We start from the raw sequence: 72089 nt of genomic DNA, 5'->3' as shown, positions 1-72089 counted from the left end.
AATTGGTCCAAACTGGGGTTTTTAGAGGCTCCCTCCACCATGAATTGGTCCAAACTGGGGTTTTTAGAGGCTCCCTCCACCATGAATTTGCCCAAACTGGGCTGTTTAGAGGCTCCCTCCATCATGAATTGGTCCAAACTGGGGTTTTTAGAGGCTCCCTCCACCATGAATTGGTCCAAACTGGGGTTTTTAGAGGCTCCCTCCACCATGAATTGGTCCAAACTGGGGTTTTTAGAGGCTCCCTCCACCATGAATTTGCCCAAACTCTGCTGGTTAGAGGCTCAATCCACCCTGATTTTCAAAACAAATGTTGGTGCCAACCTCAACTTACTACAAGGGCCAAATTCACTGCTGGTGACAAGCTCTCCTCACTGCAAGTGCCAAATACACATGTTTCAAGGTGTTTTCCTACTGTCAGAGAGGTGGTATTGAGTGTGTAAAGTGTGTAGTTGTTAGGCTGTGATGTTGGGGTAATAGAGGGTCTTTGGTGTGTTAGATGCCCCCAGACATGCTTCCCCTGCTGTCCCAGTGTCATTCCAGAGGTGTTGGCATCATTTCCTGGGGTGTCATAGTGGACTTGGTGACCCTCCAGACACGGATTTGGGTTTCCCCCTTAACGAGTATCTGTTCCCCATAGACTATAATGGGGTTCGAAACCCGTTCGAACACACGAACATTGAGCGGCTGTTCGAATCGAATTTCGAACCTCGAACATTTTAGTGTTCGCTCATCTCTAATCATTACATTAGGAGAATAACACACAAGGAAATTCCTGACCCCCCCCCCCTCCAAACAGCCACCTGTAAAGCCCCCCAGCTATTAATGTCCATTACTGTACCTGCAGGTGTCATGGTCGGCCTCCCGTCCGCAAAGCTTTGGGAAATTGTCACAAAAACGAATAGCACATTTATCACATCCATCACTCTCTCCATCTGTAAAACCCTCAGCTTCCTCCAGGACATTCCCCAAGTTATATAGATTGTACAGTACACTGTGATGTCACCGGCTTCATGATGTCATCAGGATTTTGAGGAATTCCGGACTGTGATAATGTCATCTGGGCAAGTGCTGAATGGCCGGCAGTGTATACAGTGATCACATGACTCTATACAATAGGCAGAGGATATATACATCTATATTCTAATAAAACCGCACTGTTTACTGAGAAGTTACTCCGGATTTCCATAGAAGCCTACTTCATAGAAACTATTGTAATAAAGCCGAAGTCAAGTGAAGGTTGTCCAGCTCTGTAGGGCTCTGTACACATAGTCGCATTATATATATATATATATATATATATATATATATATATATATATATATATATATATATATATATATATATATATACAGTCCTATGAAAAAGTTTGGGCACCCCTATTAATCTTAATCATTTTTAGTTCTAAATATTTTGGTGTTTATAACAGCCATTTCAGTTTGATATATCTAATAACTGATGGACACAGTAATATTTCAGGATTGAAATGAGGTTTATTGTACTAACAGAAAATGTGCAATATGCATTAAACCAAAATTTGACCGGTGCAAAAGTATGGGCACCTCAACAGAAAAGTGACATTAATATTTAGTAGATCCTCCTTTTGCAAAGATAACAGCCTCTAGTCGCTTCCTGTAGCTTTTAATCAGTTCCTGGATCCTGGATAAAGGTATTTTGGACAAACAATTCAAGTTCAGTTAAGTTAGATGGTCGCCGAGCATGGACAGCCCGCTTCAAATCATCCCACAGATGTTCAATGATATTCAGGTCTGGGGACTGGGATGGCCATTCCAGAACATTGTAATTGTTCCTCTGCATGAATGCCTGAGGATTTGGAGCAGTGTTTTGGATCATTGTCTTGCTGAAATATCCATCCCCGGCGTAACTTCAACTTCGTCACTGATTCTTGAACATTATTCTCAAGAATCTGCTGATACTGAGTGGAATCCATGCGACTCTCAACTTTAACAAGATTCCCGATGCCGGCATTGGCCACACAGCCCCAAATCATGATGGAACCTCCACCAAATTTTACAGTGGGTAGCATGTGTTTTTCTTGGAATGCTGTTTCTTTTTGGACGCCATGCATAACGCCTTTTTTTTATAACCAAACAACTCAATTTTTGTTTCCAAAATGAAGCTGCCTTGTCCAAATGTGCTTTTTCATACCTCAGGCAACTCTATTTGTGGCGTACGTGCAGAAACGGCTTCTTTCTCATCACTCTCCCATACAGCTTCTATTTGTGCAAAGTGCGCTGTATAGTTGACCGATGCACAGTGACACCATCTGCAGCAAGATGATGCTGCAGCTCTTTGGAGGTGGTCTGTGGATTGTCCTTGATTGTTCTCACCATTCTTCTTCTCTGCCTTTCTGATATTTTTCTTGGCCTGCCACTTCTGGGCTTAACAAGAACTGTCCCTGTGGTCTTCCATTTCCTTACTATGTTCCTCACAGTGGAAACTGACAGGTTAAATCTCTGAGACAACTTGTCTCAGAGGTGTCATTCCAGGGTGTTGGCATCATTTCCTGGGGTGTCATAGTGGACTTGGTGACCCTCCAGACACGGATTTGGGTTTCCCCCTTAACGAGTATCTGTTCCCCATAGACTATAATGGGGTTCGAAACCCGTTCGAACACACGAACATTGAGCGGCTGTTCGAATCGAATTTCGAACCTCGAACATTTTAGTGTTTGCTCATCTCTAGATATAACCTGTTCAGACATTGGAAATCAAAGGAAATTGAGATAGACATCTGCTTTGGATTCTTCTTTATCTTATGCCCCCGGCTCATGGTGCAGAACATCAGCATGCTTGCAGCTTTCCGCTACAGATTAGGCCCAAAAATTTGAGTCTGACCCAGTGGTCACATGGGGTTCAATGATTTCATTATATTAGCGCACCCCATGTAACTGATGGGACCCAATTTCAGGCCCTAGCAGTGTGGCCTGGGGAGCAGGGCGTCAGTCACCGGCCTGAAGAACTCAGGACTGGATGCTGAGCACAAGTCAGGTGAGTATTTTTTATTTTTTTTATTTTTAATCACCTACCCTGGGCTGGCAGGGCCAGGCCCCTCTCCATTAGCAGTATGTATAACTGACAGAGAACCAGGCATTCCTCGACCACTATTATGGTGGTCCAGGGTCCTGGTCACTTCCAGCTGGCCATGGTCCCCTTAATCTGCACCTGAGTCCAGGTGGAAGGAACATATCTGTGAATTGAAGATGGAAGGCAGAGTCAAATGAGTTTAAAGGAAGCTGGATGACATTGTCTATTATATTCTAGTCTACACAATTTAATAGTTGCAGTTTTAGATAAAAGATAATATATAAAAGGTAGCTTATTTGACAAAGCATTTAAAGAGAACCTGTCAGGACAATTTGGGGCACTAAACCCCCCACAGGTCCTTATTCTTATGTACTTTGGGTTTAGTCCTGTGGTAATGTCATCTATGCCTACATTAAAAATAAAAAAAAACACTTTTCATTTACACCCAACCAATGTGCTCACTTTGCTGATACAGATCTTCAATGAATACTGAGGTTTACACCTCACCTTTAGTGCACATCAGTGAAGTCAGGGTCAGTGGTATCAGGATCATGGGGGGTGCAACTGCAATTGGGCCTGAGGGGTACAGGGCCCACAACCAACTGGATATGACCAGGAACCTGGGCCACCATTATAGCAGTTGGAGAAAGCCTGGTTAAAATAATAAAAAAAAAATACTTATAGTCACCACTCCTGGGCTCAGCATCCTCTCTGTGGCTCTTCTGGCCTGTGACTGAGGTCACACACCCAAGATGTCACGAAAGGAGTCTGTGATTGAGCCCCAGAGGTTACATGGAGCATATCACCGTAATGATGTCATCGTGCTCCACGTGACCAATGAGGTCTAAACACAGGCCTCAGCAGTGATGTCTGGGCACATGACCTTAGTTGCCAGGCATAAGAGGACCAAGGTAGATGTTGAAGACAGCAGGACGGAGCAAGGATGCCCAGGTGAAGTGAGGTAAGGTGAGCATGTGTTTATTTTTAATCACTTCCCCTGGGTCTCTGATTATTATACTCTGGGGTCTAAGGCAGCCCCAAAGTATAATAGCAGTGGCTCTTAAGGGGCTATAATACTGTGTGTCTACTGTAAAGCATATAATACTAGGTGGGGGCATATAATATTGTGTGGTGCATATTATACTGTGTGGGGACCACTGTGGAGCATATAATACTGTGTGGCTACTGTAAAGCATATAATACTAGGTGGGGGGCCACTGTGGAGCATATAATACTGTGTGGCGCATATTATACTGTGTGGGGCCCACTGTGGAGCATCTTATACTGTCCCAATATTCTTTATATGTCGGCTTACTCACTATTCTTGCTAACTGCAGTTGTGGGTAGTATAGCTGTATCCCTTTCAAGAATATGAGGTATCGCTGCAGCATCCATAATGTCAAAGGACGTGGAAGGGCACTCCAGATAAAAGTTTGCACCGGGGCTCACAAGACTTTAGTTGCGCCACTGGCCAGGATGTATAACCCTTACTTCACAGAAGACCCGCACCACTGCCAGGAGGACATCACTGGTGGTGTTACAGGTCTAGTTGGGACACAAAACTCAATCTATTAGAATCCAGCCATGCTGCATGGATTTTGTATGTTCTTCCCATGTTTGTGTGGGTTTTAAAGACATACTGATGGGGAATGTAGATTATGAGCCCTACATGGGACAGTCAGAAATGACAATATCTGTAATGTGCTGCAGATCATATTGAGGCTATGTAAGTAAAATAAAAAAAAATCAAAAGGAATTCAACCGCTACATTTTTTCATGAATTAGAAGAGCTTTGCTTCTTATGTGTGACCAAGACTGCAAGCCATTTATAAAGAGACTGGAGTCAGGCTGAGAAAAATAGAGGAGTCTGAGTTGGTGCTTTGGCCTTCCAATTCCACCGCTAAGGATTGTCGTCTTGCCTATGCCCTCACCTGCATTCCCCGTAAAATTGTGCTGCGACTTGTACTCCCTCCAGTATTGTGGAATGTGCCCTGTGACTTGTGTCCTCTGTCTCCACCCCCCCACCCCCACCCCCCTTTCTTCTGGACTCAATGATGTGCAGGAAGAACCTCATACTAATCTGGATTCTGTGCGGTTGGGATGTGACAGGTGGGGTTTCAGAATAGTGTGGCATCTGGTGGTCTGATATCTGGTGAGAGGGTCCATTATAGTGACAGTGATTCCTCTTTGGCAATGTCCTGAAGCACTGAGGTTGCATAGAAGATTTATTTATTTTGCTTACTTGTATAGCGTTGCCATATTCTGCAGCGCTTTACAGATGTTGGCAGTCACTGTCCCATATAAAGATCACAGACTAAGTTCCCTTTTAGTAAGTCTTTGGAGTGATGGAGGAAACCAGAGTACCCGCAAGAAATCCATGCAAACACAGGGAGAATATACAAACTCCTTGCAGAAGGAGAGGAAGGAGCACATTTCCTGTAGGATGTAATGGATGAACCCTGCTATTTCTTTCCATGAATACACTGATGCCACCAGTTTTGTAAGGCAGACCGGTACAAGGGAGCTGGAATAAAACTGCCTTCCACTGCCACTCCAAATATCACCTTGATTCTAGATGCTTCTTTGTGACTGCATGGTGGAGCAGCACCTACTGTATGTGTCACAACCTTCCTATTAGGCCCAGATTCCTCCTGCACTGTCCATCTGTAATGCTCTCCTAGTGGCTGGCAGCCACAATACTGTGTGTTTCTGACACACACACATACACACACATACACACACCTAACAGTCTCTCAGCCATGTGGTCCAATTTAACTCAGCTCTAATAAGAGTAAGGAATTCAGATTCTCATGAAATCAATTTAATACAATATTGCAGCATGCTATCAAAGCCTTGACATATATCACTAGATGGTAGCACATACAGACAACATATTTAGCAGATCACCCTATAGAAACATGTCTCATGATGACACACACACATCTGGACACTAGGGTTGAGCCGATCTTGAAATTTCAGGATCGTTTTTAAAATCCGATTTCTGTTCATTTTCCATTTGATCCCGATCAGTCACGTCTCCCCTCCCAGTACCCGCCCACACTCTCCTAAGCACCGCCTTCTCTATAATACTAGTCTAGGGAGGTGGGGGCGGGGTGCAGGGCGCTCTGAAGCCACATGAAGGACAGAGGACCGGACCAGCAGAGGGCAGCGGCAAGCACTTCTGAGCAGGTAAGTTGAGCGAAGTTCACGTGTAGATAGATATTACTGTACATTGTTGTCTAGTAGATAGACAAGTCAATGTACAGTAGTATCTATCTACTCGTGAACTTGCCTCGTCATCCTCACAGCAGCACAGCACGCAGTGATTTACCGCAGCCTGCCACTCTTCTGCTTCATCCCTGTTTTACTGTATAGTCATCTGAGTATATGGTAAAACAGGGACAAAGCAGAAGAGTGGCAGGCTGTGGTAAATCCATAGGAATGAATGGATGCAACCGGCACGCAGTGGGTTAAGTGGCCGGCCGCTTCCATTCATTCCTATGGGTGCTAAGCTTTTCCCACAATGATTGGCCAGTAGCTAAGCATTGTGGGAAATGGGCCCCAATCTTAATCCCACCTGAAAAGATCGGGATCAGAATTCCGATTGCGATTGTGAAATTTTCTCAATCGCCGATCGGAATCCGATATTTTCTGATCACTCAACCCTACTGGACACTCTAAGCCAGGAGGAAAGGTAAAGAAAGACACATTAGTATACAGTACGTATCACCGTGCATACAAAATATGACCTTAACACTGGTGAAATTTCTAAATGATTAGGCATTAGTAACAAAAAAAAAAAAAAAAAGATATCATTTTTAGTAAAGAAAAAACATTCTTTATATAGCACCACTTTAAAATTTTATGTAAGGTTGACAATTCAACATAAAAAATTAATAATAATAATCTCACAGTATTACAGGTCCGCTTGGGGACCTGAAAGGCAGAAATTTAATTCACTTAAAAAGCGGTTACCCATGGACCCCATAAACTATAAAGGGGTCCACTGGGTTTCCGGCCAAAAAACGTGGAGAGAAAAGATTTGTGTACCCAAACACCGAACGGAGTTTGAATACTGGTGTAAATCCAGCCTTCGTAAAATCATTAGATAGTAAACTCAAGAAGTTCACTTCTAGAAATATTCAGGTTTAGGCAGAGAGAGGGCGCAAATTATACAAACAGAAGACGAGCAGGTTTTGTAGTAGTGTAAGGGTGATATAATGGGCAAAGTATATAATGGGGTGTCATCAGAAGGATGATATTGAATGCCAAATCAGTTTGTCCAAAATGTAAATATGTAGTGAGAAAAGACGCGAAGGCTTAAGACTAAAGAAACCCAACAAGGAGGAATGAAACTTCAGAACCCCAAAGTCTTTTAATTTTGAAAATTGTTTTTATTTTATTTAATCAAATACTATTTATTTCCACTGTCATTACTGTGAATACTTAACTATTAGAGATGAGCGTGTAGGCATTCGATCGAATACTACGGTATTCGAAATACTCGTACTCGATCGAGTACCACTCGCTATTTGAATGGAAAAGTTCGATGCAGAACCAGCATTGATCGGCCGAATGCTATACAGTCAGCCAATCAACGCTGGTTCTTCTCCTACCTTTTAGAAGTCTTCTCCATGCAGCTTCCCCGCGGCGTCTTCCGGCTCTGAATTCACTCTGCCAGGCATCAGACCTGGGCAGAGCCGACTGCGCATGTCCGCTTGTAGTGCAGGCATGCGCAGTCTGCTCTGCCCAGGCCCGATGCCTGGCAGAGTGAATTCAGAGCCGGAAGACGCCGCGGGGACGCTGCACGGAGAAGACTTCTCGGAGGATCCAGCCCGACCCTCACTCGTGGACTTGGTAAGTGTAATTTGATCGAATGTTGCCTACCCCTGAAACGAGCATTTTCCCCCCATAGACTATAATAGGGTTCGATATTCGATTCCAATAGTCGAATATTGAGGGGCTACTCGAAACAAAAATGGAATCTCGAACATTTTACTGTTCGCTCATCTCTATTAACTATAAGTATAGGCAAATGAAAAAAATATGTAGCGAATGTATGTGAAATTAATTCTTAGGGCTAGTTCACACGGGGACATGGACGCTGATTTTGACAGCGGATTTCGCGGCCAAATCAGCGTCCATACAATGTATCCCTATGTGAACTACTCGCTTTTTTTTTTCTGCTAGCTCGCTAGCAGAAAAAGAAGCGACATGACCTATCTTTCGGGCGGAAGCCGCTCGCGATGAGCCGCGGCTTCCGCCCAGCCGCAGCGCCCTCCATGTCGGCTCATTCATTTGAGCCGACAGCGGAGGTGAAAGCCGCGACCGCGATGGTCGCGGCGGGAGCAGTTCACATAGTGTGGACATTGTATGGACGCTGATTTGGCCGCAAAATCTGCTGTCAAAATCAGCGTCCATGTCCCCGTGTGAACTAGCCCTTACTCTACAGATCTGGGTTATGCAATATTTGTAAATAATAGATGTTGCAAATGTTAACATTACATTCATAGCACCCCGCACCATGTTATCTTGACACTGAAGACAACAAAAGCCATTAAAATGGATTGAAACCATTGAGTTAAAATTCTGTCCCCTCTGTAGTGTATAGATTTTTTGTATTTGCCTTAATGAGAAATTTTCAGCAACTTCTGGAAAGCTTTCTTCATGTCTTTGTTCCTTAACGTATAGATCATTGGGTTTAACGTTGGGGTTATAATGGTGAACATAATGGCAGCCGCTCTCTCCTGATCTAAAGAACCCTTTGTATTAGGGCGCAGGTAAGTGAATAAACCTGTTCCATATAGGAGAGTAATCACAGTAAAATGGCCGCTGCAGGTGGACAATGCGCGTTTTCGTCCTTCTGAGGTCTTTATTTTTAAAAGAAATTTTCCAATTAAACTGTAGGAGATTATGTTTAAAGTTAAGGTTATTATAGTTATTGTTCCGGTGATTCCAAAAAGAAGGTTCATGTTGAGTTACATCTGTACTCGCCAAATCTAGCACTGGTTTAACATCACAGAAGAAATGTTTCACCACATTTGGCCCATGAAATGGAAGCCTTGAAATCATTATACTGTGGACCGAGGCATGGCAAAATCCAATAACCCAAGTACATAAGGTTAAACTATAACAGACCTTGTAAGTCATGATGGTTGAGTATCTTAAAGGTTGTGCAATGGCCACATATCTGTCATAAGACATGACGGAAAACATTATGGCTTCTGTACTACCAAAGAAATGGAAACAATGTACTTGTAGCATACAGCCATAGAATGAGATCATCTTCTCCTGTGATCTAAGATCTGTGAGCATCTTGGGGATAACCACCGATGAGAAACCCATATCAAGGAAAGCTAAGTTATACAAGAAGAAATACATGGGTGTATGGAGAGCGGAATGAAAAATAGGGATAATTATAATAGACAGATTTGCCGACAAGTCTACTATGTATAACAACAAAAAAATTACAAAGGAAATTACCCGAAGATCATCTTGAACTCCTAGACCATCAAAGATAAAATATGTTACTGAGGTATAGTTGTCTTCATTCATTGTGAGCCTTGTATCTGGAAACCAACATTGTTAAACAGAATCAAATCATTAATGGACAATAGAAGGGGTATTCCACTAATATCCCAAATGATACAAAACTCCTAGATTGGTGGGGTGTTGTGCCGGTGTATTCATCTCTACCGGACTACCTAAGAGAAGCCTGAGCCTCACTCCTGGGTCTCTCCATAGAATGGAATTTATCAATGTTTGACTACTGCTGCAGTTAATCTTGTGTGCTGGGATTCCTTGTTCTCATTAATGTTGGGGCCCCAATAGTTAGACCCTATTGATCTAGCAGTTATCTCCTTCCAATGAATGAAGTACAACAGTCACCTTATATACACCTTAGGATTCAATGCTCTTATTTAGAGATGAGCGAACACTGTTCGGATCAGCCGTTCCGAACAGCACGCTCCTATAGAAATGAATGGAAGCACCTGGCACGGCGACCGGCTGCCGGCAAAGGTGCTTGCTGTTCAGAATGGCTGATCCGAACAGTGTTCGCTCATCTCTACTCTTATTATTTGGAGGACCATTCCCCAATGATAAATGAATGGCATAAATATCGGACTTGCTGTGAGTACTGGGACCTACCACCCAGGGAATGCGGTTATAACCGCACATCTTTATTTATTTTTTCCTCTCTTTCAACTAATCTCTTCGGATGAGCTAAGATGATTAGCAAAATGCGTTGAGAAAGACCCAATATCTATATCTACGGCAATCTATGGGCCGGAATAGGGCTTGACCACAGCACACTACTGCACTGCAGGAGAGAGGGGGTAGCATATTAGGGATTAGCAATCAGAATAATCTGACCTGGAGCTGCTTTACTGAGAGCTGACTGCTACACAGCAATCTATTAGTGTGGCAGAACATTACCCCATTACACCCACCCCACCCCCACCTCCCTATATAGCGGTCACCAACGAAGAGGAAGATGAGACTCCACGGACTGTTATACCCCTAACCACCCACCCCCATACCCACCCGAATCCAGCTACAGAATAGTCTGACCTGGAGCTGCTTTACTGAGAGCTGACTGCTACACAGCAATCTATTAGTGTAGCAGAACATAACATCCCAGCCCCCATACTCCTCCAATATTATACCATATATTGAAGCTGTGCATTTGAATAGGTCAAGAACTAGAGCCCTAAGGAAAAAGCGAGAGTATTGTGTGACTTTTTGGCAGAAGTTATTAACCCCTTCAAACCTGTGCATATACAAACCTGTACATATACAAACCTGTACATATACATGCCTGAATAGGGGAGTGAATAGGTTTGAATCACAAACAAGGGGGATTATTTAACATACATCTGCATAGAATACCAGAGGAAAAAGATTAAGTATTCAATTGCTGAGAATCTTTGTCCTAAGAAAACAATCACCCTTTTTACTCACGATAGGGACACGTCCCGTTTTTTATTTCTGAATAATCAAATAAAAGCTACATTTTTATTAGTTTCTTGTTGAAGATTACCCAAGTAGTCCAAATACAAATTGATGGTAATACCATACCCTATGTACAACACTTGAATGCCATAAATATAATCATATTCCTTACATACTGGAGTCCTGCTATATCAGCCCCAGGTTTCTAACTTACTTGTGGTCTAGGGTGGGCCTGGAATAGGCCTTAGCCCCAGCTGTGGCTAATAGACTCATTGCTGGGCCATAAAAGGCTGCAGAGCCTGCAGTTCAGAACAGATCCAGGAAGCAAGAGAATGTGCTTGGGTCTGTCTTGAAATTGAAAACCTGCTGAGATGAGTGTTTTTGGTTGATTCATGTGGCTGGTAGTAAGCTGTATTCTGTTTAATTAGTAGCTCAGACAAGCAGGATTTTGTTTCTGTTTTGCCTGAAGTTAAGGTTGTATTTTTATTTTGCACATTTTTTGTACTGGATGTAAAGGTTTGTTTATTTTGCAGGTTTTTTTTTTTTTTTTTTTTTTGGGACACTAAACCACCCACAGGTCCTTATTCTTATGTACTTGGGGTTTAGCCCTGTGGTAATGTCATTTATGCCTACATTAAAAATAAAAACCTTTTCATTTACACCCAACCAATGCGCTCACTTTGCTGATGCAGTTCTTCAATGAAGACTGAGGTTTACACCTCACCTTTAGTGCACATCAGTGAAGTTAGGGTCAGTGGTATCAGGATCATGGGGGGTGCAACTGCAACTGGGCCTGAGGAGTACAGGGCCCACAGCCAACTGGAAATGGCCAGGGACCCGGGCCACCATTATAGCAGTTGGAGAAAGCCTGGTTAAAATAATAATAAAAAATACTTATATTCGCCGCTCCTGGGCTCAGCATCCTCTCTGTGGCTCTTCTGGCCTGTGACTGAGGTCACACACCCAAGATGTCACGAAAGGGGTCTGTGATTAAGCCCCAGAGGTTACATGGAGCACGTCACAGTAATGATGTCATCGAGCTCCACGTGAGCAACAAGGTCTAAACACAGGCCCCAGCAGTGATGTCTGGGCACATGACCTTAGTTGCCAGTTGCATAAGAGGACCAAGGTAGATGTTGAACGGAGCAAGGATGCCCAGGTGAAGTGAGGTAAGGGGAGTATAAGTGTTTATTTTTAATCACTTCCCCTGGGTCTCTGATTATTATACGCTGGGGTCTAAGGCAACCCCAAAGTATAATAGCAGTGGCTCTTAAGGGGCTATAATACTGTGTGGCTACTGTAAAGCATATAATACTATGTGGGGGCATATAATATTGTGTGGTGCATATTATACTGTGTGGGGACCACTGTGGAGCATATAATACTGTGTGGCTACTGTAAAGCATATAATACTAGGTGGGGGGCCACTGTGGAGCATATTATACTGAGTGGCGCATATTATACTGTGTGGGGGCCACTGTGGAGCATCTTATACTGTCCCAATATTCTTTATATGCCGGCTTACTCACTATTCTTGCTAACTGCAGTTGTGGGTAGTATAGCTGTATCCCTTTCAAGAATATGAGGTATCGCTGCAGCATCCATAATGTCACTATTACAGGAGGTGGAAGGGGACTCCAGATAAGTTTGCACCGGGGCTCACAAGACTTTAGTTACGCCACTGGCCAGGATGTATAACCATTACTTCACAGAAGACCCGCACCCCTGCCAGGAGGACATCACTGGTGGTGTTACAGGTCTAGTTGGGACACAAATCTCAATCTATTAGAATCCAGCCATGCTGCATGGATTTTGTATGTTCTTCCCATGTTTGTGTGGGTTTTAAAGACATACTAATGGGGAATGTAGATTATGAGCCCTACATAGGACAGTCAGAAATGACAATATCTGTAAAGTGCTGCAGATCATATTGAGGCCATGTAAGTAAAATAAAAAAAAAATCTGAAGGAATTCAACCACTACATTTTTTCCATGAATTAGAAGAGCTTTGCTTCTTATGTGTGACCAAGACTGCAAGCCATTTATAAAGAGACTGGAGTCAGGCTGAGAAAAATAGAGGAGTCGGAGTTGGTGCTTTGGCCTTCCAATTCCACCGCTAAGGATTGTCGTCTTGCCTATGCCCTCACCCACCTGCATTCCCCGTAAAATTGTGCTGCGACTTGTACTCCCTCCAGTATTGTGGATTGTGCCCTGTGACTTGTGTCCTCTGCCCCCCCCCCCTTTCTTCTGGACTCTAATAATGATGTGCAGGAAGAACCTCATACTAATCTGGATTCTGTGCAGTTGGGGTTTCAGAATAGTGTGGCATCTGGTGGTCTGATATCTGGTGGGAGAGTCCATTATAGTGACAGTGATGCCTCTTTGGCAATGTCCTGAAGCACTGAGGTTGCATAGAAGATGATTTATTTATTTTGCTTACTTGTATAGCACTTCCATATTCTGCAGCGCTTTACAGATGTTGGCAGTCACTGTCCCATATAAAGATCACAGACTAAGTTCCCTTTTAGTAAGTCTTTGGAGTGATGGAGGAAACCAGAGTACCCGCAAGAAATCCATGCAAACACAGGGAGAATATACAAACTCCTTGCAGAAGGAGAGGAAGGAGCACATTTCCTGTAGGATGTAATGGATGAACCCTGCTATTTCTTTCCATGAATACACTGATGCCACCAGTTTTGTAAGGCAGACCGGTACAAGGGATCTGGAATAAATCTGCCTTCCACTGCCACTCCAAATATCACCTTGATTCTAGAAGCTTCTTTGTGACTGCATGGTGGAGCAGCACCTACTGTATGTGTCACAACCTTCCTATTAGGCCCAGATACTTCCTGCACTGTCCATCTGTAATGCTCTCCTAGTGGCTGGCAGCCACAATACTGTGTGTTTCTGCCACACACACATATACATACACACATACACACACACACACACACACACACACACACACACACACACACACACACACATATACGCACCCACACCAAACAGTCTCTCAGCCATGTGGTCCAATTTAATTCAGCTCTAATAAGAGTAAGGAATTCAGATTCTCATGAAATCAATTTAATACAATATTGCAGCATGCTATCAAAGCCTTGACATATATCACTAGATGGTAGCACATACAGACAACATATTTAGCATATCACCCTATAGAAACATGTCTCATGATGACACACACATATCTGGACACTAGGGTTGAGCCGAACTTGAAATTTCAGGATTGTTTTTAAAATTTCCGATCATTTTCCATTCGAACCCGATCCCAATACAAGTCAATGGGATTTTTTAAATAATCAGAGATCGTATTTTAGGAACGATCCTATTCACTACACGCTGTGTAGTGATTAACACCCCCCCGCCCCCCCCCGTGTCCACTTACTTGCACAGCTGCAGCTCCCACTTCTTCTTCGTCCGGTCCACTGTCCTCTGTAACAATCTATCTTGTTCTGGTAAGGGAGAGGAAAAATTGCATAAATGATTGCCACAAGCAACTGGTGCAGAATATGGTGGGAACGTTTCCGTAAACCCTGGCTGGCGGCAGAGAGGAGAATTCCTCCAAGAGGCTAACAACTGCCATCTGGTCCACAACCACCAGGGGAACACTCTCCAAGGTCTGGGACACGTTAATGCCCCCCCCCCCTCGGCCAAACTACCGCCACTGAGGGGCCTAGTGTCATCAGGAAGGAAAAGTATAGGCGCATGTTGCTTGAGTACCTGACCAACCACAGCCCTGTCCTCTCTGTTCCCTCTGTGCCTTACACGTATTGGGTGTAGAAGTTGGACCTGTGGCCCTTGGGGTGAGTGGAGGCTTCCCCCTGCTGAGGTTTGGGTGAGTTTGGCAAGGGGGTGCAAGTACGCCCCGCAGTTAGCCTTTTTGGTGGCATAGAGTGTACACAATGAACCCCGACTGTCACTTGCTGAGCCTCTCCTCTACTTGTACCTGCATGATAGAACCTGCGTGTCTATGGAGTTAGAGACAGATTGGGGCCCCTGCATTTTAAGTTTATGCCCCATTCTTTTGCTTCAGCCCATAAACAGAGATGTTATTTTGTGCCCATTAGTGCCAATTCAGCCGTGCCACCCCCAGGATGAATTCTTTTACCCCTCTTTTGTAGTTGTCACTTGCCCCAGCAGCGTATACAGTGTCAGGCCCACCATTCAGCTTCAGCCCATAAACAGAGATGTTATTTTATATTTAGCTGTATATCACTTTTATTTGGGAGTGGAATACAACCAGGAAAGCTGGATTCAGTGTATATATACTGTACACAGATTGTCTGTATACCACTTAGGTGTTTGAGGGTATACACCGAGGAAAGCTGGATTATGCATATATAGCCTGACTGAATTGACACACACCTACAGCACAATGTAATGTACACACATATACTACACAACATAGGGTACACACACCTACTACACAATGTAATGTACACACACCTACAGCACAACGTAGGGTATACACATCTACTACACAATGTAATGTACACACATATACTACACCATGTAGGGTACACACATCTACTACAGAATGTAAGGTACACACACCTACAGCACAATGTAATGTACACACATATACTCCACAATGTAGGGTATACACATATACTACACAATGTAATGTACACACACCTACAGCACAATGAAGAACCGAAAGAGGGACAAAATGTGCGGCGCGCGGCGCTGCAAATTTAGCCCCGCCCACTTTTGTGTTGACTCCGCCAATTCTCATTAATTTTTCATGTGCCCGCACACAGTATAATCTTCCTACAGTCACCCGTAAATTATATGTTCCCCCTCTATCTCTCCCCCAGTTTCATATACACCCTTCATCTGCCCCCAGTTTTATGTCCCCTCCATCTCTGCCCCCAGATTCATGTACCCTCCATTTCTGTGCTGATGGCGCTGCTTAGTGAATGTGTGTGTGTGTGTGTATATATATATATATATATATATATATATATATATATATATATATATATATACAGTCCTATGAAAAAGTTTGGGCACCCCTATTAATCTTAATCATTTTTTGTTCTAAATATTTTGGTGTTTGCAACAGCCATTTCAGTTTGATCTATCTAATAACTGATGGACACAGTAATATTTCAGGATTGAAATGAGGTTTATTGTACTAACAGAAAATGTGCAATATGCATTAAACCAAAATTTGACCGGTGCAAAAGTATGGGCACCCTTATCATTTTATTGATTTGAATTCCCCTAACTACTTTTTACTGACCTACTGAAGCACAAAATTGGTTTTGTAACCTCAGTGAGCTTTGAACTTCATAGCCAGATGTATCCAATCATAAGAAAAGGTATTTAAGGTGGCCAATTGCAAGTTGATCTCCTATTTGAATCTCCTCTGAAGAGTGGCATCATGGGCTACTCAAAACAACTCTCAAATGATCTGAAAACAAAGACTGTTCAACATAGTTGTTAAGGGGAAGGATACAAAAAGTTGTCTCAGAGATTTAACCTGTCAGTTTCCACTGTGAGGAACATAGTAAGGAAATGGAAGACCACAGGGACAGTTCTTGTTAAGCCCAGAAGTGGCAGGCCAAGAAAAATATCAGAAAGGCAGAGAAGAAGAATGGTGAGAACAGTCAAGGACAATCCACAGACCACCTCCAAAGAGCTGCAGCATCATCTTGCTGCAGATGGTGTCACTGTGCATCGGTCAACTATACAGCGCACTTTGCACAAATAGAAGCTGTATGGGAGAGTGATGAGAAAGAAGCCGTTTCTGCACGTACGCCACAAATAGAGTTGCCTGAGGTATGAAAAAGCACATTTGGACAAGGCAGCTTCATTTTGGAAACAAAAATTGAGTTGTTTGGTTATAAAAAAAGGCGTTATGCATGGCGTCCAAAAAGAAACAGCATTCCAAGAAAAACACATGCTACCCACTGTAAAATTTGGTGGAGGTTCCATCATGCTTTGGGGCTGTGTGGCCAATGCCGGCATCGGGAATCTTGTTAAAGTTGAGGGTCGCATGGATTCCACTCAGTATCAGCAGATTCTTGAGAATAATGTTCAAGAATCAGTGACGAAGTTGAAGTTACGCCGGGGATGGATATTTCAGCAAGACAATGATCCAAAACACCGCTCCAAATCCTCAGGCATTCATGCAGAGGAACAATTACAATGTTCTGGAATGGCCATCCCAGTCCCCAGACCTGAATATCATTGAACATCTGTGGGATGATTTGAAGCGGGCTGTCCATGCTCGGCGACCATCTAACTTAACTGAACTTGAATTGTTTGTCCAAAATACCTTTATCCAGGATCCAGGAATTGATTAAAAGCTACAGGAAGCGACTAGAGGCTGTTATCTTTGCAAAAGGAGGATCTACTAAATATTAATGTCACTTTTCTGTTGAGGTGCCCATACTTTTGCACCGGTCAAATTTTGGTTTAATGCATATTGCACATTTTCTGTTAGTACAATAAACCTCATTTCAATCCTGAAATATTACTGTGTCCATCAGTTATTAGATATATCAAACTGAAATGGCTGTTATAAACACCAAAATATTTAGAACTAAAAATGATTAAGATTAATAGGGGTGCCCAAACTTTTTCATAGGACTGTGTGTGTATATATATATATATATATATATATATATATATATATATATAATGCGACTATGTGTACAGAGCCCTACAGAGCTGGACAACCTTCACTTGACTTCGGCTTTATTACAATAGTTTCTATGAAGTAGGCTTCTATGGAAATCCGGAGTAACTTCTCAGTAAACAGTGTGGTTTTATTAGAATATAGATGTATATATCCTCTGCCTATTGTATAGAGTCATGTGATCACTGTATACACTGCCGGCCATTCAGCACTTGCCCAGATGACATTATCACAGTCCGGAATTCCTCAGAATCCTGATGACATCATGAAGCCGGTGACATCACAGTGTACTGTACAATCTATATAACTTGGGGAATGTCCTGGAGGAAGCTGAGGGTTTTACAGATGGAGAGAGTGATGGATGCCATAAATGTGCTATTCGTTTTTGTGACAATTTCCCAAAGCTTTGCGGACGGGAGGCCGACCATGACACCTGCAGGTACAGTAATGGACATTCATAGCTGGGGGGCTTTACAGGTGGCTGTTTGGAGGGGGGGGGGGGGGTCAGGAATTTCCTTGTGTGTTATTCTCCTAATGTAATGATTAGAGATGAGCGAACACTAAAATGTTCGAGGTTCGAAATTCGATTCGAACAGCCGCTCAATGTTCGTGTGTTCAAATGGGTTTCGAACCCCATTATAGTCTATGGGGAACAGATACTCGTTAAGGGGGAAACCCAAATCCGTGTCTGGAGGGTCACCAAGTCCACTATGACACCCCAGGAAATGATGCCAACACCTCTGGAATGACACTGGGACAGCAGGGGAAGCATGTCTGGGGGCATCTAACACACCAAAGACCCTCTATTACCCCAACATCACAGCCTAACAACTACACACTTTACACACTCAATACCACCTCTCTGACAGTAGGAAAACACCTTGAAACATGTGTATTTGGCACTTGCAGTGAGGAGAGCTTGTCACCAGCAGTGAATTTGGCCCTTGTAGTAAGTTGAGGTTGGCACCAACATTTGTTTTGAAAATCAGGGTGGATTGAGCCTCTAACCAGCAGAGTTTGGGCAAATTCATGGTGGAGGGAGCCTCTAAAAACCCCAGTTTGGACCAATTCATGGTGGAGGGAGCCTCTAAAAACCCCAGTTTGGACCAATTCATGGTGGAGGGAGCCTCTAAAAACCCCAGTTTGGACCAATTCATGGTGGAGGGAGCCTCTAAAAACCCCAGTTTGGACCAATTAATGGTGGAGGGAGCCTCTAAAAACCCCAGTTTGGACCAATTCATGGTGGAGGGAGCCTCTAAAAACCCCAGTTTGGACCAATTCATGGTGGAGGGAGCCTCTAAACAGCCCAGTTTGGGCAAATTCATGGTGGAGGGAGCCTCTAACCAGCCCAGTTTGGACCAATTCATGATGAAGGGAGCCTCTACAAACCCCAGTTTGGACCAATTCATGGTGGAGGGAGCCTCTAAACAGCCCAGTTTGGGCAAATTCATGGTGGAGGGAGCCTCTAACCAGCCCAGTTTGGGCAAATTCATGGTGGAGGGAGCCTCTAACCAGCCCAGTTTGGACCAATTCATGGTGGAGGGAGCCTCTAACCAGCCCAGTTTGGACTAATTCATGGTGGAGGGAGCCTCTAACCAGCCCAGTTTGGGCAAATTCATGGTGGAGGGAGCCTCTAAAAACCCCAGTTTGGACCAATTCATGGTGGAGGGAGCCTCTGCAAACCCCAGTTTGGACCAATTCATGGTGGAGGGAGCCTCTAAACAGCCCAGTTTGGGCAAATTCATGGTGGAGGGAGCCTCTAACCAGCCCAGTTTGGACAAATTCATGGTGGAGGGAGCCTCTAACCAGCCCAGTTTGGGCAAATTCATGGTGGAGGGAGCCTCTAACCAGCCCAGTTTGGACCAATTCATGGTGGAGGGAGCCTCTAACCAGCAGAGTTGGTGGAAAGCAGGGTGGAGGGAGCCTCTAACCAGCAGAGTTGGTGGAAATCAGGGTGGAGGGAGCCTCTAACCAGCAGAGTTGTGGGAAAGCAGGGTGGAGGGAGCCTCTAACCAGCAGAGTTGGTGGAAATCAGGGTGGAGGGAGCCTCTAACCAGCAGAGTTGTGGGAAAGCAGGGTGGAGGGAGCCTCTAACCAGCAGAGTTGTGGGAAAGCAGGGTGGAGGGAGCCTCTAACCAGCAGAGTTGTGGGAAAGCAGGGTGGAGGGAGCCTTTAACCAGCAGAGTTGGTGGAAATCAGGGTGGAGGGAGCCTCTAACCAGCAGAGTTGGGGGAAATCAGGGTGGAGGGAGCCTAGTATTAGCAGAATTGTGCAACGCTTATGGTGGATGAGTATGAGGATGCGGAGGAATTGGAGAGGTTGAGTACAGACATGGAGTTTCATGTTGGGGTGCTTTACACAGGTGGGCACAAAAATGAAGGCTCTATCCAGTGGTGGTTCATTTTTATCAAAGTGAGCCGGTCGGCACTCTCAGCTGACAGACGGGTGCGCTTGTCAGTGATGATGCCACCGGCTGCACTGAACACCCTCTCAGATAGGACGCTGGCGGCAGGACAGGACAGCACCTCCAAGGCATATAGGGCAAGTTCAAGCCACAGGTCCAACTTCGACACCCAATACGTGTAGGGCGCAGAGGGGTCGGAGAGGACAGGGCTGTGGTCGGAAAGGTATTCCCGCAACATGCGCCTATACTTCTCACGCCTGGTGACACTAGGACCCTCCGTGGCGGCACTTTGGCGAGGGGGTGCCATCAAGGTGTCCCAGACCTTAGACAGTGTGCCCCTCGTTTGTGTGGACCGGTGAGAACTTGGTTGCCTACTGGAGGAACTGCCCTCCCTGCCGCCAACGTCACATGCTGGAAACATCTCCATCATATTCTGCACCAATTGCCTGTGGCAAGCATTGATGCGATTGGCCCTCCCCTCTACCGGAATAAAAGACGAGATGTTGTTTTTATACCGGGGGTCAAGGATAGCAAAGATCCAGTACTGGTTGTCCTCCATGATTTTGACAATACGCTTGTCGGTTGTAAAGCACCCCAACATGAACTCAGCCATGTCTGCCACAGTGTTAGTTGGCATGACTCCTCTGGCCCCACCGGAAAGTTCAATCTCCATTTCCTCCTCATCGTCCATGTCTACCCATCCGCGCTGCAACATTGGGACGATTCGAAGTTGCCCGGAAGCCTCCTGTATCACCATCACATCATCGGACAACTCTTCTTCCTCCTCCCCCTCCTCCTCCTCCTCCATTAAACGCGATGAAGCGGACAGATGTGTGGACCTACTCTCCAGCTGTGACGGATCGGATGCTATCCCTGACTCCTCTGTGTGATCTGAGTTATCCCTGATGTCAATCAGGGATTCTCTCAGAACACACAAGAGCGGGATTGTAAGACTCACCATCGCATCCTCAGAGCTCACCCTTCTTGTGGACTCCTCAAAGACCCGTAGGATGTCACAAAGGTCTCTCATCCATGGCCACTCATGGATGTGAAACTGAGGCAGCTGACTTTGTGGCACCCTAGGGTTTTGTAGCTGGTATTCCATCAAAGGTCTCTGCTGCTCAACCACTCTATTCAACATCTGAAACGTTGAGTTCCAGCGTGTGGGGACGTCGCACAAAAGCCAGTGTTGTGGCACATGCAGGCGTTGCTGGAGAGATTTTAAGCTAGCAGCGGCTACTGTCGACTTGCGAAAGTGGGCGCACATGCGCCGCACTTTCACCAGTAGCTCTGGAACATTGGGGTAACTCTTTAGGAAACGTTGCACCACTAGGTTGAAGACGTGGGCCAGGCATGGAACATGTTGGAGTCCGGCAAGCTCCAGAGCTGCTACCAGGTTCCAGCCGTTATCACAAACGACCATGCCTGGGCCCAGGTGCAGCGGCTCAAACCATATTGCCGTCTCATCGAGGAGGGCATCCCTCACCTCGGAGGCAGTGTGCTGTCTGTCCCCCAAGCTGATCAGCTTCAGCACAGCCTGCTGACGTCTACCAACGCCAGTGCTGCAACGTTTCCAACTCGTAGCTGGGGTCAATCTAACAGCGGAGGAGGAGGCGGTGGAGGAGGAGGAGGCGGTGGAGGAGGAGGAGGAGGGGGGTGTTCTTCTCGTGTCCCTGCCAGGAATGTTAGGCGGGGAGACGAGGTACACCGGGCCAGTTTGGGAAGCAGTCCCAGCCTCAACTACATTCACCCAGTGTGCCGTCAGTGAAATGTAGCGTCCCTGTCCGCATGCACTTGTCCACGCGTCGGTGGTCAAGTGGACCTTTGTGCAAAGCGCGGAACTAAGGGCCCGCCTGATGTTGAGTGACACGTGCTGGTGCAAGGTGGGGACGGCACACCGGGAGAAGTAGTGACGGCTAGGGACGGCATAGCGAGGTGCCGCAGTTGCCATCAGGTCCAGGAAGGCGGGAGTTTCAACAAGCCGGAACGCCAATATCTCCTGGGCCAGCAGTTTAGCGATGTTGGCGTTCAAGGCTTGCGCGTGTGGGTGGTTAGCAGTGTATTTCTGCCGCCGCTCCAATGTCTGAGAGATGGTGGGTTGTTGTAAAGAAGCGCCTGATGGTGCCTTTGATGGTGCAGGAGAAGGAGATAAGACAGGAACAAAGGAAGGATGAGGAAGAAGTCAACAAAGTGGCGGAGGCAGATGAAGTGGTGTCCTGGCTCGTCCTCTGGAGTGCATCGCCAGCAAAGTCAGCAGTGGCAGAGGCAGTGGCAGTGGCGTGAACGGCAGGCGACCTTTGTCCTGCCGTTGCTGCCTGCCACTGATTCCAGTGCTTGGATTCCAAATGACGGCGCATTGAAGTGGTGGACAGGTTGGTCTTCTCAGAGCCCCTAATCAATTTCGAGAGGCAAATTGTGCAGACAACACTATATCTGTCCTCGGCGCATTCCTTGAAAAAACTCCACACCTTCGAGAAACGTGCCCTCGAGGTGGGAGTTTTTCGGGGCTGGGTACGAACTGGAACATCTTGGGAGATTCCGGGTGTGGCCTGGCTTAGCCTAAGCTGCTGACCTCTGCCTCTAGCTACCTTTTTTGGTGCTGCACCTGCCTCAACATCCACACTACTTTCCCCGCTTGACATCCCCCCTGTCCAGGTCGGGTCAGTGTCCTCATCATCCACCACTTCCTCTTCCAACTCCTGTCTCATCTCCTCCTCCCGCACAATGCGCCGGTCAACTGGATGCCCTGACGGCAACTGCGTCACATCATCGTTGATGAGGGTGGGTTGCTGGTCATCCACCACCAAATCGAACAGAGATGGAGGAGACTCTAGTGTTTGAGCATCTGGACACAGATGCTCCTCTGTTAGGTTCGTGGAATCGTGACGTGGAGGGGCAGGTTGAGGGACAATGAAAGGAGCGGAGAACAGCTCTGGGGAGCAGGGACAGTTGGGGTTATTGTTCTGTGAAGCTTGGGAATTTTGTGAGGAAGGAGGACAAGACTGTTGGGTAATAGGAGGAGAGGAGGCAGAGTCTGACTGGCTGCTGGACAATGTGCTGTAAGCGTTATCCGACAGCCATTGCAAGACCTGTTCCTGGTTCTCGGGCCTACTAAGGTTTGTACCCTGCAGTTTAGTTAATGTGGCAAGCAACCCTGGCACTGTGGAGTGGCGCAATGCTTGCTGCCCCACAGGAATAGGCATGGGACGCCCTGTGGCTTCACTGCTACCTTGCTCCCCAGAACCATTCCCCCGACCTCGCCCACGGCCTCGTCCACGTCCCTTTCCGGGAGCCTTGCGCATTTTGAATTCCCAGTTAGAAACTGGCACTATATACCAGTATCAAAAATTGTGGGTGCACGTAACCCCAATATATTCTTTGAATTACCAGTCAGAAACTGGCACTATATGGCAGTAGCAAGAAATGAGGGTATTTATAACCCCAATATATTCTTTGAATTACCAGTCAGAAACTGGCACTATGTACCAGTAGCAAGAAATGAGGGTATTTATAACCCCAATATATTCTTTGAATTCCCAGTCAGACAATGGCACTATATACCAGTAGCAAAAATTGTGGGTGCACGTAACCTCAATATATTCTTTGAATTACCAGTCAGACAATGGCACTATATGGCAGTAGCAAGAAATGAGGGTATTTGTAACCCCAATATATTCTTTGAATTCCCAGTCAGACAATGGCACTATATACCAGTAGCAAGAAATAAGGGTATTTATAACCCCAATATATTCTTTGAATTCCCAGTCAGACAATGGCACTATATACCAGTAGCAAGAAATGAGGGTATTTGTAACCCCAATATATTCTTTGAATTCCCAGTCAGACAATGGCACTATATACCAGTAGCAAGAAATGAGGGTATTTGTAACCCCAATATATTCTTTGAATTCCCAGTCAGACAATGGCACTATATACCAGTAGCAAGAAATGAGGGTATTTATAACCCCAATATATTCTTTGAATTACCAGTCAGAAACTGGCACTATATACCAGTAGCAAGAAATGAGGGTATTTGTAACCCCAATATATTCTTTGAATTCCCAGTCAGACAATGGCACTATATACCAGTAGCAAGAAATGAGGGTATTTATAACCCCAATATATTCTTTGAATTACCAGTCAGAAACTGGCACTATATACCAGTAGCAAGAAATGAGGGTATTTATAACCCCAATATATTCTTTGAATTCCCAGTCAGACAATAGCACTATATACCAGTAGCAAAAATTGTGGGTGCACGTAACCCCAATATATTCTTTGAATTCCCAGTCAGACAATGGCACTATATACCAGTAGCAAGAAATGAGGGTATTTGTAACCCCAATATATTCTTTGAATTCCCAGTCAGACAATGGCACTATATACCAGTAGCAAAAATTGTGGGTGCACGTAACCCCAATATATTGTTTGAATTACCAGTCAGAAACTGGCACTATATGGCAGTAGCAAGAAATGAGGGTATTTATAACCCCAATATATTCTTTGAATTCCCAGTCAGACAATAGCACTATATACCAGTAGCAAAAATTGTGGGTGCACGTAACCCCAATATATTCTTTGAATTACCAGTCAGAAACTGGCACTATATACCAGTAGCAAGAAATGAGGGTATTTGTACCCCCAATATATTCTTTGAATTCCCAGTCAGACAATGGCACTATATACCAGTAGCAAGAAATGAGGGTATTTATAACCCCAATATATTCTTTGAATTACCAGTCAGACACTGGCACTATATACCAGTAGCAAGAAATGAGGGTATTTGTAACCCCAATATATTCTTTGAATTCCCAGTCAGACAATGGCACTATATACCAGTAGCAAGAAATGAGGGTATTTATAACCCCAATATATTCTTTGAATTCCCAGTCAGACAATGGCACTATATACCAGTAGCAAGAAATGAGGGTATTTGTAACCCCAATATATTCTTTGAATTCCCAGTCAGACAATGGCACTATATACCAGTAGCAAAAATTGTGGGTGCACGTAACCCCAATATATTCTTTGAATTACCAGTCAGAAACTGGCACTATATGGCAGTAGCAAGAAATGAGGGTATTTGTAACCCCAATATATTCTTTGAATTCCCAGTCAGACAATGGCACTATATACCAGTAGCAAGAAATGAGGGTATTTGTAACCCCAATATATTCTTTGAATTCCCAGTCAGACAATGGCACTATATACCAGTAGCAAGAAATGAGGGTATTTATAACCCTAATATATTCTTTGAATTACCAGTCAGAAACTGGCACTATATACCAGTAGCAAGAAAAGAGGGTATTTGTAACCCCAATATATTCTTTGAATTCCCAGTCAGACAATGGCACTATATACCAGTAGCAAGAAATGAGGGTATTTATAACCCTAATATATTCTTTGAATTACCAGTCAGAAACTGGCACTATATACCAGTAGCAAGAAATGAGGGTATTTGTAACCCCAATATATTCTTTGAATTCCCAGTCAGACAATGGCACTATATACCAGTAGCAAGAAATGAGGGTATTTATAACCCCAATATATTCTTTGAATTACCAGTCAGAAACTGGCACTATATACCAGTAGCAAGAAATGAGGGTATTTGTAACCCCAATATATTCTTTGAATTCCCAGTCAGAAACTGGCACTATATACCAGTAGCAAGAAATGAGGGTATTTATAACCCCAATATATTCTTTGAATTACCAGTCAGAAACTGGCACTATATACCAGTAGCAAGAAATGAGGGTATTTGTAACCCCAATATATTCTTTGAATTCCCAGTCAGACAATGGCACTATATACCAGTAGCAAGAAATGAGGGTATTTATAACCCCAATATATTCTTTGAATTCCCAGTCAGACAATGGCACTATATACCAGTAGCAAGAAATGAGGGTATTTGTAACCCCAATATATTCTTTGAATTACCAGTCAGACAATGGCACTATATGGCAGTAGCAAGAAATGAGGGTATTTGTAACCCCAATATATTCTTTGAATTCCCAGTGAGACAATGGCACTATATATTAGTAGCAAGAAATGAGGGTATTTGTAACCCCAATATATTCTTTGAATTCCCAGTCAGACAATGGCACTATATACCAGTAGCAAGAAATGAGGGTATTTATAACCCCAATATATTCTTTGAATTACCAGTCAGAAACTGGCACTATATACCAGTAGCAAAAATTGTGGGTGCACGTAACCCCAATATATTCTTTGAATTACCAGTCAGAAACTGGCACTATATACCAGTAGCAAGAAATGAGGGTATTTGTAACCCCAATATATTCTTTGAATTCCCAGTCAGACAATGGCACTATATACCAGTAGCAAGAAATGAGGGTATTTATAACCCCAATATATTCTTTGAATTCCCAGTCAGACAATGGCACTATATACCAGTAGCAAGAAATGAGGGTATTTGTAACCCCAATATATTCTTTGAATTACCAGTCAGACAATGGCACTATATACCAGTAGCAAGAAATGAGGGTATTTGTAACCCCAATATATTCTTTGAATTCCCAGTCAGACAATGGCACTATATACCAGTAGCAAGAAATGAGGGTATTTATAACCCCAATATATTCTTTGAATTACCAGTCAGAAACTGGCGCTATATACCAGTAGCAAGAAATGAGGGTATTTGTAACCCCAATATATTCTTTGAATTCCCAGTCAGACAATGGCACTATATACCAGTAGCAAAAATTGTGGGTGCACATAACCCCAATATATTCTTTGAATTACCAGTCAGACAATGGCACTATATACCAGTAGCAAGAAATGAGGGTATTTGTAACCCCAATATATTCTTTGAATTCCCAGTCAGACAATGGCACTATATGGCAGTAGCAAAAATTGTGGGTGTATATAGCCCCAATTCTATTGCTAGGGGACTTGCAGGGTATTTCTGGGGTGAAGGTGGGGGGGCACACCGTTGGAACGGGGATTTGGGGTGTATATATCGGGTATACGGGAATACACTGACAGTGTATTCCATTCAGGATCCTGGGAAAGCTGGGTTGCGGCGATTGAGCCCGTCAGTGCCACGTTACACTGACAAGCTTCTCCCTGGAATTTAGCTCTTATAAGAGCTGTTGGTTGTCTTCTCCTTCCTATCCTAGCCTGTCCCTGCCTACCCAGAATCTAACCCCTAGCTAAATGGACGGAAACCTCCGTCCCCGGTGAATTGCAAGCTCAGAATGACGCGAACCTGGGCGGCGCTGTTCTTTTAAATTAGAGGTCACATGTTTTCGGCAGCCAATGGGTTTTGCCTACTTTTTTCAACTTCACCGGTGTCGTAGTTCCTGTCCCACCTACCCTGCGCTGTTATTGGAGCAAAAAAGGCGCCAGGGAAGGTGGGAGGGGAATCGAGTAATGGCGCACTTTACCACGCGGTGTTCAATTCGATTCGAACACGCCGAACAGCCTAATATCCGATCGAACATGAGTTCGATAGAACACCGTTCGCTCATCTCTAGTAATGATCTATTACTAAGAGGTTCTGCAGCAGACAATGTGTGCATTGTAGGTATTGTAGCAAACCCTCAGCGGTGAAAAGTATTAGTTACAAATATAGAAGTGTTGGCATTGGGTATAACATAAGGTCTCACCTTTGTGTATTATTCCTTCCTGACAGTGACCACTGACACTGCCACCCTGCGCCCGGCCACCCCCAGTAAGACAAGTGAGTAGACATCATCCTATGTATATGTATAGCCTATATATCTTTCCAGCTGCTTGGGAATTACAACTCCCAACATGCCTTGTCAATGACAGACCATAATAGAATGTTTTATCAGCATGACAACCATAGGGATCTATGTGAGGAGTTCTCAGATTCCATGATGTCTTATCAACCATCTTGTTTCTTTCTTTCCAGATCTTGCGTACATGATTATTCCTATCTTAATCATTTGCGCCAAAATCTTCTTTTGGTAAGTTTCTGGCATCTTTTCCCGAAATATCCACAGTAGAACAGTTATGTAGTATGGTGATAATGTAGTGCAAGGTGGAGGGTTATATCATGTCAGACCTACAGGGGGCGATGTGACTCCTGGGTAATAATCTGCTTGTGCTATGGCATCTGATCCATATCATATCTGTGATATCTAGCGCCCCCTGTATTGTGCCCTCTATAGTAACACATGAGGTGAGGAAGGGCTTCTAGGGTCTCCCCATAACCAGGAGGGGGCGCTCCATATATTGCTGTATCTCATGAGTTTTTCTTGTTATTCCAGGTGCTACAAATGTAGAAAAGGAAAAAAAGAAGAGAAAGAGAAGATCGACTTAAAAGAAGTCATCGTTGAGACGCTGGGTAAGAATATAACCCTGACAGCGGGTGTATATGGCACCCCAACTATGACATGTCACTTATAGCACTGCTGCCAATGGGCCCCGGTCAGGGGCGAACCCGCCGGGAGGAGGGGGCGGGGTGGAGAGGGCGTGGCAGAGCGGAGGGGGCATGGTGAAGTGCAGGGGGCAGGGCTTAGCACAGAGAGCAGGCATGGAGACGACCTGCTCTCTGCCTGAGCGTGAGAGGAGGCTGCTGGAGCAGTGCTGATCCAGCGGCCTCCCCAATCCACCGCTCGGTGCTAAGCCAGTCTAGGACAGCTTGTCCTGGACTGGCTTAGGTAACCAAAAATGCCGCCCTCCCTGAGGCCCTGGCATAGCGCCGCCTGAAGCGGTCGCTTCAGGTCGCCTCATGGGAGGTACGGCGTATGGCCTGTAGTTATACGCCTGGTGCACATAGGACATGTAGTATAGCCCCAGAAATTGGAAGGTTCCCTCTAAGTATAGAAGCGGTGTAGTTTAGGAGAACAGAGATCCCCCCTGTACTCCAGGTGTAGCAGGGCTTGTTAGTAATATCACTAGGACTACTAAGAATCCAGAAGATTTACCTGCAGTCCTATGTAAGATCAGTAATAAGACTTTATAGCGCCACCATGAGGAGATGTTCCGCATTACCCAGTCAGCTCTGCTACATCTATAAGCCCATCCATTGGCCACTACTAATAATAGACACTTATTGATACCAAAGAGCAGAGTATACAGAAGACAAATAAACATAAAGACAAGCCCGGGCTCCTGTATAATGGACACACATGTCTCTCCTCTTCTCATGGCTTCTGTTTTATGTTGTAGTTACTACAGCGATGAAAAAATGTCAGGCAGATGTAAAGAAGAGCGCGGATCCGGAACCTGGTAAGAATGACTAAGAACCCTGAGAAGGTTGTGTGTGACCCCAATCTATAGCAGACTGTCCCTGTCATATATGACCTGTAAGGCTCCTCCTGACTATAGTCAATAGGAATAGTCACATGTCCAAAATTATCCAAAACCATCAAGTGATCTGCTGTGAAGGACACTGACTATCTGACACCATTCTCATTATGGATTCTCTATTTGTAGACAACGAGGAGGACGACAAGGAGGAATGGCTATATCTCATTAGGCCAGGACTACCGCCAAGATGGATGAAGAGAAAAGAGATAGAAGAGCTACCACAACCAATCCGAATTCTACCGGAACCAACACCTGCAAAGAAACAAAAGAAGACAAAGCGTTCTCATAGGAGAAGAGCTCAGAAGAGCTGCAGTCTAAGCTGTGGTTGTGGAAGGAGAAAATCTACGAAGAAGAGAAAGAAGAAACAACCTAAATAAATGGGATTGTTTCTTGCCAGTTGATGGGATGTTTGTAGTGACTTCTCTCCGGCTTATTTCCTGATGGATGTCTCCATACTTCCTTCCTTATTGGTAAAACCTTCAGCGGTTAAGAACCAGGTCTAAAAGTGCCTTTAGGACCAGACCTCATTTCTCCAAACTGACATGTGTCACTTTATATGACAGTAACTTTGAGACGCTATACGTTACACAAGTGGTTTTGAGATTGTTTTTATATGACACATTGTACTTCATGTTAGAGGTAAACATTACAGATGAGCGAACAGTAAAATATTCAATATTCATTTCAAATAGCCGCTCAATATTCAAGTATTCAAACGAATATCGAACCCCATTATAGTCTATGGGGAAAAATGCTTCGCTACAGGGGATCCCACCATTCTACTCAGGAGAGTCACCAAGTCCACTATGACACCCCAGGAAATGATGCCAACACCCTGGAGTGCAACTGGGACAGCAGGGGAAGCATGTCTGGGGGCATCTAACAAGGCCAAGTCACTGTATTACGTCAGGATCCCTGTCAGATTGCGATATGCACGAGCTGACTTTTTTCCATATGAATACATTGAACAGCATTGATTGGTCGAATGCCATATAGAGTATGGCATATAGCCAATCAACGTTGGTTTCACCGGAGGCTCTTCTTTGAGGAGGCGGAGTCTAAAATTGGACCATAATGGAGACTGCTGTGGACCACTCAGACTCCACCTCCATCGGCAGAACCAGCGCTGACTGGCTGAATGCTATAGCATTCGGCCAGTCAACACTGGTCAACGCATTCCTATGCCGAGATGTAGCAGTACACCAGAGATGAAGCAGGACTGAGTGCGCGCTGAACCCTGCTGCACACTCAGCTATGTTGCATCGGAAAGCACTGCTACATCAGACACTGCTACATCACACACTGCTACATCAGACACTGCTACATCAGACACTGCTACATCGGCCAGCACTGCTACATCAGACACTGCTACATCACACACTGCTACATCAGACACTGCTACATCACACACTGCTACATCAGACACTGCTACATCGGAAAGCACTGCTACATCACACACTGCTGCACTGCTACATCGGCCAGCACTGCTACATCGGCCAGCACTGCTACATCGGCCAGCACTGCTACATCGGCCAGCACTGCTACATCGGCCAGCACTGCTACATCGGCCAGCACTGCTACATCGGCCAGCACTGCTACATCGGCCAGCACTGCTACATCGGCCAGCACTGCTACATCGGCCAGCACTGCTACATCGGCCAGCACTGCTACATCGGCCAGCACTGCTACATCGGCCAGCACTGCTACATCGGCCAGCACTGCTACATCGGCCAGCACTGCTACATCGGGCCATGCGTTCAGCTCGTCTACTCCGGAGTAGAATGCCAAGAGTGTGCAAAGCAGGAATCAAAGCAAAAGGTGGCTACTTTGAAGAACCGAGAATATAAGACATATCTTCAGTTGTCTCACACTTTTTTGTTCAGTATATAATTCCACATGTGATAATTCATAGTTTTGATGCCTTCAGTGTGAATCTACAATTGTCATAGTCATGAAAATACAGAAAACTCTCTGAATGAGAAGGTGAGTCCAAACTTTAGGTCTGTACTGTATATATTTATTTATATATAACAACATGTTCTGCAGCAGGTTACAAATGAGAAGGTTCATGTACAAATAAAATGAGACATTACAGTATAACACATCCAGATATGAAACAATTGGAGTGAGAGTCCTGCTCATAAGAGCTTACAATCTATTGGGTGCCTTAAGCGGTAATGTCATGATAAATCCATCTATTATAAAACATGGTAAGACAAGGACAGCGTCATGTGCCGCTCACCAGCTGCTATCTGTGTATGTACGTTTATGGGAATAGAGTGTAGATGTCACTGTTGGATAATGGGATCAGGTTTAAGGTGCTGTAAAAGTGATAGGAATTACAGTAAAGAGGACCTTTCACCCCCTCATAGATGTGCGGTATTATATAGCGCTAGAAACCCGGCAGCACACTGAATTCCGTACACTGTTGGCTTTCCCGGTATGCGCCCCGGAGGTGGAGATATTTTCCCACTGTTAAGGACAGCCTTACAGCCTAGCATCATTGATGGACTGTGAGAAATGCGTCTGCCCCAACATTATAAGTCTATGGAAGAATACTGCCAGGAGGGGAATACCTCAGCACCAGGCAATGATGCTACACTGTAAGGCCCGCCCTTATGACAGTGAAGAGATATCGGTGCTGAAATTAAAGGGATTCTACCTTTAAAAGCTATTTTTCTCGTTGACACGTCGGAATAGCCTTAAGACAGGCTATTCTTCTCCTACCTTTAGATGTCTTCTTCACCCCGCCGCTCGATTAAAATTCCATTTTTTGTCTGTATGCAAATGAGTTCTCCCGCAGCACTGGGGGCGTCCCCAATGCTGCGAGAGAACTATCTCCAGCGTCGCCTCCATCTTCTTCTAGAACGTCCTCTTCATGTATCTACTTCTGCCGCTGGGGTCACACTTGTACGCCTGCGCAGTCGGCTCTGCCATCGGGCCGCAGGCAGAGCTGAATGCACATGCTGGCAGCCATGTTTTTGTGGCCGCTTACACGAGCATGCGCATAATGCTCTCTACTCCATTGAACTACAGGATCGTACTGCACATGCTCACTTAAGCGGCATGTGCATTCGGCTCTGCCTGCGGCCCAGTAACAACTCTTGGGAAAACCACTTAGGGGATTAAGCACAATGACAAAAAAAATAGCAAAATATCAACCCAATGGGATCCTTTCTGGAATAAAATGTTCAAGAGAAATAATTTGGAAAATAAATTGTCCTTATTTTTTTTTCTTAATTATCATTTATGTGAAATATAGTAGATATGTGTTTTTAAAAATATTTATAAGCCAATTACATGGCATTAAAGGGGTATTCCATCTTGGCCAAACATGGGCTAGTCCATGGCACAAACACTTAAAAGTTTTATGACACAGACTTGTAGCCCACACCCGGACACATATAAACCACGGTGGATGGGTCCATTGAAATGAATAGGTCAGTGTGCTATACAGAAAAAAACAGGATAGTACACTGAAATAGCACACAGTCCTATGCATGAGGCCTTGCTGCTTGTAACCTCCGACACATGACCTCAAGGAGGCCTCTAGTATATAATAACATAATTTGTCACATATATATTGACGTAGTGTGAATAATAGCTGGGCAAGCCAATAAAGCTTGAATCATTAGTATGGTATTATTATTCTTTTGAGATCCCAGAGTATAATAAGTGGAGGCCCAGAAGTGGTGGGAAATGATAATAAGCAGTCATACTCACCTTCAGTCACTTCTCCTGGACTCTCTTGCAGTGTCCATTAACTTCTCCAGGGATACTTTTTTAGGCCTCTTCTGGCCTTCTGGGTGATGGCAGTGGCCCTAGGGAAATACAGATGCCTAAGATTGGGCCTCAGATCCATGTGGGGTGCATCAACATCATGACCCTTGCTTCAAAGCATCATGACGTTGATTCACCCCATTCTGCCCTGTGGATAAGAATCTGATGCTAAAGTGTTATTATCTCATTTACATGCTTGTGTTAATGGCTTATTCCAATTAGAGAGGTTATAGCAAAATTTAGTGTCTTTTCGTTATATTACTTGTTGAATTCGCATTATGAAGAAATTGCATTATTGTAACCACATTTCACCCTGGGTAAAGCAAGGTGTTCTGGGATTACCCCTTCCCGACATCCGTCGTAATAGTATGGTGCATGCCAAGTCTTTAAAGATGGCTGCCATAGCTACCGGGTCTCCGCTGTAATGTACAGCGGAGACCCGGAGCTAATGCCAGCAATCAGAGTTCTCAATACCGAAACTCCTATTCCAGAATCCCCGGAATCATATAGAACCACAAACTACAGATGACATGTCATTTTGTCTGCCGAGTGTACGCCTTGAAAACAAAGCCCATAAGAAAGTCGCACAAATGCACTTTTTCTTCAAATCCATCCCATTCTGAATTTTTTTCCAGCTTCCCTATACATTCTACAGAATAATTAATGGTACCATTATTAATAAAAATTAGTCCCAGAAACATTAAGCCCTCATATGGCTCTGAGAACTGAAAAATAAAAAAGTTATGGGGTTTGGGAGGCAGGACGTCTGTTAGTAAGCAAGGTACCACTGACTCAGGAAGGGGTTACTGTTAGTAAGCTATGTGCTATATATGGTGGCGGCCATCTTACCATGTGTTCTTCACTATTGTCTCCAAGTGTCATGGCTATGTTATTCAAGCTGGGTACTTATACTTGTACTATCTGTATTCTTATAGTTTTACCATTTCTACAACCTGTTGACCAATAAATAGAGTACGGAAAAACATTCTGCTTATTTAGAAGACAGAGAAGGTTTATTCTGTATGTCGGGCCGCACACTGTGAGAATGTGTAAGAAGACAGAACACACTCCATGTGACCGCTGAGACCCAATCACAGGCTTTACCATCCGTGTATGTCCTTAAGTGTCCGTTTACAAAGATGTCCGATTTTTCAAGCGGACAGCTTGAACATGTTAAGAAAATGTTAAAAACAAAACAAAACAAAAAAAAAACATAAATTAGTTTTTTTTTTTTTTTTTTTTTTTCACATGTTGTAAATACCACCGTATTTTACAGTTACTGCAAGGTGGATGAGAGTCTACTGAATCCCATCCACACATTGTGGAAAAATATGCAGCATATCCATTATACCTACAGAAATACTGGCACTTCCCTATAGAAGTCCGCAGAGGAGAACTGTGCATTCAATTGTGTCTATTCACAATATGGCCAGATTTTTGATGGCTCATTTTTCACAACTGTCAATAAAACTGCTTTTTCTTTGTACGTCAACATACACTCAGTGGCCAAAAGTCACAGAAAGGTGTGTCCTAGTGCCGGTTGTGTCGGATATGACGCTCAAACAGAATGACGCGATGCGGCCCTAATGTTACCAGGATAGCTGAGCAGTCTGATGCAGACAGGTGTCTCGTGGACATGGCAGTCCATTGCAAGTTAAGTGACTTTGAACTTGAAATGATAATCGGTGCAAGACGCATGGGGCATAGCATTTTGGAGTTTACCTGGGAATTTGGGTTTCCAAGGTCAACAGTGTCTCAGGTGGGCCTGCAATATTGCAGAGACAATGTTGGCAGCTGCGTAAACCAGCACACTAGTCGACCACGACTGTTTGATGAACGGATGTCACGTCACCTCTGCAGAGTTGTACGGGTCTCTAAATGGTCTACTGTGTGTCAAATCATCGCCAATTTGAAAGTGGGGTGCTAGGACCTCATTTCCATCAGGACTGTATGCTGAGAACTGCACCGCCTAGGCTTCAACAGTCGACGCCCGACCCGTGCCCCTTTGCTGATGCTGCAACACAGAGCTCGTAGACTAGCATGTGCCCGTGACCATTGTCATTGGACCATGGAACAGTGGCGGCATGTGGCATGGTCTGATGAATCACGGTTCCAGTTGTACAGAGCCAATGGGAGTGTGAGAGTGTGGCGTATGCTCCATAAAGCCATGGATCCTGTATGCCAACAAGGTCAAGTCCAGGCAGGAGGTCGCTCTGTCATGGTCTGAGTCGTGCTCACATGGTCGCAATTGGGCCCCATTGTCAGGGTACAGGGATCAATGACCGGTGCTCGATACATGCAACTGATGGCAGACCATCTGGTGTTGGAGCTCCCTGATGGGGACTTGCACATACGGAGACAGTTGTTTCTCATGGACATTGGTCTGTGAATAATGGCACAGCCATTGGAATAAGCCCTGGCTCAAAATAAGCCAACTAAAATATGGTATATATCTAGAGAAAACAGTCTACAGATACTCCAGATTTATCTTCCAGCATCAAACACAGTGATAAATCTGGTGTATTTTTAGACTACTTGTCTGTTAGTAGGTCTTTGGAATAAGTTCTTCAAGGCTTTCTTCATGTCTTTGTTCCTTAATGTATATATGATTGGATTTAAGGCCGGGGTTATGACGGTGAACATTATCGCAGCTGCTCTGTCTTGATCTAAAGAATCTTTTTTGTGTAGTTGAGCATAAGTGAATATGGCGGTTCCATATTGGAGAGTGACTACAGTGAAGTGAGCGCTACACGTAGACACCGCACGCTTTCGTCCTTGGGAGGTTTTTATTTTTAGAAGATATTTGCTAATGAAGACGTAAGAAAGGATAGTCAACATTAAGGTTGTGATAGCTAGTGTACCAGTGACTCTAGCAAGGAGATGGAAATTCAGAGAGACATCTGTACAGGCCAAATTAAGCAACGGTTTAACATCACAGAAGAAGTGTTTCACCACATTTGGTCCACAAAATGGAAGCCTTGAAGTCATTATACTGTGGACCGAGGCATGGCAAAATCCAATAACCCAAGACGATGAGGCTAGGCCATAACAGACGCTCTTATTCATGATGGTTGAGTATCTCAAAGGATGTGCAATGGCTACAAATCTATCATAGGCCATAACTGAAAATAGTATGCCTTCTGTACTACCCAAGAAATGGAAGAAATGGACTTGTAGCATACAGCCATAGAATGAGATCATCTTCTTCTGAGACATAAGATTTGTCAGCATCTTGGGGGACAACCACCGATGAGCAACAGATGTCAAGGAAAGCCAAGTTCCACAAGAAGAAATACATGGGAGTATGGAGATTGGGATCAGAAATAGTGATAATCATTATGGAGAGATTTGCGGCTAATGTTAGTAGGTATAGTAATAGAAAGCTTAAGACGAGAGTCACCTGAAGAAAATCTTCAATTTCCAGACCAGCTAAAAAAAATTCTGTAACTGAGGTGGAATTGTTCAAATTCATTGTAATGTGTTGTGTCTGGAAGTAGTCAAAGCATTTTATGGGCCAAAGGGATTTTAAGAAAATAAGTAATAATACAAATAATTCCATATTGTTATGTTACATGATGTTATTAGCAAATTATCAATGGAGGATCAATACTATGTGCCATAAGTGCGAGAAATTCCTTGGTGTATCTTTATGATCCATCACTATCATTACTGGTAGACCATCTCCACCTAAGTGATAAAAATGTAATTTTTTATTTTTCAGTTCTTTTTTATGTAATTTTGTAGACTGCACTTTCATATTCTATTCAGATTTGCTGAATTTTAATCTTAGCATTGACAACCACTAATAGCCATTAGAGATGAGCGAGTAGTATTCAATCGAATACCTCGCCGACATAGGAATGCGTGTAATCGGCCGAACACCAAGGGGTTAAATGCTTTGAATATTCGATGCATTTAACCCCTTGGAGCTCCGCCGATTACACACATACCTATGCCGGCGAGGTATTTGATCGAATACTACTCGCTCAACACTAATAGCCATTATTGCAGTGCTTGTACTGCTTTGGACAGCTTAAAGGCGTTGACCTCTTTCTACTTATTTTTACAAATATTCAAGAAACAGCTTTTGTAATCTATTTACCTTTTAATATCAATAATTCTGAAAATATTTTATCAATATAATAATAATAATAATTAATATTTACTAATATTTATTAAATAATATTTATTCCATTAGGTGAAAAAAATGATAACAAGCTAAAGCATACCAAATACTATATATTAATCCAGTGTCCCCGGAGTCATATCTACCCACAAAATAGAGACAATGTAAAAAACAGTAGAACAGAAGGGCTGAGCAGTGCGTAGTGCATTATCATTTATAAATGGGAATGTGACAGATATAACAAGATGGCTCCTACATGGGTTTCAAAAACATAGGGTTTCTCGCCTCGCTTCCTATAAACATATCAAGAGTTTTGTGGGCTTCTCAGTAGTTCAGACTGATCATGTACATGTAAACCAAAGAGATGTACAGTGATGCCCTCAAACAAAATGAAATGTTCTAGATATTTAAATTAAATTCTCTGGTTCCTGATGTTCTCAATGAGACTTTAGAGGATGGGTGCTGTATTGAATTTTTGACTTTGTATGTCTCTAGAATATTAGTTCTAAAGACATTCTATTTATTTATTTTTTTACTCAAGAGCATATCCCCCCCAAAAAAAATAAATAAAAATAAATAAATAATAATAATAATAATAATTTTGTCTGGTTTTCAATAAATCTATTAAGAGTTAACACTATTTGTATTTCTGTTTTGATAGTTCATTAATCTGATCTATGTTTTAACTGATTTTTTATGGGTTCGATTTCTTTAATAGTATTTTGGAGCCATATTTTATTTACTTATCACCTCATTCACTTTTTGAGAGTGTTTGGGATATTGTCTTATTTTAGTGTAATGCACATTTTATAAAGGAGAAGTTCAAGACCCCAAAACGCGTTGTGTATTACATTGGCATTTGGCTGGACTAAAGAAATTTTGCTACAAACATCTTCTGGATTTGCTCAGTCCTTCGTCCACTGGTCTGAATAATTGCAATATAGGTAATGTGTTATTTTCGATATACAGTAAGTTCCACAAAAACAAAACCCATGAGAAAATGACACAAATGTATTCTACCCAGGGGCTTCACGGTGGCTCAGTGGTTAGCTCTACAGCATTGCAGCGCTGGAGTCCTGGGTTCAAATCCTGCCAGGAACAACATCTGCAAGGAGTTTGTCTGTTCTCCCTGTGCTTGCGTGGATTTCCTCCTATACTCCAAAGACATATGGATAGTAGGAAAAATGTGCGTTGTGATCCCTATATGGGGTTCACAATCTACAAAAAAACAAATAAAAAAACATAAATGTATCCACCCCCACCAGTACATTATACAGAATATTAAATGGTACCATCATGAAGTACAAATTGTCCTGCAAGAAAATAAACTCTCATACACTGGAAAGAGAAAAATTAAAAAGCTGTGGATTGTGGAAGGTGAGGAGTAAGAAATTGAAATGGAAAGATGAGAAATGGCTGTGTTGTGTTGTGTTGTGGGGGGAAGGGGGGGTTCTTTTTTTTTTTTAATCTATCACTGGAATCTGTCTATCAACTATCTATCTATCTATCTATCTATCTATCTATCTATCTATCACATATCTATCTATCTGTCTGTCTTTCTAGCTCTCATGTATCTATTTGTGATATTAAATATGGAATATATACTAAATAGAATAATATTTTTTTAATACCTGCCCAACTTTATTTATAGTCACATACCTTGAAATTATCCTTATATTTTTAGATATTGACCACAGGAAACATTTCAAATGAATCTTCTTTTTGTATCCTCAGTCTTGAAGCCTGACATCTTCCTTGGAGTATTCTTGCAGGAGATGGCTTTTAAGGATTTTTAGTCTGTAACATGTAACGAGGGTAATTTGTTTGTTCATGTTGATTAACATTAAGTATCCCTATGGATCTGGTCTAGAAGGGAGCTCTGCAATTTATCTAGCGTTACCCCTTGACACAAGCCCTAAAGGGAGAACTACAATAAAACAATTAAATAATAAAGTAAATTATCTCAATAAATGGAACTAACTTATGTTTGTACAACCGTCCATACCAAGCACGATAACCAGTGGTAGAATTAAGAGCAGGGAAAAATGAGCTGACGCACATAAGTCTAGTTTGTCCTTAGGATACCCTTACATAGTGTGGCTCAGCCGCATGTGATATGTCCTAATTATAAGGCTGGTCTGTACTTTCCATTTGGAGAAATAGCAAGGTGGGGGTGCTGCCCTTACTAGTAATCACAAGTGGGCGCTAAACTCCAGGCTGCACCCGTACAGTTGCTATTGCTTGTGTTAAAAAAGTACAATTGCAACTAGACAATAAGTGCGACAAGTGCAACTAGACAATAAGTGCGAGCTGAATGTGGGCAGGTTGCACCGAGTAAGGGAAGCCGGATTGTTCTATAACTGCTTACTTATGACATGGATATAGTGAGATAAAGGGCAGAAAGAATATGCCTCTTGTGGAACCTTATTCAATCGGAGAAATGTTCAAGGAACCTTTAACTTCCTCTGTAGTTGACTGGGTTCACCTGATGGATGTCTTCAATGCTAAGAAGAACCCAGTGGGTCGTGTTCTACTGCCAGACGACAATGCATATATACCCATATTGTAATTCAGTAATAAATAGAAATGGAACAACCAAGAGTTCCACAAATATCAGGAATTGCGCTCCTCAATAAACAGAGCCTCAGGCCAGACCATAGATATAACACAACTTTAATATGCGGATAAAAGATAACACATTTCATGGTTTGCAACGCTATTGACAGCATACCCCTTCATCAGATCTGTAGCCATTACTTGCTGTGATTGCAGGTTAATATACACCGAGTGGCCAAAAGTCATGGGAAGGTACCGCGGATCGCCCTGATAACTGCAGTAAGATGATGAGGCATGGACTCCACGAGGTGTTGGAAGAGTTCTGGAGGGGTATTGATCCATGCAGTCTGCACTGCAGCCCACAATTGGTGTAGTTGGCGCTGGGTCCATGGAACGGACATTGGTAACCACAGCATCCCATAAATGCTCTATGGGGATGAGGTCGGGCGAGCAGGCAGGCCAATCGAGGGTCCTGAGGTTACTGGTATGTTCATTAAGCCAGACCCGTGCCAGCAATGACATGTTGCATTGTCCTGTCTTTGAGCTCTGTGCTGCGGCATCAGCAAAGGGACACGGGTCCACTGTTGAAGCCTACGTGGTGCAGTTCTTGGTTTACAGTCCTGGTGGAAATGGTGTCCTGGTGCCCCACAGTCAAATCAGTGGTGATTTGACCCACAGTAGTCCATCGAGAGCCCCGTACAACTCACACAGAGGTGAAGTGACGTCAGTTCATTGGACACTCGTGGTCGTCTGATGCGCCAGTTTACGCAGCTGCCAATGTTGTCTCTGCGATATTGCAGGTCCACCCGAGACACTGTTGACCTTGGAAACCCAAATTCCCGGATAAACTCAAAAATGCTATGCCCCATGCGTCTTGGACCGATTATCATCCCACGTTCAAAGTCACTTAACTCGCGACGTGCTGCCATGTTCACGAGACACCTGTCTGCATCAGACTGCTCAGATATCTTGGCGACACTAGCGCTATAGGCCGCATCACATCACACTATTTGAGTGTCATATCTGACACAACCGGCACTGGGACACGCCTTCCCGTGACTTTTGGCCACAGAGTGTATTTAGCATTTATGGTATATAATATTGAATACATTCAATCAATGAGAAATTTTGAGAAACTTCTTGCAAGCTTTCTTTATGTCTTTGTTTCTTAACGTATATAAAATTGGGTTTAATGCTGGGGTTATAGCAAAGAGCATAATGGTGGCTGCTCTGTCTTGAGCTAAAGAATTTTCTGTAGACGGCCGCATATAGGTGAATATAGCAGTTCCGTATTGAAGAGTAACTACAGTAAAATGTCCACTACAGGTAGACAATGCACGTTTTCGTCCTTGTGAGGTCTTAATTTTTAAAAGAAATTTGCCAATGAAAACATAAGAAAAGATAATTAATATTAAGGTTGAGATAGCTAATGTTCCAGTGACTGTAAGAAGCAGCTTGACGTTCAGAGATACATCCGCACAGGCCAAACTAAGCAATGGTTTAACGTCACAGAAGAAATGTTTGACCACATTTGGTCCACAGAATGGAAGCCTTGAAGTCATTATACTGTGGACTAACCCATGACAAAATCCAATGACCCAAGAAAATAAAGTTAAACCAAAACAGACTTGGTAACTCATGATGGTTGAGTATCTTAGAGGATGTGCAATGGCCACATATCTGTCGTAGGACATGACTGTAAAAAGTACAACTTCTGTACCGCCCATGAAATGGAAGAAATGTATTTGTAACATGCAACCATAAAATGAGATCATCCTCTTCTGAGATAAAAAATCTATGAGCATCCTGGGGACAACCACTGTTGCGACACATATATCCTGGAAGGCCAAGTTCCTCAAGAAGAAATACATGGGTGTATGAAGAATGAGATCAGAAATAGTGATAATCATTATGGACAGATTTGATACCAAAGTTAGCAGGTACAGTAATAGAAAGGTTAAGAAGAAAATCACCTTAAAATCATCATCGACTCCCAGACCAGCCAAGAAAAATTCATTTACTGAGGTGTAATTTATTATATTCATTTTATTGTATCTGGAACCCAATATAATGAAAAAAGCAATCCATTCAGGTTTTAGGCTCAGAAAAAATTCATTTTATAATAGCACTGGAAAATTAATGTTTTACAATTGAGCAAAATTTCTTGGAAAAGTTTAGTAATAAAATTTAGTAATTTTATTTAGTGATCCATTTTTCTTGATGTTGGAAGACCATTTACCCTAAATGAAAAAAAATAAAAATAATGACATTGATTTTACGTTCCTCATGTAACATTTTCTTTTATATAAATAATTAAATTTTTTCAAATTACAATTGATTTCTCAAAAAATTTCACAAAAAAAATGTAAAAACTGTAAAAAGTTATTCAGAGTTTTGAGATATGTTTTATAGCGAATTCTGTGTATAGATACACGAGACATGTATTTAAGAATTTTCACAAATGCTTGATTAAATTATGTATAGTAATTAGAGATGAGCGAACAGTAAAATGTTCGATGTTCGATATTCATTTCGAGTAGCCCCTCAATATTCGACTACTCGAATCTAATATCGAACCCTATTATACTCTATGGGGGGAAAATGCTCGTTTCAGGGGTAGGCAACGTTCGATCAAATTACACTTACCAAGTCCACGAGTGAGGGTCAGGCTGGATCCTCCGAGAAGTTTTCTCCGTGCAGCGCATGCCCGCACTACAAGCGGACATGCACAGTCGGCTCTGCCCAGACCCGATGCCTGGCAGAGTGAATTCAGAGCCGGAAAACGCAGCGGGGAAGCTGTACGGAGAAGACTTCTAAAGGTAGGAGAAGAACCAGCATTGATTAGCAGACTGTATAGCATTCGGCCAATCAATGCTGGTTCTGCATCGAACTTTTACATTCGAACAGTGAGTGGTACTTGATTGAGTACGAGTATTTCGAATACTGTAGTATTAGATCGAATACCTACTCGATCGAGTACTACTCGCTCATCTCTAGTAATAACACGCATTATTAACCAAGAGTATAGATGACCGTTGGCCATACTGCTATCCTAACGTGTTACGGTTGAATGAGGCATGTGTATTGCTCTCTGAAATAATACAAAATTGTGTCATAGTCCATTTGATGTAGCATTAAGCCGGGTTCACACAGGGTTTTTGGTCCGCCTCAGTTTCCAGACCTAAAAACGGGTAGCTGCGACTGGCTCCCATTGATTCGGATTTGGCATCAAAATCCTGACCAAAATACCCTGTGTGAACTTAGACATTTTTTACCTTTTTCAAAAATACATATGTCCATCAAGTTCAACCAAGTTCAATCATTATCATACAATCTTTACAGTGAAGCACTCTTGTCATCTCTGCACATTAAACCTTTCTTTTTCTCTAGATGGAGGTAATGCTTTCTTGTCTTTTGAGGGAATTTTACATGGAACAACTTTTCCCCTGTATTTCTTGTATGGGCCACTTGTATATATTGTCACAGGTTTATCATATCTTACTCTAAAACACAAATGTCAAATTTGTATTATATAATTATATATATATATATATATATATATATATATATATATATATATATGGACAGATGAAACAAAAATCTAACTTTTTTGCAAGGCACATCAGCTCTATGTTCACAGACAGAAAAATGAAGAATGTCTTGAAAAGAACACTGTCCCTAAATATAGAGGAGGGTCAGTTATGTTCTGGGGCTGCTTTGCTGCACCTCGCACAGGGTGTCTTGAATCTGTGCAGGGTACAATGAAATCTCCAGACTATCAAGGGATTCTAGAGAGAAATGTGCTGCCCAGTGTGAGAAAGCTTGGTCTCAGTCGCAGGTCATGGGATAATGACCAAAAACACAAAGCTAAAAACACCCAAGAATGGCTGAGAGGAAAACATTGGACTATTCTGAAATGGCCTTCCATGAGCCCTGACCTAAATCCTATCAGCATGTTTGGAAGGAGCTGAAACGCAGAGTCTGGGAAAGCCACTCTTCATACCTGAGACAACTGGAGCAGTTTGCTCATGAGGTGGGGCCAAAATACCTGCTGAGAGGTGCAGAAGTCTCCTTGACAGTTACAGGACTCATTGGATTGCAGCGATTGCCTCAAAAGGTTGTGCAACAAAATATTAAGTTACTGAACCATCATTTCTGTCCAGGCCTGTGTCATGAGGTTTATTAAAAAAAAAAAAAAAAAAATTCTGTTGAAGCGAAAAGCAATGTCTGACTTTCATTTGTTCATCTTCATACAATTTTCATTTATTATTACTTTTGTCAGATATATATATATATATATATGTAGTGGGGAAAAGCAGCTCGGTAGTAGCAATAGTGCGGACCTAACTAGTCAGAAACGTAACTAGTCAGAAACAGGGACACAAAATTTGCAGCCAACAGGTTTTTAAGAGAAACTTGACTTGCTGCCATGGCCACTAAGCAGTATTTTTTATTTGAAGATTCAAATTCCCTAGAACATAACTAAAACCAAAACCATAGAGTACTGGTGAAATTACTTTTTATTTTGTTCCAGTCTTCCTGAAAATATGATAAACATTTATGAATAAATCATATTAGCATGTCACCCAAAATTATTCTCATAAATAACAGAACTTACAACAAAATAACCCGCTTACTTACTGGTACATTGATGGAAAATTGTTAAGGTTATAGGTGTTAGAATATAGTGACATGGCAACATTAATTTTTTCATAAATTGCATTAATTGCGCAAACATATCAAATCACTTAATATATTCATCTTATCTTATATTAATATCTTGTATTGCTTTAATCATACTGACACGTATAATAAAGGAAAAATGTTATTCCGCAGGGTGAATGGTGCACAATTCAAAAACACAAAGAAACAATGTCAGTATTTTTTGTTCTCTATTCCCCAAGAAAGAGTTAATAGAACTTAATCTGTATATTATCAGCACATTAACATGGTGGCATTGAAAAATACAAATCATCCTGCAGGAAAAAAGCAGTCACAATGGAACTCAGACAGAAAAATTGGATAAGTGCACTGACACAAAAACACTTTATTTCAGGAAGAATAGTTAAACATAAATAAACTATAACTCTGTGTATATCAATATTGAATTAACCTTTAGAATAAAAAAAAAATGGGGAAATGATGGTATTAAGAAACTGCTTATCACACAAAAAACAAGCCCCCAAGTTTATGCTAACATGAAAATTGAAAACTAATTTCTTGAAAAAAGTAGTCATGTAAAAACAATACACAAAAAAAAATCTTACAGTCTTTAAGAACATAATAGGCCAAGTCCTAGACGAGCTAAAAGGGGTTGAGGAATATTAACTTAGTTTAATTTAATTATTGATATACAAGCTTTGATATTCTTTTTCATTGTGCTTTACTAACTGAAATTAACAAAATCAGTCAAGCAAACCGTAATATAATTCTACATCTTTGTGTCTATCTATCATCTATCTATCTATCTATCTATCTATCTATCTATTTATCTATCTATCTATCTCCTATCTATCTATCTATCTATCTATCTATCTATCTATCTATCTATCTATCTATTTATCTTCTATCTATCTATCTCCTATCTATCTATCTCCTATCTATCTATCTATCTATCTATCTATCTATCTATCTTCTATCTATCTATCTATCTATCTATCTATCTATCTCCCATCTATCTATCTCCTATCTATCTATCTATCTATCTCCTATCTATCTATCTATCTATCTATCTATCTCCTATCTATCTATCTCCTATCTATCTATCTATCTATCTATCTATCTATCTATCTCCTATCTATCTATCTATCTACTATCTATCTATCTATCTATCTATCTATCTATCTATCATCTATCTATCTATCTATCTATCTATCTATCTATCTACTATCTATCTCCTATCTATCTATCTATCTATCTATCTATCTCCTATCTATCTATCTATCTATCTATCTATCTCCTATCTATCTATCTATCTATCTATCTATCTATCTCCTATCTATCTATCTATCTATCTATCTATCTCCTATCTATCTATCTATCTATCTATCTATCTATCTATCTATCTATCCATCTTGCATTCTGTTATCTATGACAGTACATAACCATATGAATAGTAGGTGTGTGGAGACTTGTTAAGCCTTTAGCACTCCACTTTGCAAGGAACTATGGGAAGAATATGCAAATCCGCCTTCCATGATGTAATTAGGAAGACAGTTGCTGCCTCATTGTTGCAAACCAATAGAGGGCGCTCACTGGAATGTGCAAGCCTGTCTTAAGACAGGATTCCAGTGAAATAACCCAATAATGGCTGCTCCCTTTAGCCTCATGCCCGACCTTCCAAGAGGCCTTTGTTTAGCAATGACGCTGGGATTATTACCAGGTTATAGTCTCTCAATCGAGGACAGCTGTTTCGATCTGGTTGGATCTCATCAGCCTGATGTAGAGAGGACTATAACCTGGTAGAGGTGAGAGGCTTGAGAGACTATAACCTGGTAATAATCCCAGCGTCATTGCTAAACAAAGGCCTCTTGGAAGGTCGGGCATGAGGCTAAAGGGAGCAGCCATTATTGGGTTATTTCACTGGAATCCTGTCTTAAGACAGGCTTGCACATTCCAGTGAGCGCCCTCTATTGGTTTGCAACAATGAGGCAGCAACTGTCTTCCTAATTACATCATGGAAGGCGGATTTGCATATTCTTCCCATAGTTCCTTGCAAAGTGGAGTGCTAAAGGCTTAACAAGTCTCCACACACCTATATGGTGGTCTCTCCCTAAGGAGTGACAATATCCCCCGAACCCTGTCTAAGCCTCTCACCTCTACCAGGTTATAGTCCTCTCTACATCGGGCTGATGAGATCCAACCAGATCGAAACAGCTGTCCTCGATTGAGAGACTATAACCTGGTAATAATCCCAGCGTCATTGCTAAACAAAGGCCTCTTGGAAGGTCGGGCATGAGGCTAAAGGGAGCAGCCATTATTGGGTTATTTCACTGGAATCCTGTCTTAAGACAGGCTTGCACATTCTAGTGAGCGCCCTCTATTGGTTTGCAACAATGAGGCAGCAACTGTCTTCCTAATTACATCATGGAAGGCGGATTTGCATATTCTTCCCATAGTTCCATATGAATAGTAAACAGTGAAAAAAAAGATGTTTCCATACCTTTTTTTTTTTTTTTTTTTTTTAGGCGCCGCCCCCTGAGAGGCTGGCTGCCTTGATGCAGTGCTCCAAGCTGGGAGCAAACTTTTCTTTCCTTTTTCACTCTTTTTCTCTGTATCTTCAAGAATCCGGTAACCAAGTAATCTAGCACTATGAATTTAGCAACTATAAATCGAATGGAAGACCCTGTGGAGTTTTTTGTTCCTTTTGTTTCCATTGTAAAGCATGGACAATGACTCAAGACCTGGTTCAGCTGGTTTCCACATGTGCCTGTTACCATCCCCCCAGCTAGGACAGCATGGCTCAACATGCGGCATGGAAGAGAAACCTACATGGAAATGCGGACTTCTTCGTTCAAGGGATGATTTCTGGCGTCAATTGCTGATGTGTGAAGATGCTACAGCTGACTGGTATTTCTTTCTATTACTGTGGACACGTGGGACACTGTTACAACCTGGGAACCTACCATCACCCACCTACCCCAGGAGTTATGGAAGCTTGGCAAGAGAGCAGCACCATGTATACCTGGATGGTCTCTGACTTCCTTGGGGCAGTAGAACACTGTGGTAAGGAGGAGGAGGACGGCTTGTGATGAAGGACATTTGGGGCATTTTTTGTGGTTAAAAGGACAATAGTGCTGATGCAAGATACAGAACTATCAGCTGTGAGCAGGAGATCTCACCACCTACCAAAGGAACTACCACATGTTATCATGATAGCTGCATATGTCCCCCACCTCTGCAAAAATTTCTGCTTGTTATATCCACATGCTGTGACCCCCCTCCTCGTGTCCTACAACCAAGTCGGCTGTATTATTATTATTATTATTATTATTATTATTATAATTATTATTATTAACATCAATCTGCACAGAGAACTAAATGATCCTGCAGTGTGTCTGTGTTTCTTTCTTTTTTAGTTGCTATGATTCCTAGGATTTCTCTATCTGCCATGAGCTTCTATGTGTTTCTCTCTTGTTATATACTACTGTACCATCTATGAAACTGTATCACTGAAATTTCCCCATTGTGGGACTATTAAAGGAATATCTTAACTGTATTCTTACATTTTCTTTATAATTCTTAGTCTTGGGATTTGCATCTTCCTCACAGCCCACAAGAAATCAGAATGGCGAAGGATAGTAAGTCTTATTGTCTGTTATATATATGGGGCTGAGTGGATTATCCCTTATGTACAAATTAACGTTAAGTGCCCCAGAGGACATAGTCTACAAGAGATTTCTCCATTTCACCCAGCATTACTTACTGTTTAACCATTCATAGGAGATATTGAAGATCACACCTGTATTTATTTTCAATAAATTCCAGTTTTCTTTTCAGCCAGCCCAGGTGCCCAAGCTAGGTGCCCATAGGCTGACACTACTGTCAGTCAGCAGACCGACCACACCAATCGGCTGCAAGGGAATTAACCCCATGCATGCTAGACTGAGAAGTTACAGTGGAACAGGCTGTAACCCTGATACTTTGGCCGTACCTGCCGCACAGTCCTAACAATTATGCCCCACAGTGGCCCTTTCACAATATATTATGTCCCAGAGTGGCCTCAGCACACAGTATAATGTCCATTGAGACCCCTCCATACAGTATTATGCCCCATAGTAGCCCTCCACACAGTATAATGTCTCATAGTGGACCACCTATAAAATATTATTATACTCTAGTCTATTCTCACCCCAAAGTATTCTGATCGGAGGCTTAGGGCAGGTCCTAAACATAAAAAACAGTAGTATTCACCTCTCCTGATCTCCAGCACAGACGTCATGTGAGCCAAGCAAGTGCCTCAACACATAATTATTAGAGATGAGCGAGTACTGTTCGGATCAGCCAATCCGAACAGAACGCTCCATAGAAATGAATGGATGCACCTGGTACTTCCGCTTTGACGGCGGCCAGCCGCTTAACCTCCCGCGTGCCGGCTACGTCCATTCATTTCTATGCGAGCGTGCATTCGGATCGGCTGATCCGAACAGTACTCGCTCATCTCTAATAATGATGCCAGCCCAGCCCATGTGACATCTGAGACATCACCAATGAGCTTTGAAGATGGCAGCGAGCCGCACTAGAGCACAGGAGAGGTGAGTAACATTGTTTTTTATGTTCACTTGACTTCCCCTGGGCCTGCCGATCATTACACTTGGAGATCTGAAGAGTCCTCAGAGTAAAATAATATTGGTATTTTTTTGGGTACATCCAATAAATACTCTTGCTGTGGGCCTGTGACCTTACTTACTGATCCCCACTCCTGCTCATAGCTACATCTGCTTCCCCTTCCGCCCCCCAGAGGGTCCCAGCGACATGATATGGGATGCAGAACAGGAAGTGGAAATGGCCATGAACAGGAGAAGAGATTGTTAAGTAAATAGGGCTTGTTACCTGTTGGGGTTATTCCAGGTAATAATGACTTATTTAAAAAAAAAAACATCAGGGGTCTATAGGTCCTGTGACAGCCTCTATGGCTGCTACCCCGGTTCTTACGCTACTGAATCATTTTCTTACTCAATGAGTGACCTACTAATTGCCAAATCCCAACAACTGTACTCCCCCCCAGATCTTCTCCTTGCTTGTGAAACTGTTGACCACTACCTTCTATTAATATAATAAATGTTGTATAATATGATAAACTTTTAGCATCACTGCAATGGCCCACTCCTTGATCTCTTCATACTTCACTAAGCCAACATAGAAAACCAACCCATAAGGAAAGCCTAAACCGAAAATGACCCTGCTGTTATTGCAATTCCATCTGAACAACTTCTGTCTATATATACTGTACCGTAGAGATTGGCAAACCCATGAAGGTTTGTTTTTTCCCGTGTTCGGATGAAGCAATCCTCTGGTTCTCTTCGGTCCAAACGTCTTTGGATTAAAGAGGAAGTGATAGTATTACACATTTGGGTCTCTTCAGACCCCTGTATATAATAGGTGTAGGCCCAGGGGAGGTATAAAAATTAAAATTGATTAGATTTTCCAAATTTGAATTGGGTTGGAAAGGTAGAATAGTATTATACAAAATGCTAAAGCTTCCCCGAATATTATACTATTTTAGGACTTTAATATTACGGATTTAGACTTCAATCTTTAAATCTCTTCATAAACAAAGGAATAATTTAATTTTGACAAACACCAAACCATGACTATCCTCTTTGATGTTTAAATGCATGGTCCATACTGGTATGGGTGTCACCAATCTATGTCATTACTATCTAGCCTTTGCTCTAAACCAACTATCTTACCGGTGTTAATAAAACCATGAGCTTCACAAGAAGCTATCATGTCCAAAGTTAAAGACTCAAAATCTTATTTCTTGCTCCCACTTCTAGAAACCTTCATTTCAAACACAACCTCCCTTCAGTCATAACCTTTCTACGTGCCTGGCATAGAGGTAGATCTACTGGTGTTGGAAAGGATTTTTTACCCTGAAATGGGGAAATTGGCATGAGCCTCATGGGGGTTTTTTTTGCCTTCCCCTAGATCAACACTGTAGGGGATTGTAGGGTTATAGGTTGGACTTGATGGACTGATGTCTTCATCCAACCTCATCTACTATGTACTGTAACTATGTATACTGCACATGATCACGCTTTAATTGTTAAATTGGCTATACCTCTCCAAACTCTCAAATATCATATTACTGACTTATCTCCTATATCGATGTGGGCACCGACCGGTGCTATGGCGGCTACCATAGTTAAACACCCGGCATATGCAGTACTAGTATGACGGATGTTTGGAAGGGGTTAAAGAATGGGGTATTGCCCTTCAGTGGACAAAGAAATTTGCATCCTGTGTATCTCGCTGGGAACAAATCCAAAAACTTTTTTTTTATAAGTTTTTTTTAACCCTCTTAGACTTTTCCTTATACAACCCACAGTCTGCCCTATGTGCTGGAGAAGCTGTACAGGCTTGGGATCACTCTTACATCTAGTTTAGAGATGTCCATTAATTAAACCCTTGTAGTACCAAGTTTCAATCCTATTAAGATATTTCCATGCAGGTGTCTTTCAATTGTTCCGAGGCCTCCATCATGGATGTGGCAAATTCTTGTACTCTTCTTGGAACCACTGGCTGGACAACTACCTTGTACATTCCTGGTGTCTCATCTACAACTGTTATCACCTCTTCCCTTTTTGACACCTACCCCTCTCCTTATAAAATCTATCAATGTATCCCTACTTCCTTACCCTGTTTTCCCCTTTAGTATTCCCCCTTCTCCCTCCTTCCCCTATTTCTTCCCCTGTTATGATTGGTAGTTATATATCATCATTAACTGTGTTACTGTTACTAGGGTTGAGCCGATCTTGACTTTTCAGGATCGATTTTAAAATCCAATTTCTGATCATTTTTCATTCGAACCCGATCTCGATCCCAATTCCGATCCCAATGCAAGTCAATGGGATTTTTTTTATTAATCGGAGATCGGATTTTAAAAGCAATCCTATTCACTATACAGCATGGAATCTAAGAATTGTTAGAATCCACACTATGTAGTGAAACACTAAGTAGCCAGAGGATTTTTTTTAATCCTATGGCTACTTAGTCCCCCCTGGTGTCCACTTACCTGCAGAGATGGCTGCTCTGGTGCCCGGTGTTCTTCTTCGCCTCGTTGCCGCTCCACGCTGCTCTTCTCACCTCGCTGCCCAATGCCTCCCAGATTAGGAGAGTGTGGGTGGGTACTGGGAGGGGAGACATCACGTCTCCCCACCCTGTACCCGCCCACACTCTACTAAGCCACAAGCCCCGCCTTCCTAGCTCTTTAAACACTAACCTGGGAGGCGGCAGCAGCGAGGCGAGAAGAGCAGCGTGGAGCGGCAGCGAGGCAAAGAAGAACAAGAACACCGGGCACCGGACCAGCCATCTCTGGAGGTAAGTAGCTACTAGAGATGTTAGTTTAGTCTCCCATTAGAATGAATGGAGGCAGCTGGCGCACAGGGGGTTAAGGCTGTGTGCTGGCGCTTCCATTCATTCCTATGGAACCGCAGCGGACCCTTCACACTGAGTATACACTCTGCTCAGAATGAGCGGAGCGTATACTCAGTGTGAAGGCTAAGCAAAGCATTGTGGGAAATAGTACTGATCTCGATCCCACCTAAAAAGATCGTGTTCGGAATTTCGATCGCGATCGTGAAATTTTCTCGACGTCATGCACTCAGGTAAACCACTGAGGTCTTTGATTGGGCTTCAATGTTCTCATGGGTACACCAGCATCATAATGCCCAACCATTGGCCTTAGTGGTGACCTCAGGTCCATGATGTCACAGGAGAGCATCAGACATCACTGAGGAGGCAGAGACACAGTGCCAGACAGTGAAGAAGCCTGAAAGAGTTAATGGAAGGTGAGTATAAATGTTTTTTATTTAGTCACCTCCCCTGGGCCTCCACCCATTATAGGATATTCTGAAGAGACCCAAGAGTATAATGCAGTGCATGTTGTACAGGCCATTTTAGTTGATCTATGACAAATTGCAAATTGTTTAGTTTCATTTAAAATTAAATTTTTGGAATTTTTTGTTCAAATCCAGTTGGTTATTAATCGATTCATCCATCTTTACTGTCCATTCGTCTTCTACTTTTCTTGTACTTAAGACCTTTACAGACAAGGTTTTCCCTCCCACTGTACCAGTTCAGTCACTTAGTAGTTGTTTATCGCACTTGTTCTTTGTGCTATTTCTGTAAACCCTTTACATACATAACATGTATAACTAAAATTAATAACAATATTAATCAATAATACTGTAAGGTGGTCAATAACTGAGCTGGACATCTCACGTGTCTTCTAATCATAGAATAAAAGAGATTTTATTGAATAAAATTCAGTACAGTATATTATAACAATACATACAGATACATTATTGTCTTAACTTCAGTAACACATTATATAATATTGAATACATTAGATCAACGGGAAATTTTCAGAAACTTCTTGAAAGCTTTCTTTATGTCTTTGTTTCTTAATGTATATAAAATTGGGTTTAATGCTGGGGTTATAGCACAGAACATAATGGCAGCTGCTCTGTCTTGATTTAAAGAATTTTCTGTAGACGGACGCATATAGGTGAATATAGCCGTTCCATATTGAAGAGTAACTACAGTAAAATGGCCGCTGCAGGTAGACAATGCGCGTTTCCGTCCTTGTGAGGTCTTTATTTTTATAAGAAATTTGCCAATGAAGACATAAGAAATGATGATTAACATTAAGGTTGAGATAGCTAATGTCCCAGTGACTGTAAGAAGCAGCTTGACGTTCAGAGATACATCCGTACAGGCCAAACTAAGCAATGGCTTAACGTCACAGAAGAAATGTTTGACCACATTTGGCCCACAGAATGGAAGTCTTGAAGTCATTATACAGTGTACTAATCCATGACAAAATCCAATGACCCAAGAAAACAAAGTTAAACCTAAACAGACTTGGTAACTCATGATGGTTGAGTATCTTAGAGGATGTGCAATGGCCACATATCTGTCATAGGACATGACTGTAAAAAGTACAACTTCTGTACCACCCAAGAAATGGAAGAAATTTATTTGTAACATGCAACCATAAAACGAGATCATCCTCTTCTGAGACAGAAAATCTATGATCATCTTGGGGACAACCACTGATGAATAACAGATGTCCTGGAAGGCCAAGTTCCTCAAGAAGAAATACATGGGTGTATGAAGAGTTAGATCAGATATGGTGATAATCATTATAGACAGATTTGATGCCAAGGTTAGCAGGTACAGTAATAGAAAGCTTAAGAAGAAAATCACCTTAAAATCATCTTCAACTCCCAGACCAGCCAAGACAAATTCAGTTACTGAGGTGGAATTTCTTATATCCATTTTATGTATAGTATCTGGAGCCCAACATAGTTAAATAAAAGCAATCAATCCATTTTTTAGGGTCAGCACTGGAGAATTAATGTTTTACAATTGAGCAAAATGTCTTGGAAAAGTTTAGTAATAAGATTTTGTATGTTATGGGTGTTAGAATACAGCGACATGGCAACAAAACTTTTTGGTTTTTCATAAACCTCATTAATTGTATAAAGATATCAAATCACTGAATATATTCATCTCTTGTATTGCTTTAAACATACTGACCCATATCATAAAGGAAAAATGTCCTTCCGCAGGGTGATTGGTGCACAATTTGTAACACAAAGAAACAATGTCAGTATTTTTTGTTCTCTTTTCCCCAAGAAAGAGTTGAAAGAACTTAACCAATATATCTTATTATTACCTAAAAATGGTGGCATTGAAAAATACAGCTCATCCTGAAAAAACAAAACAAAAAAAAAACAGTCACATTGGAACTCAGACAGGAAAGAGCACTGACATAAAAACATATTTTTTTTAAATTCAGGAAGGATAGTTAAACATGAATAAACTATAACTATGTGTATCTCAATATTAAATGAACCCTTAGAATAAAAAATGGGGAAATGATGGTATTAGGAAACAGCTTATCACACAAAAAGCAAGCCCTCTTATAGCTATGCTGACATAAACATTGAAGTGATTTATTTTAGAAAGCAATGATCTATCTATCTATCTATCTATCTATCTATCTATCTATCTATCTATCTATCTATCTCCTATCTATCTATCTATCTATCTATCTATCTATCTATCTATCTATCTATCTATCTATCTATCTCTCCTATCTATCTATCTATCTATCTATCTATCTATCTATCTATCTATCTATCTCCTATCTATCTATCTATCTATCTATCTATCTCCTATCTATCTATCTATCTATCTATCTATCTATCTATCTATCTATCTATCTATCTCCTATCTATCTATCTATCTATCTATCTATCTATCTATCTATCTATCTCCTAGCTATCTATCTATCTATCTATCTATCTATCTATCTATCTCCTATCTATCTATCTATCTATCTATCTATCTATCTATCTATCTATCTCCTATCTATCTATCTATCTATCTATCTATCTATCTATCTATCTATCTCTCTCTCTCTCTCTCTCTCTCTCTCTATCTATCTATCTATCTATCTATCTATCTATCTATCTATCTATCTCCTCATCTTGCATCCTGTTATCTGTGACAGTACAGAACAATATGAATAGTAAATAAATCATGTTTCCATACCTTAAATGTATTCTTATATTTTCTTTAGAATCCTTAGTCTTTGCATCTTCCTCACAACCCACAAGCAATCAGACTGGAGAAGGATAGTAAGTCTTATTGTCTGTAATATATATAGGGCTGAGTGGATTATCCCTTATGTAGAAATTAACGTTAAGTGCCCCAGTGGACATAGTCTACAAAGGATTCTTCAATTCACCCAGCATTAATGTTTAACCATTCATAGGAAATATTAAAGGTCAGACCGGTATTTATTTAGCGTACATTCCTATTCACTTTTGACATACAGTACTGTATGAATCATTGCAGGGGCGTAACTAGCAAAGACTAGGTCCCTCAGAACACTTTTGACTTGGACCCCCCACAAAATAGCGATCCCTTTTTTGACTACCACACAGTATAACACCCCATTTACACACACTAAAATGTCCCAAAGTGGCCTCCACACATTATAATATCTCATAGTGGACCACTCACAAAATATTATTATAGTCTGGAGTCTTTTCAGACCCCAGAGTACACTGATTAGAGTCCCAGGGGGAAGTGACAAACATAAAAACCAGTGGTACTCACCTCTCCTGTGCTCTGGCACACTAAGGTCCCGAGCCCTGTGGCAGACACTATGGCTACTACCCGGGTTCTTGTACCTCTGAATCATTGTCTTACACAATGAATGACCTACTACCTTCCACAGCCCAATGACTTTACTTCTCCCCTAGACCTGCCCCTTGCTTGTGCAACTGTTGACCACTGCCTTCTAGTAATATAATATATGTATATATATATATATATATATATATATATATATATATATTTATTTTTTTTTTACTTTTGGCATCACAGGTGTGGCCCTCTCCTTTATCTCCTCGTACTTCAATAAGCCAACATGGAAACCTATCTCTTAAGGAAAACTACAACTGAAAATGACCCTGCTGTTACTGCAATACCATCTGAACAACTTCTTTCTTCCCCTACTGTACTGTAGAGATTTCTTCAATTTTGAACATAGGAGAATGATTTTTCCACCACTTTTACTCTTAAAGAATGGGGTTTTGCCTTTCAGTGGACAGAGAAATATAAATCCTGTACATCTCACTAGGAACAATACCAAACACACTTAGTAGTATTTCACCCCTCTCAGAATATCCCATATACAGTCCTATGAAAAAGTTTGGGCACCCCTATTAATCTTAATCATTTTTAGTTCTAAATATTTTGGTGTTTGCAACAGCCATTTCAGTTTGATATATCTAATAACTGATGGACACAGTAATATTTCAGGATTGAAATGAGGTTTATTGTACTAACAGAAAATGCGCAATATGCATTAAACCAAAATTTGACCGGTGCAAAAATATGGGCACCTCAACAGAAAAGTGACATTAATATTTAGTACATCCTCCTTTTGCAAAGATAACAGCCTCTAGTCGCTTCCTGTAGCTTTTAATCAGTTCCTGGATCCTGGATGAAGGTATTTTGGACCATTTCTTTCTACAAAACAATTCAAGTTCAGTTAAGTTTGATGGTCGCCGAACATGGACAGCCCGCTCTCAAATGATCTGAAAACAAAGATTGTTCAACATAGTTGTTCAGGGGAAGGATACAAAAAGTTGTCTCAGAGATTTAACCTGTCAGTTTCCACTGTGAGGAACATAGTAAGGAAATGGAAGACCACAGGGACAGTTCTTGTTAAGCCCAGAAGTGGCAGGCCAAGAAAAATATCAGAAAGACAGAGAAGAAGAATGGTGAGAACAGTCAAGGACGATCCACAGACCACCTCCAAAGAGCTGCAGCATCATCTTGCTGCAGATGGTGTCACTGTGCATCGGTCAACTATACAGCGCACTTTGCACAAATAGAAGCTGTATGGGAGAGTGATGAGAAAGAAGCCGTTTCTGCACGTACGCCACAAATAGAGTTGCCTGAGGTATGAAAAAGCACATTTGGACAAGGCAGCTTCATTTTGGAAACAAAAATTGAGTTGTTTGGTTATAAAAAAAGGCGTTATGCATGGCGTCCAAAAAGAAACAGCATTCCAAGAAAAACACTTGCTACCCACTGTAAAATTTGGTGGAGGTTCCATCATGCTTTGGGGCTGTGTGGCCAATGCCGGCATCGGGAATCTTGTTAAAGTTGAGGGTCGCATGGATTCCACTCAGTATCAGCAGATTCTTGAGAATAATGTTCAAATATCAGTGACGAAGTTGAAGTTACGCCGGGGATGGATATTTCAGCAAGACAATGATCCAAAACACCGCTCCAAATCCTCAGGCATTCATGCAGAGGAACAATTATAATGTTCTGGAATGGCCACCCCAGTCCCCAGACCTGAATATCATTGAACATCTGTGGGATGATTTGAAGCGGGCTGTCCATGCTCGGCGACCATCAAACTTAACTGAACTTGAATTGTTTGTCCAAAATACCTTTATCCAGGATCCAGGAACTGATTAAAAGCTACAGGAAGCGACTAGAGGCTGTTATCTTTGCAAAAGGAGGATGTACTAAATATTAATGTCACTTTTCTGTTGAGGTGCCCATACTTTTGCACCGGTCAAATTTTGGTTTAATGCATATTGCGCATTTTCTGTTAGTACAATAAACCTCATTTCAATCCTGAAATATTACTGTGTCCATCAGTTATTAGATATATCAAACTGAAATGGCTGTTTCAAATACCAAAATATTTAGAACTAAAAATGATTAAGATTTAATAGGGGTGCCCAAACTTTTTCATAGGACTGTACATCCTACAGTCAGCTCTATATGTTGGAGATGCTCTATAGGCTTTGGATCACTCCATCTCTCTTGGAGATGTCCATTAATTAAACCCTTGTGGCACCAAATTTCAATCCTATTAAGAAATTACCATCTAAGTGTTTATCAATTGTTCCTATGAAAAATTGCTGGTCCTCCGTGGGGGATCTGACAAACTATTTTACTCTTCTTGGTAACCCTGATTGGATAACTACCCTCTACATCCCTGATGTCTCATCTCCAACTCTTATCACTGTAGCCTTTTAATTCCTCTTCCCTTTTTCACACCTACTCCTCTCCTTAGAAAATCTTACCAATGTATCCCTACTAGGGTTGAGCAGATCTTGAGATTTCAGGATCGTTTTTAAAATCCAATTTTCAATCATTTTCCAGATGATCCCGAATATGAAATTTGCTTGATCGCCGATTGGGATCCAATCTTTCCCGATCCAGATCGCTCAACCCTAATCCCTACTTCCCTACCCTGTTTTCTCTGTTACTGCTCCTTTTCTCCCTCCCTTCCCTATTTCTTCCCCTGTTACTTGTCTGATTGCTAGTTATACACATTCAGTTTTTTATATTTTCGGTGTTTCCTTATGGATTCAGGATGTTTCCACAAGAAACTGTATTATTACCTATAATCTTATTCATTTCTGTATCTTGTAAAATGTGATAAAATTATATTTAAAATAGATAAGTAAAGATTTATAGTCACCTTCTGTTACCTCTTTTGGGCCTTCTGGCGATCTCCCATGACGTCATGTGCCCAGGGTCACCACTGAGGTCTGTGATGGTCCACAATGGTCACATGGGCGATCCCAGCATCATGATGCCCAATCACTGGCCTCAATAGTGACCTCAGGTGCATGATGTCACAGGAGAGCACTAGGCAGAGACACAGTGCCAGACACAATGAAGAAGCCCAAGAGAGTTTATAGAAGGTGAGTATAAATGCTTTTTATTTAGTCACCTCCCCTGGGCCTCCACCTATTATAGGATATTCTGAAGAGACCCAAGAGTATAATAATTGAATGCAGTGCATGTCGCTGAGGGCAATTTAATTTATCTGCATTGAATTGCAAATGGTTCCGTTTCATTAAAAAATTATTTTTTGGAATATTCGGTTCAAATCCAGTTTGTTATGAATCGATTCACCCATCTCTACTGTACATTCATCTCCTACTTTCCTTGTACATTGAAAGACCTTAACGGACAAGGTTTTCACTCGCAATGTACGAGTTCAGTCATTTAGTTGTTGTTTATTGCACTAGTTCATCGAGCTATTTATGCAGACCCTTTACATACATACCAAGTATATCTAAAAATAATAATATTAATAAATGATATAGTAAGTAGAGATGAGCGAACAGTAAAATGTCCAAGATTCGATATTCGTTTCGAGTAGCCCCTCAATATTTGACTACTTGAATCGAATATCGAACCCTATTATAGTCTAATGGGGGGGAAAATGCTCATTCCAGGGTAGGCAACGTTCAAACAAATTATACTTACCAAGTCCACAAGTGAGGGTCAGGCTGGATCCTCCGAGCAGTCTTCTCCTTGCAGCGTCCCCGCGACGTCTTCCGGCTCTTCATTCACTCTGCCAGGCATCGGGCCTGGGCAGAGCCAACTGCGTATGCCCGCTTGTAGTGCGGGCATGCGCAGTCGGCTCTGCCCAGGCCCGATGCCTGGCAGGGTGAATGAAGAGCCGGAAGACGCCGCGGGGAAGCTGCACGGAGAAGACTTCTAAAGGTAGGAGAAGAACCAGCGTTGATTGGCCGACTGTATAGCATTCTGCCAATCAATGCTGGTTCTGCATCAAACTTTTCCATTCGAATAGCGAGTGGTACTCGATCGAGTACGAGTATTTCGAATACTGTAGTATTCAATCGAATACCTACTCGATCGAGTACTACTCGCTCATCTCTAATAGTAAGGTTGTCAATAACTGAGCTGGGCATCCCACTTGTCTTCTAATCATAGAATAAAAGAGATTTTATTGAATAAAATTCAGTAAAATGTTATTCATTATGTAGTATAACATTATATACAACTGATACATTATTTTCTTAACTTCAGTAACATATTTAGTATTTATGGTATATAATATTGAATACATTAGATCAACGGGAAATTTTAAGAAACTTTTTGAAAGCTTTCTTTATGTCTTTGTTTCTTAATGTATATAAAATTGGGTTTAATGCTGGGGTTATAGCAGAGAACATAATGGCAGCTGCTCTGTCTTGATCTAAAGAATATTTTGTAGTTGGGCGCATGTAGGTGAATATAGCCATTCCATACTGCAGAGTAACTACAGTAAAATGGCCGCTGCAGGTAGACAATGCGCGTTTTCGTCCTTGTGAAGTCTTTATTTTTATAAGAAATTTGCTAATAAAAATGTAGGAAAGGACAGTCAGCATTAAGGTTACTACAGTTAATGTTCCAGTGACTCTAACAAGCAGCTTGAAGTTAAGAGAGACATCTGTACAGGCCAAACTAAGCAATGGTTTAACATCACAGAAGAAATGTTTCACTACATTTGGTCCACAAAATGGAAGCCTTGAAGTCATTATACTGTGTAATAATGCATGAAAAAATCCGATGACCCAAGAACACAAGGTAAGTCCACAACAGACATTGTAATTTATGATGATTGAGTATCTCAAGGGATGTGCAATGGCCACATATCTATCATAGGACATGACTGAAAACAGTACAGCCTCGGTGCTACCGAAGAAATGGAAACAATGTACTTGTAGCATACAGCCATAGAATGAGATCACCTTCTCCTGAGATATAAGATCTGTGAACATCTTGGGGACAACTACCGATGAGTAACAGATGTCAAGGAAAGCCAAGTTCCACAAGAAGAAATACATGGGAGTATGGAGATTGAGATCAGAAATAGTGATAATCATTATGGACAGATTTGTGGCCAAGGTTAACAAGTATAGTAACAGAAAGCTTAAGAAGAACATCACCTTTAAATCGTCTTTGACTCCCAGACCAGCCAAGACAAATTCAGTCACTGAGGTATAGTTGCTTACATTCATTGTATATGTGTTGTATCTGGACCCCAATATAGCAAATAAAAAATAAACAATTACAAAAATTTTCTAGATTGAGGAAGATGAGTTCAATAATAATACTAGAAAAATAATCTTTCACAATTCAGCAAAATTTCTTTAAAAAGTTCTATACTTTATGAGCCATCGTTCTTGCTGTTGGAGAACCATATACCCTAGAGGAAAAAAATTACATATTTTACATTCCTCGTGTCATATGTTCTAAAAATTATTACTTAAGATTGGAATTGACTTATTTTTCAAGAACTAAAATTGAAAATCAATAAGAGAGTTCAGAGAAATTTTTATGTCAACATTCGGAGGGTTCATCCATCAGATATGTATTTTAGAATTTGCACAAATATGTACGATATTGTATAAAATAATATTGTAATTTTGATAGTTCATCCATTTCCATAAAATACTAAAAAAAAATTATTTACTTTTAGATGTAACATGTGGAGAGCGGGTGATTTCCATTTTTATAGCTTCTAACTGAAATATTGTCAGGCCTGAGAGTATTCAGATGTCTCCCATCTACTGAACATCTCCTGCAATCTCACCATGAACATGGTGGGTGGGTGAACATTTTGGTATAGAGAATGAAAGTTTAAGTGTAAATAATTTCTTAGACTCCACGGTCACACCTCACCATGGCATCTAAAGGTTAACCCCTATGCGCACCAGAACGTACATGCAGGTATTGGTACACAGTGTTGAGCGAGTGGTATTCGATTGAATACCTCACCGTCATAGGAATGCGCGTAATCGGCCGAACACCATGGGGTTAAATGCTTCGAATATTCAACATGGGAAGAATATGCAAATCTGTCTCCCAAGATGTAAAGAGGGAGACAGTGCCTCTGTTATGCTGCCCTCTATAGCAAGCAACCCTGAACAACATGCCCGACTTCCCAGAAGCCTTTGCTGCATGATGCGAGGTTATAACCAAATCAGTTTCTCAGCTACGGACGGCACCGTTTCTGTCTTTTTGGACGTCAATGCATTTAACCCCTTGGTGTTCAGCCGATTACACGCATTTCTATGTTGGCGAGGTATTTGATCGAATACCACTCGCTCAACACTAGTACGCATGACTATATATATGGTGTCACATGGGCACACTAGCTGCCGGGTCTGTGCTGTTTCACATAGCAGGGACCTGGCAGCATTGCCTGTGATCAGAGATGATTCTGATCACTGGCATTTAACCACTCAAATGCCGGCATCTTAGTAGTTACTTTCAGTTTCCCTATGCGAATCTGTAATCTGGGGCAGTGCGATACTGGGAGCCGTCACATTATCATGGCTGCTAGGAGCCTTCCCAAGGCTCCCAGCCCTGTCATAGTGCTGTAACCACTGAAGACTGCCTGTGAACTATTAAAATATAAAAACATTTGTCCCATATGGTAGATGCCGTAACAGACAAAAAAAAATCAAAATGGCTGAATTTTTGCCGATTTACCTTACCAAACAACAAGGAATAAAAAGCAATCAAAACATCATATAATCTCCATCATATCAATAAAAACTACATATTGTCCTTAAAAAAAAAACAAAAAAAAAACTCACATTACACAGCCCTGTACAGAGAAATATTAAAAATTTACAGATGTCAGAATATGGTGATTTAAATTATTTTTCTTCAAAACTTTTAAGTTTTGTAATGTTTTTAAAACAGAACCAGGCGTTGATTGGCCGAATGCTGTACACTGTATAGCATTCAGCATTCGGCCAATCAATGCTGGTTCTCAATTGAATCTTTACTGCGAATAGGAGTAATATTCGATCGAGCACGAGTATTTTGAATACCATAGTATTCTGTCGAATACCTACTTGATCAAATACTACTCGCTCATCTCTAGTAACAATACAATGCCAACATCCTTACCAACATTCACCTGTTGTTTCTAGGGGAGAATTTCTCCAGGATACTCTACCATACAGGAGCAAATCCTCAAATTCTGTAAGGAAAAAACACACAAACGTGATCCCTTGTGAGTTGGATAAGAACCTTGGATGGTATCTTGTTGTGATACTACAGTTTGAAGGCTTATCAGGGTGCTGAGATCCTTGGAATCTTGCCATTAAATCGTCCAGGCCAGAATAAATCGAAATGTGTAGAGATAATAGGATGCTGATATTGATGGTGACGCTTTCTTCTTTGTATTTCCGACAGATGAATGGTTCACCAAACAACGATTCCAGATAAATTTAGATATAAAGATAGATATAAAGATATAACATGTTTTGGAGAATGTATCCCTTTTAGAGATGAGCGAGTAGTATTCGATCGAATACCTCACTCCCATAGGAATGCGTGTAAGCGGCCGAACACAAAGTGGTTAAGCACATCAAATATCCAGTGCGTTTAACCCCTTGGTGTTCAGCCGCTTACACGCATTCCTATGGGAGCGAGGTATTCGATCGAATACTACTCGCTCATCTCTAATCCCTTTCTTCAGACCATTATACCATCTTCAACAAGCTCAAACATAAATAATTCCAATTTAACCATTGCTCCGTTAAGCATAGCCTAACAGAATAATCAATATTGATATGTAAAAAACCCTCTCTATATATAAAATACAGGAATATTTTTTTTTCTTTAATTGAGTGTTTCTACAAGCATTGGAATTTTTTTATTGTGCTCGCAGCATGCTACTTGAGTCATTGTGCAAGCGTAAAATAGACTAATCATTCATCTTTGCCATAAAGACTTAACCCATGTGAAAATGACACACATGCAGCCCCCCCCCCCAGTACATCATACAGAATATTAAATGGCACCTTTAGGAAGTACAAATTGTCCTGCAAAAAATAAAAACTCATACTGTGTAAACAGAAAAATACAACGTTATGAATTTTGGAAGGTGGGGAGTAAAAAATAAAATTGGACAGATGGAAAATGGCAATGGTGGGACAGTTAAATTCTACGTTGTAGGGTTTTTTTTTTTTTTTTTTTTTTTGCTTTTTTAAAGATTTTTTAAATTTATCTTTGGAATCAACTCTCTATCTATGTATCACTAGAACAAAGTCCAAAGCAGCACAGTATATACTGTATCTTTCTAGGTGAGGAGTGCAAATCCAATTTGGATGGCGCATACTCACGTCCATCTGTCACCTATCCATCTTGTATCCTATTTTGTTGCAGTACATAATTTTATGGTAAATAGACAGGGAAATAAAAATATTATCCACTGACAAAAAAAATCTTCATCTTCACATACCTTAACCTTGTCTCTAGATTTTCTTGTTGTTGACTTTTCTTGTTATTGATAACATGAGAATCATCTTTGTTCAATTCTCAGTCTTGAGGACTCACTCGGAGCAATCTGATTGGAAAAATGTAGTAATTGTTTTTCACTGTTTTATATATATATATATATATATAGGGCTGAGTAGATTATTTTCTATGTAGTAATTGATGTTAAGTGTCCCAGTGGACGTGGTCCGCGAAGGATTTCTCTAATTCATTCAACATCAAGAGACTTAATGTTTAACCATTATTAGGAAAATGCAAAGGTCAGACCTATATTTATTTACAATGAATACCTGCTTACCTTTTACTTACAGTAGAGACGGCCGGGGCCCTGGATCACTATGGATATTATTATACTCAGGGATCTGAAGAGACCCCAGAGTATAATAATAGCACCCGAGCAGAAGGGGGCTGTTCGGAGCATATAATACTGGGGTGGCCACTGCTGGGCATATAATACTGTGTGGGGCCAACCACGGGAAGGCGGAAGGGGGCCCAGACAAAAGTCTGCACCCAGGCCCACAAGACTTTTGTTACATCACTGAATTTTACCTAAACTGTGCAATAATGAATTCAAATTTTTTGTGGCCTGATTTGCACGAATGAGCCAGGTTCATTACAAATTTTCCAAGAATTCTATGTCCAAATGCAAAAATTTGGGGGGTTCATCACCCATGAACCACTGTAATACGTTGGGGACCCCAGAATAATACCAACAGTGTCACTTATCACTCCTGCACTTCATTGTAGTGTCTGTTGTATGTTGACATCTTCTGCAGGCTTCTTCTAACCCTTGAAGAACTGAGATTGGACATGCTGTTGTGTTGGATTTAGTAATTTAATTTTTCACTTTTCATGATCAGCTGCACATTCATTTCTGTAAATTAAACTAATGCAATGCTCAAATTCCTTCAGTTGTGTAGTTTCCAAAATGTGGTCACATGTCTGCAGCTTCCACTTTACAGCCAATTCAGTGGCTTTGCAAAGGTGGCATGATGTCCAAAAACCAGACCATGCTTCAAAAAATTAACCAGCACCCCTTCCCTTCTGTGCCTGGCTATGACCAAACATCAGTTTATACCCACATATGACATTAAATACATTACATAAATACGTCCTGGGTACACTAGTGTCAAACACGTGGGTTTAAACTACAATTTGGGCACACAGCAAGGCGCAGAAGAAGGAGAGCTATGTGCTTTTGGAACACATCAGGTTTTTGGATGCCATGCCAAGTTTTCAGAGACCCTAAAACTGTCCCTACAAAATAGAATCACTTCTTGGAGAATTCCAATTTACTGGCACCTCTGGGTCTCTGCAAAAACAACATGGCGTCCAGAAAGTCCCTCTACATTTATACTCTGAAAGCAAAAAAATGCACTGCTACTTCCCTTTTGAGCCCTGATGTGTGCCCAAAAACAGTTTACACCCACATATACAACTTTTTTGTACCTGGGTTAGCCCACTTAATAGTTTTAGGAGTGCGTGTCTCTGATGACACAAAGTGGGTGCAGCACAATACACATGAAAACTGCATATTTTGCATAAATTTTAATTTTTCATTTGTACATTATTTTTTATGAAACACTCTTGGGCTCAAAATGGCAATACCCCTTGAGAAATTCCTTTAGGGTTGGTTGTAGTTTATAAAATAGGGTCACTTATTAGAGGTTTCTATTGTACTGATACTTTAGGGTCCCTGCAAATGCGACATGGCACCTGAAAACCATTCCAGCAAAATCTGCCCTCCAAAAGCCAAATACCGCTCTTTCCATTCCAAGCTCCATCACATATAGAAGTTTACAACCACATGTGGGGTATTTCTGTATTCGGGCGATATGGTGTAACCAACTGGGTTGTGTTTTTTCTTCTTTAACTGATTGTAAATATGAAAAGTTTGGTACTAAATGTATGGTATATTGAAAAAAAAAATAATTTTTCATGTTCACTTCTCAATGTTAATAAAATCTGTGAAACAGCTGTGAAGTCAAAGTGCTCACTATACCCCTTGATATATTCTGTGAAGGGTGTAGTGTATGATTGTGCATATAGATCTGCATCATTAAACATCATTGAAGGTATACACGAGATATGCATGCTCCCCCGCTATACTTTCGCATGTGCAGTTCTCTTGGATGAATGTAATCGATCATGTTGGTATATAGAATATATAAGTATACAATGATGTATAGTATTGGAACCCGATTGTAAAACACAGGGATGCTTCAAATGAAAAACTTGACACTGTTTATACCGACAGGAATATACCCAGTGATTGTTGGAATTTTGCCCTGAGGGTCCATTCACACAGAGGAAAATGGCGCTTTATTTGGCGCTGAATTTTCAGCAATGAAAAAAAAAGCCTCCCATTGACTCTGAGTTGATAGACCCCCAAAACTGGGAGATAGAGACCGACGAGTGTTGGCCATAGAAACCGCACCCAACCGATGTCTCACGTACACCAGGAGTATCACCAGGCATCCGGGAGTATTGTGTCGATCAATACCATCTGCTGGGTTCTACCAACTATTGAATATAAATAAATGTTGATTTTCTATTCTACCACAGGTGTCCACATACTTATTAGTAGACAGTGTATAATCCAAACATGGCCGTCACATCAGAGGTGAGACAGTAACATGGTGAGTAATAGGCCTGATAGAGTATCCAGTGGGCAGATAATACCATGGTATTTACACCTTAACCAAAGGGTGATGTTCAAGGCCCATATGGATCAATTACATAAAAAGTAGGCAACTCAAATGATAAGAAGATATTGCAACAACTATAGGGGAAATAACACCTGAATAAAGGCTCAGAAATGATGAGAGGAACACACGATAGGTCCAGTCGATGATGATAGCATATGTATTATAAAGATCGATTTAGAAAACATGGAATGGTTCAACAATGGTTGGCAGTATAAGAGCAAGGTGGCCCAAGGAGGTTCTGATAGTGAGTATATTCGAAGTGACCACTTTTGTACGATATGCCTAAAATTTATTGTGGTCTACATGGAGGTGCTGGTATGCGGACTCTGAGATGATTTGGTTTCTGGCTGAGCAGTTTGCAATTCATGAATAGTGTTCAAATGGGGTTTCCTATTGGAGCACCAGTTGCAGTGAATTTTTTTTTTTAAGTAGGGAGCTGTGTTTAATAAGCACACCCTTCAAATGCATCCAGAGTCAAGGATGAGGTCACATACCCATTATGGACAGAAAGGGAATGGGATATAGTCTGTGGTACCTCAGTGACACAGACAGGGTCAAGCGGGGCAACACAGTGGCTCAGTGGTTAGCACTGCAGCGCTGGAGTCCTGGGTTCGAATCCCACCAGGAACAACATCTACAAGGAGTTTGTATTTTCTCCCTGTGTTTGCGTGGATTTCCTCCCATTCTACAAACACAGGACTGATAGGAGAAAAAAAAAGTACATTGTGATCCCTTTATGGGGCTCACAATCTACATAAAAAAACAAACAAACAGGGTCCAGCAACAAAGACTCGGGGAAATGACACATAGACTTTGGTGGGAATATTGTAAAGTGCAATATACAATCACTGGGTCTTTCTATGATTTTTAAGAAAAAAAAAACCAAAACACTAATCTAATAAAGCACACATTATCTATATTGATGACCCCATGATGCAGATCTAGGTCACATCAGACAATTATAATAGAGTCGGGAAGGAATTTTTCCACTGAAATGGGGCAATTGGCATAAGTCTCATGTTTTTTTTGGCTTCCTCTTGATCAACATTATAGGGAACTGTAGGGTTATAGGTTGGATTTGATAGACTGATGTCTTCATCCAACCTCATCTACTACGTAACTATGTAACTATAGATGAATTAAAATTAAAAATAAAATATTCAGAAATTATTATAAATCTAAAAATAATTTTAACAAGTGAGTAAAAATTTTTGTTTACATTTTTTGTCAAAAATACAGTAACGGTATATTTCTATTAAGAATAAAACAAACATAAATTAATATTTTTTTTAACTGTGCACAATAATATTGCATACATAAGATACTTTCAAATAAAAATTTTACTTTCAGATATCTAAGAGATTTACATTTATTACATATAATTTATCAATGAGCTCTTTTAAGCAACTTCTGTAAAGCTTTCTTCATGTCTTTGTTCCTTAATGTATAAATTATTGGGTTTAAGGCTGGGGTTATGACGGAGAACATAATGGCGGCTGCTCTGTCTTGATCTAGAGAATCTTCTGTAGTTGGGCGCATATAGGTGAAAATGGCTGTCCCATACTGGAGAGTAACCACAGTGAAATGGGCACTACATGTAGACACTGCACGTTTTCGTCCTTGTGAGGTCTTTATTTTTATGAGAAATTTGCTAATAAAGATGTAGGAAAGAACAGTCAACGATAAGGTTATTGAAGCTATTGTTCCAGTTACACCAGTAAGCAGGTTGAAATTCAGAGTTACATCTGTACAGGCCAAGTTAAGCACAGGTTTAACATCACAGAAGAAATGTTTCACCACATTTGGTCCACAAAATGGAAGCCTTGCAGTCATTATACTGTGGACCGAGGCATGACAAAATCCAATGACCCAAGAAGACAACGTTAAACCAAAACAGACCTTGTAATTCATTATGGTTGAGTATCTCAAAGGATGTGCAATGGCCACAAATCTATCATAGGACATGACCGAAAATAATATAATTTCTGTACTACCCAAGAAATGAAAGAAATGGACTTGTAGCATACAGCCATAAAATGAGATCATCTTCTTCTGTGACATAAGGTCTATGAGCATCTTGGGGACAACCACCGATGAGTAACAGATGTCAAGGAAAGCCAAGTTATACAAGAAGAAATACATTGGTGTATGAAGAGTAGAATCAAAAATAGGGATAATTATTATAGACAGATTTGCTACCAAGGTTACTATGTAAAATAATAAAATGCTTACGAAGAGGATCATCCGAAGATCATCTTGAGCTCCCAGACCGTCCAAGACAAAGTAAGTCACCATGGAGCAGTTGTGCTTGTCCATTTCATATATTGTATTGTGAACCCAATATGGCTAAATAGAAGCAATCATTGTATTTTGTAGACCCAGGGCAATGCATTAAATATTATAAGTTTTAGAAATTGTTTTACTTGAAATTGGATTAGATTTTTCGTTCAAGAAAAAAATGATCGTAAGATGAAATCGAGGAGTCCTGAAATATTATTAGAAAAGGCTTCATAAATAAGATATCTACTAAAATGTACACAATTTGTGTATAGATTTTCGCTAAGGGATTTTAGAGCAGTAATACATGTCAATAAATGAAAGTCTGTAGAACTGATGGTCGTCAAGATCTCCAGAGGATTCAGTCTTTTATCTTGCGATGATAAGTTACCCCTCATTCAAATAACCAAGTTTCAGCCATGGAACTCGGTTCACGTGTTGGCTAGATTTACCTTATGCCGCGATAAGGACTCCTAGCAGTATGGTTCTATATGATGGTAGGAGTCCCTACTAGGGTTGAGCCGATCTTGAGATTTCAAGATCGATTTTAAAATTCAAATTCCGATCATTTTCCAGCCAATCTCGATCCCGATCGTGAAATTTGCTCGATCGCCGATCGGAATCCGATCTTTTCCGATCCCGATCTTCAACCCTAGTCAATGCTTTTCTATGGGAAAAGTCACTTTTAGGGTTGAGCCGATCTTGAGATAACCTCCGATCTTGATCCCACTGGAAAAGATCGGGTCGGAATTCCAATCTCGATCGTGAAATTTACTTGATCGCCGATCGGAATCCGATCAACCCTAGTCCCTACCTCTTAGCTACATATTGTCTCATACAAATTCCAGTGTTGCTGAGATGCAGGGACTCCTAACAGCATAAATAACTACTGTATGATGCTGGGAGTTCCTCACAAGACCTGAAGTTGAGGCTGGTAATTCCCACGAACAGAAGGATCACATTTCAAGGTTGAAACTTGGTCATGTCTTACTCTCTGTTTTCCTATTCTTTATCAAAACAAATGTTGTGTTATGGAGGTTTAGTATTCTACCTGGTTTTTAAGAGAGAATATCTGAAGGATAGCATAATATGGCCACCCAGTGCACTATATAAGATAAGATAAGATATCTACCACTCCATGTGCGGGAGGCTTTAGGGTTTTAGATTTATTTAGTAAATTTACTTAGCTTCTAAATATACCATATGCTTTCATACTTTGTATGGAAAACATACAAAAAAACCCCACAAATTATAAATAAAACCACTGCACCAAATTTTTTTACGTCATAATTCGGTGGCCAAAATTGTAAAATTATTTAGGTATGATTCTGATGCTATGTAATTTGGAATATGCCGTTCCTTAAGCCCTATAGTAACACATACATAATGCACCAAAATAACACATTTTATTTTACGAGTAGTTTCATTGTGGCATTAGAATGCCCCCAAACAAAATATTACTCCAGCGTCTACATACTGTTTTTAAATACTTAAAGTGCATCTGTGTTTTTTTGATACCCTCCTAAAAAAAAAAAAAAAAAAATCAACCTCGTGTCTAGTTCTAATGGGAATTTGCTTCTCGTGCTTCTATACTTCTATATGATGGTGCATTACATCTGGGCATAAAAATATGCAACGATACATAAAGTATGCCTTAAATTAGGACTGTTTTTTTGGTGAAACTAGGTAAGTGGTGGTGGCCATTCGTAGTTTAGAATTGTGATCATCATTTACAAGCACCCTACTGTAAGGGTAAGTTCACACGGGGTTTTTTGGTCTGGAACCTAAGACCGAGGCCACATCAGGTTCCGATCCAAAATACGGGTAGCTGTGATTGGATGCCGGTGCAGTGCATCGGTTTCTAGTCGCGCGCTCCACTCTGGATTAGGCCCAAATGAATGGGCCTAGTCAGGAGGAAGTGTCTTCAGTCGGATGTCGCGAGGTGAATACGCCTGAAGGAATGAGTATCTCACTTCTTTTTCCGGAAGCTGGAACAAACGGCTCCCAGAAAAAAACTGACCGGCTCCCATTGATTTCAATGGGAGCCGTATTTTTGGTCAGGATTTTGAGGCAGATACGACCCCAAAATCCTGACCTAAAAACCCTGTGAACTTACCCTAACTGTGCAAGCCCAAGTGTTGTACATGGATATCTGGTAATGTGCTCATTCCCAATGTAGAATGACGATAAAGAGAGAAGGGGATAATGCAAAAGAAAAATGTAAAATTTCTAGCAGTGGACTCAGGCTAGTAGGATAGAACGTGCCCCACTTGGGCTACTAGTTCAAACAATATCCCCATCACCAGCTAAGATGCGACAAATAGATTTCTACAGTCAATATACAAGAATGACAATACACCAATATATCGCTGGTTGGGTAGTAGAGTGTAATTGAGTATCTTATCTACAGAAATAAGCCTCCTGATATTCCTTGATCAAGCCTAGCATCTATGTGACTATTTTTGTCTCTTGTTGCACAAGTGTTATTCCCACTGTTGAATTGATCCCTTGTATAAGGAGTGAACCATTAGAACCATTCAATATTTTACTACAGTGATACATTATGTTCGAGACTGCCCTCAATGTCATGCTCAATCGTCATTGTTAGCTTGGATGAATAAAGCTACAGTAATTTAGGAATGATGGCGTGCTGCTCTTCCATTGGATATGAACTGGTGAAGTTCTCCAAGTCATACCTACTGCTGCCTACGAGTGATTTTAATAAAACATTACATTTATATATAAAAACTATTTAACTGGTTTCCAAAGAATATTCCTGCTCATATATTGTACCTTAGGTTTATCCTTACATTTTCTGATTAAGAAGAAAGTTTCAGGATCTTCTTTGGTGGATTGTCAGTCTTCACGATTGGTTTCCTCTTTATGGCTGGAGATGGCTATTTGTTTTGCC

The 72089-nt window shown here is 41.5% G+C and overlaps 4 protein-coding genes and 2 pseudogenes across 4 annotated transcripts; all 6 read right to left on the bottom strand.

Annotated features, from left to right (window-relative positions):
* Window positions 1-8671: 8671 nt before the first annotated feature.
* LOC142214545 (olfactory receptor 5G9-like) lies at window positions 8672-9599 on the bottom strand (annotated as a pseudogene).
* A 26069-nt stretch (window positions 9600-35668) lies between these two features.
* On the bottom strand, window positions 35669-36614 carry LOC142214544 (olfactory receptor 12D1-like; annotated as a pseudogene).
* Window positions 36615-40939: 4325 nt separating this feature from the next.
* Window positions 40940-41869, bottom strand: LOC142212967 (olfactory receptor 12D1-like). Its single transcript, XM_075281103.1, has one exon. The coding sequence runs from the start codon at window positions 41867-41869 to the stop codon at window positions 40940-40942; it is 930 nt and encodes a 309-aa protein (XP_075137204.1).
* Window positions 41870-52898: 11029 nt separating this feature from the next.
* LOC142214543 (olfactory receptor 12D1-like) lies at window positions 52899-53828 on the bottom strand. Its single transcript, XM_075283489.1, has one exon. It carries the CDS (start codon window positions 53826-53828, stop codon window positions 52899-52901), a length of 930 nt encoding a protein of 309 aa, XP_075139590.1.
* Window positions 53829-59986: 6158 nt separating this feature from the next.
* On the bottom strand, window positions 59987-60916 carry LOC142214542 (olfactory receptor 12D1-like). The gene has a single exon (XM_075283488.1). The coding sequence runs from the start codon at window positions 60914-60916 to the stop codon at window positions 59987-59989; it is 930 nt and encodes a 309-aa protein (XP_075139589.1).
* Window positions 60917-68287: 7371 nt separating this feature from the next.
* Window positions 68288-69232, bottom strand: LOC142212966 (olfactory receptor 12D1-like). Its single transcript, XM_075281102.1, has one exon. It carries the CDS (start codon window positions 69215-69217, stop codon window positions 68288-68290), a length of 930 nt encoding a protein of 309 aa, XP_075137203.1. The 5' UTR covers window positions 69218-69232.
* Between the last annotated feature and the right edge of the window lie 2857 nt (window positions 69233-72089).

The sequence above is a fragment of the Leptodactylus fuscus genome, chromosome 7 (genome assembly GCF_031893055.1).
Source record: "Leptodactylus fuscus isolate aLepFus1 chromosome 7, aLepFus1.hap2, whole genome shotgun sequence".
NCBI lineage: Eukaryota > Metazoa > Chordata > Amphibia > Anura > Leptodactylidae > Leptodactylus > Leptodactylus fuscus.
Note: the sequence above shows the minus strand (reverse complement) of the source record. Positions and strands in the feature narration are given on the sequence as shown.

Coding starts and splice junctions, on each gene's coding strand:
- LOC142212967 (XM_075281103.1), bottom strand. CDS start 41,869: ATGAATATAATAAATTACACCTCAGTAAATGAATTTTTCTTGGCTGGT.
- LOC142214543 (XM_075283489.1), bottom strand. CDS start 53,828: ATGGATATAAGAAATTCCACCTCAGTAACTGAATTTGTCTTGGCTGGT.
- LOC142214542 (XM_075283488.1), bottom strand. CDS start 60,916: ATGAATGTAAGCAACTATACCTCAGTGACTGAATTTGTCTTGGCTGGT.
- LOC142212966 (XM_075281102.1), bottom strand. CDS start 69,217: ATGGACAAGCACAACTGCTCCATGGTGACTTACTTTGTCTTGGACGGT.